The 50,856-nt window shown below is 53.2% G+C and overlaps 1 protein-coding gene across 4 annotated transcripts; it reads right to left on the bottom strand.

The window, feature by feature from the left end:
* Window positions 1-5,560: 5,560 nt before the first annotated feature.
* Window positions 5,561-49,264, bottom strand: CRHR2 (corticotropin releasing hormone receptor 2). 4 transcript variants are annotated; one of them, XM_061166360.1, is made up of 13 exons: window positions 49,172-49,264; window positions 39,374-39,464; window positions 32,642-32,767; window positions 19,313-19,398; window positions 17,669-17,778; window positions 17,209-17,326; window positions 14,982-15,135; window positions 14,396-14,456; window positions 12,894-12,966; window positions 7,635-7,720; window positions 7,301-7,436; window positions 6,842-6,883; window positions 5,561-5,701 (listed from the first exon to the last, which is right to left on the bottom strand). In XM_061166360.1, exons 1-13 carry the CDS (start codon window positions 49,262-49,264, stop codon window positions 5,561-5,563), a joined length of 1,317 nt encoding a protein of 438 aa, XP_061022343.1. The 4 variants fall into 4 exon arrangements, with proteins under 4 accessions (XP_061022343.1, XP_061022344.1, XP_061022345.1 ...); XM_061166361.1 differs by having other exon boundaries at window positions 17,669-17,775; XM_061166362.1 differs by lacking the exons at window positions 39,374-39,464; window positions 49,172-49,264 and adding an exon at window positions 32,928-33,030.
* Window positions 49,265-50,856: the final 1,592 nt, after the last annotated feature.

Below are 50,856 nucleotides of genomic sequence, written 5' to 3'. Positions count from 1 at the left end.
AGCTCCAGGAGTTGGTGACAGACAGGGAAGCCTGACCTGCTGTAGTCTGTGGGGTCTCAAAGAGTTGGACATGACTGAATGATTGGACTGACTGACTGACTGACTCAGCTTAAAACACACATCTTTCCCACACTGCAAAAACCCTGAAGCCTCCGAGTAGTTCTTACCAAGGGTGGTGGTGGTTTAGTCGTTAAGTTGTGTCCGACTCTTGTGACCCCATGAGCTGTAGCCTGCCAGGCTCCTCTGCCCATGAGATTTTCCAGACAAGAATATTGGAGTGGGTTGCCACTTCCCTCTCCAGGGGATCTTCCCGACCCAGGAATCGAACCTGGGTCTCCTGCGTTGCAGGCAGATTCTTTACCAACTGAGCTATGAGGGAAGCCCCCCTTACCAAGGGACTAAAATTGTGTAAATTCAGTGGTTTTCAGATTCATCCTTTTGGAATCCTTAGTTCAAATGAAATCTCTCTTGAAACCCTGACATTTCCCTGGGTAATGACTATTCAGGGCTGGGGCAGACAAGGCCCTGCCCTCACACCCTTATTGACCCAACCTGACACCAAGGAGGGGCCTGTGATTGAGGAGTTGCCCACTGCCTGAAGAGGCCAGCACAGTGGGAGATACAGCCAAGAACAGCCTTGTATGCTGGTGGCTCCCAGGGCCCTTCTATGTGAGGATGGTTGTTAAAAGTGTGAATTTCCACTCTCCATATTTTGGGAGGTCTGGAGTGGGCTCAGAAACCTGTGTGACTTTAAATGCCCTTGTGCTTCTAACCCACACTATCAATGCAGGAAATTCTTTTTTAGCTAAATTGTGCATGCTGCTGTGTGTGCATGCTCAGTCATGTCCGACTTTGCGATCCTATGGACTGTAGCCCACTAGGCTTCTCTGTCCATGGGATTCTCCAGGCAAGAACCCTGGAATGGGTTGCCATTTCCCGTTCCAGGGGAATATGTCCCCACCCAGGGATTGAACCTATGTCTCCTGAGTCTCTTATATTGGCAGGTGAATTATTTACCACTGAACCACCTGGGAAACCCACTAGCTAAATTAGAGCATTGTAATTTTATCCTGAGGTCAGGGGCTTTTAAACTTGGATCCATGGTTCCTGTGAGCATTTGTATAGACATGCACTATTGAATACACTATATGTTTGTGTGATATACATTTTAATTTTTCTAGGGAAAAGAATCCATCCCATTTCCAAGGAAGGACTTTCTCCTCATTCCTTCAGATGCAGACTTTAACATTCAAGTCTGCATGTTGATGGTGCGAGAAGAGCCCAGAATCTGTCAGGTGGAGGAATGAGATGGGTCTGGAGATCCAGGGCTGGGGAAGTTCATTTGCTCAGGAACTAGCGACACAGACCCCATAGTGCACCCTTTGGAAAACCCTGAAAGGACGAGGTACTTGGGCTGAGCTGAAGGACTAAGAAAGCGAGGAGGCAGCTGCAGGGTTGCTTGCGGGCCTGCCACTAATCTTCCCCAGAGAACAGGAGGCCGGAACTGGAGGAGGCAGGGAGAAGTGACAGGTCTTTGAATGTCTCTGCCTGCATGGGCAAAGGAGCCTCCATGGGGATCCATGATCCAGACTGTTAATCGCTGTCAGGCCTCCAGGAACCAGAGGGGGCCTTACTCAGTGCCCTGCAGAGCTAATTAAGAATCACAATTAATTACTTTGTTTTATTCACCACAGAGGCTCAACGCTGATTATCTTCCGGAGTTAGATCAGCGCCTCCCTCCTCGCCCCACTCATGGGTCTGTCAAACAAGCAGATATCCAGACTGGACTTGGACTCAGCCTCAAAGGGTTCCTTCTCCTCAGGCTCTCTTTTCAAAGTGCAGTGGCTAACACTTGGAAGTTTCTGTACCTCTGGCTCTCATTCATTTATCCAAGCAGCATTGTGACTCCTACCATGTACTCAGACAAACGTGATGCAGAGCACCAGTGCTGCTTCCTGACTTTACCCTTTGTACTGTTTGGGAGCTGTTTCTTCTCAACTAGATTTTGAGTTTCTTGCAATGGGAAGCTTGTCTAATTTATTGTGTTGCTTCCACACTGGGTACACAGTGGTGCTCACTAAATGGGGAATGACTGGCTGATGGACAGGTGTGCGTCCAGTGTCTGGGTCCTCCTCTGCACACCCTAGGTGTTTCTCTGTCCACCCGGGCCTCCCTTTGTGGCCTCAGGGGTGTTTGCCTCTACGCCTGTGAGCTTCTGTGTGTTCCAGCTCTGTGTAAGTCCACCTGCTGGTACTCCGTTTCTGCACCTTATCTCCACCTGAAGTCCCTTTTCTGTTGTTCTGCTAGTTACTGTCCTCCACTGGAAACCAGGGGTCTGGAGGCTTCTAAACAGACCCTCCCAGGAGGGAAATGTCAGACCTGCCTTTCGCTTGCCACCATCACCTGCCACGATTGCTGGCATATGTGTCATTACTGGCTCATACCCCAGGAGGCACTCTGTGACCTCACTGTGATGATGAGCCAGGAGGTGGCAGCCAGGCTGGGGATAGGGCTCTGCCTGTGGTCTCTGACAGGCAGAAGAGCCAGAAGCCTGGGGTGAGGACTGCCATTGTGGTCTCAAGTCTTTCCTAGCTTTATAAATCAGGGGAGGTGAAAGGGTTAAACAGGAGTGCCTAAGGGCACAGGGGTCTGGGAACTTGCCTGCTCAAAATGTGAGCCTGCTAATGAGGCTGCTTTCCAGGAAGGCCAGCAGACAAGGGGCTGTCTACACTAAAGTAGATGCTAAAAAGGATGGGCTTGGCTGCGAGGAACAGGGGCTGAACGAAGTTAATGAGCGGGGGACCCAGAGACAGGGCCTAATGGCTCTGGTGGCATTTCAAGTCAGAGCTCACTGGAGCAGTGACCAGGAGCCCCGGTAATGAGGGGCTGCAGGGTCAGTGCAGGACCCTCTCCAAACTGCCGAGGGAGCTGAGTCAAACGGTCCCTCTGGCTGACCTTGCTGCACAAGTGTTAGTGACTTCAGGGGCGCTCCAGGGCAGGCCCTCCAGGGAGCAGGCTGGCGGGATAATGAGTGGCTGGGACATGGCACTGGGCCTCTGCAGCTGCCCGAGTTCTCCGCGCTGCTCTTACGAACACTCAGCTCCTCCGGCAGCAGGGCTCTCCAAGTGGCCTCTTGGGCCTGAGTCATTTGCTGCTCCTTGCTCTGCAAGGGCCCACGATGGAAGCAGCCACTGTGTCACCTCTGAGGGCGTAGGGAGACTTTCCAAGACCTGCAAGACTTTCCAAGACCTCCCTCCGCACCTGGGAGTCAGGGCCCCCCACCTCTCTCTACTGCACACGTGTGAAGCAGAGCGTCCCCCTCCTACCTCTCATTCGAGCACCTCCCGGGGCTTAACCCCACCCCTCCCGGCCCCAGCGACAGAGGAAGTCCAGGTGCTCTGGGTGAACCACCCAAAAGGCATACTCTCCACACAGCAAAGCCCTTGACAAGTTTGAGGTTGTTCATTTCATTTTTCGCAGCCTCATTTAGAGGACTTAATCATGTGGCCAGCTGACAGATCATCTTTGATGATAAATCACTGTGCAATTTTTGGCACACATGTCAAAAAGAGTTCGGAGAATTGGGTGACATCTATTATACTTATTTGTGTGAAAGGCTTCTCAGCATCTAGAGCTATAAAAATGGAAGAAAATAAAGAGGCTGGATCCTGATGCATCCACAGATTCACAAATAATTTCTTATTTGTTTCACTAAGATGTGTTTTCAATATTTTCCTTTCTAGGTTCAGCAATTACTTATAAAAAATTTTAGACATCTATATTGTTTTAATCATTTTATGTTAAAAATCAGTTGTAATAACTCAATCCAGAAGACTTAAAAAAAAAAAAAACCCTTAGAATGTTTTGTCATAGGAAGTTATTTCAATTCTAATTTCTAAATATTTATTTGTGGCAGAGAAGTATGATAAGGTGAGAAATAAACTTTCAACCATAAAAAATGCTCATTACTAAGAAGTTCTGTAGGGGGAATGGGATGAAAGTACAAGTTTCAAGAGAAAAGGAACATCCTAAAATTTCCAGTTGTTAAGGAAGAACAGGTTGCATTTTTTTTTTTAATAGATGAGGGTATTAAATCACCACTCTTTGGATTTCAGATGATGTATTGTAAAGCATTGTGGTAGTTTTATTTTAAAATGTAAATATTTACCAAATGCCAGAAATCACATCCTTCACAAGTTTTAAAATTCATGTGAAAAATATTAGATGCCAACTTAAAAATGTGCAAGATGAGATACATAATTTTAAAAATATGGGGGGGGGGGCGGTATGCCAAGAGCAAAAGCTCTTTCAAACCCCAGCCTGATGGCTCTTCCTGGCCTTCGACTCCCACCCTCTCCTGGAGGGAAGGGCAGATGGAGGCCAAGATGGAGCCAGCCGTGGTTATTACCCATGGAGACGGCAGGGGCCAGCTCTATACCTCCCTCAAGACTTCAGAACAGGAAACAAGAACAGACCACAGCCTGCTGGGATGAACCTCTCCTTAGTGCTGAATTAAACTGCCTTCACATTAGCAGGAAGGGCAGACACTGGCCTGGGTGAACATAAGGGACAGACCTGCAGGCATTGGTGGAGAGGGGCCCCAGGCCAGGGTGAGAGTCTCTGCAAATGAGGGTGGACCGGGCCCACCACCCTTGGCCCACAGCACCCCTTCCCCTGAGGGGAGGCTGCGTTTCTGCAATAGCATGGTTTATTTCTCAGATAGCACAGGTGTTTCTGAAGGGGAGGCTGAAGCCCAGCCTCAGGTCGGGGCTGAGGGATTAGTTCCAGTCACCAGAGTCGGACTTTGGTTTCTGCTCTTTCTACCCTACTCCTTCACCCAACCCACCCCCCAGACTTCTCCTCCCGTTTCGTCCTGTACTAAGAGTATGTGCCATCCTGTCAGCATCTTCCTCCTCACCTGCCCCTCCCCCGGGCTCTGAATCTGTGGACCAGGATGAGAAGAGGCCCCTCAGGAAAGGAGGCAGCATGTCCTTCTAAGAGCCCGAGGGGCAGGAGGATGGGGTCAGGGGTGGGGGGTAGGTGAGGCTTCTCTAGGTTGAGAGTCCCTGGGATGAAGCCTGCGGAATTCATCTCTTCAGCTGCTGTGCCTCCCTCCAACTGCAGGGGGCGCCACTGAACACAGAGGCAGACGGCTTGGAGGGGCCGGCCATCACCCTGCTGCTGGTGGGAAGACCCTTAGCTGTGAGTGGGGGCAGAGGAGCCCCTGGTCTGTCATGAAAGCCCTTCCTGGCTCTGGGCCTCAGTTCTTCGTCTTGTAACAGGGTGACAGTAAGGATCCAGCCAGAGGCTGGTGTGGGCAATGCCTGAAGATCTGTGACCTGCTCATCTCTGGGGGTTCCTGTGACTTCTCAGCTCATCTCCCTATCGCACTGAGACTTGGGGCCCTGCCGGCCCTGGTTCCTGAGACCCCCCTTGTGCTTCCCTTCTCTCTGCCCCCACCAGGGCCTGCATGGCTGGAAGAACCCAGAGAAAGGTGCTGGAGGAAAATGGGGATGCTGTTCTGGTGGTCAAGTGATGGCAAGATGGGGGCACTCAGAGGTCATACAGCGGCCGTCTGCTTGATGCTGTGGAAGCTGATCCGCGTGGGCGACGTGGGGATGGACATGGCCCGGGCCACGGGGACTCGGAGGGAGTGATGGTCCTGCCAGCGGTGCCACCTCTTCCTCACAGCTGAGCGTACCTGCAGGGGACGGGCAGGACGATCCTGAGGTCCCAGCCAGTCCTCTCCCCTGCCCCCTGCCTCTTGCTGGGCCATCACGGGAGGCTGAGGTGACCCACCTGACTGCCACCCTCACACCCAGGGACGGGCTGGTTCCAAAAGCAGGGTCCTTTGCATGTCCTCTGCAGCCCTGATCTTCTCTACGCCCCTGCAAGATACACCCTGCTTACCCCAGCATGCAGCGGAGATGGAGCACTACTCATTTTAAGACCTGACTGTCACCGGTGCCACTATTCTCATCTGCATTGCAATGAAAGAATTTTCTGCAAAATGGATCATGTCCCCCACATGCTGGCCTGCCACATGGCTAAACAGAATAAATGCTCCACAAGCATTCACTGTTGGCTTGCTTTAGTGGTTCCTTCTCTCTCTGCCCTCTAGCAGCCCATGCTGGTCTCCACTGTGGACTCTCCTACCTGGGGTCTGCTTTAACTGGCAGAGACCCCAGCATGCAGACCCCACTATCACCCTGTGCACGGGCAGGTAAAGGGGCCTCAGGATGTCACTGGCATTCCTCTGGGGTGTGTGGAAACTCTTGAGCCCTGGGAGGGTATCTGCTTTCTGCCCCAGCACCCACTATGGGTCCTCACTCACCAGAGGCCTGAGTGAGCCTCTCTCCTGCAAGTCTGCTCTGCTAGGATTCCGGGCTTTGTAAAGTTCACCAGGTTTCACTGGAGCCTGGCTCCCTGAAACCATCTGGAGGCCTGTTGTCCCTGAAGCAGTAGGGAGATGGGAAAGGATGCGCTGGTGTCTTTCTGCTCCCTGGTCCATAAAAGCCTGGATGCACAGCTCACACCTCACTCCTGGAAAGTGCTCTCCTGTCATCACCCATGTGCTGGCTTCCCTCTCCCATGAGCCTCTGTGGCCTGGGCTCCTGCCCACCCAGCTTTTCGGGTGCATTGTGGAGAGCTAGTGTATTGTTTCCGCCTGCAGAGTTGACCTTCTAAACTGGTTGGAGTCCCTGAGACAGGTTCCTGTCTCCCCAAAGTTGAGTGGTTTCTCTGGCCCTCCCTTTTCCAGAGTCAGGGACTCCCCTCAAATTGCCCTGGAGGGAGGTCTGAGGACCTCAAAGCCCAGGCCTCCCTGGGACAGGCGTCATACCTCTCCGTTGAAGAAGCAGTAGAAGACGGACACAAAGAAACCCTGGGAAGGAAGAGGGAGAGGTCAGTGACCTGCTGGGGGAGCCGCTCTGCCTGGGGGGGTGGGGGTTGGAGCAGGGATGGGATGGCTGGGGGAACACTCTGACTCGGCACCCCAGCGGTTCAGAGCTGGGTGGGCACCCCCATCAAGGAGCAGGTTTACCAGGGTTCACTGTGAGCCACAGGGTGCCATAAGTCCTTGGAGCAGGGGCTGGGGCCTGCAGTAGGCCAGGCAAGGGTGACCCTGGTCCAGGCGGGGGTGGGCCCACCTGACCCTGGGTGTGCACACACTTGTACTTCAGTGTGTGTGAAGTGAACCCCGCGGGTGCCAGCCCCACTGAAGTGCTCTGTGAGGGCAGGGGTGCCTGAGCAATCCAGGGCAGCGAAGCTCACTGCAGCCCCATCCCGCCATGCGACCCACCTGGAACGACTGCAGGAAGGAGTTGAAATAGATGAACACAATCTGCGACAGCTCGTCCTCCCCAGGGTTGACGAAGAAGAGCATGTAGGTGATGCCCAGAAGGGGCAGGAGAACCAGGGTGGCCTTCACCGCCTTCCTGGGGGGGGGGGCAGAAAAGGTAACGAGACCCATCTGAGCCCACACTGCAGGTGGGTCCTCACTGGCTGGTGTTTCTTCTGGGAGCCTGAGCGAGGCCCCCAGGTGAAACACAGAGGGTCCTGCCCAGAGGCTGAGGGATGGCCCAGATGGCCTCCTCATTCCTTCCCTGCTGAGGGTCGAGGCACCCATCACTTACCTGTACTGGATCGTCTCTGATGTGGTGGATGCTCGTAACTTTGTCATTAGAATCCTGACAATGTTGAACAGAAATACAAAGTTGATCTGGAGGGAGAAGGGCAGGGAGGGAAAAAGAAAGAGCCATGAGGTGGGGACGAGCTGAGAGACAGCCTTCTCCCCTGCAACCCCCTGAAAATCCATGTCCCATACACACTCCCATTCCACCTGTTACCCCAGCACCTGCGTGGGGTCCCAAGGCCTCTGCTCCTTCCTCCTAAGGGCAGGTAGATACCTCAGTACCCTCACCTGAGGGTTCCAAAGCCTGCTTCTCCACCCGCAGGCCCAAGGGAGGGAACACAGACTTGGAGGGAGTGTTCACTCCTTCCTAAGGCACAACTCCTCAGAGTTCCCAAATCCCTGCCCTCCCCAGGGATACCGAAGGAACTGACGGCCCTGGTTGGCCCTCCTCCCACACTGCCCTGTTGCAGGGCTCCCACGTGTCAACTGAGGGGCTCCTGGAGGCCCCCTGGACAGAGGATGGCCCTGCCCTGGTGGCATGGACCCAGCCAGATGGAGCAATAAATGACTTAGTTGCTGGGAGGAGTGATTAATCTCTCACCATTCATTTTTAGAGGAAAACTCTAAAATATTCACAGACACCTCTGAGGCCATGGGGATGAACAGGCTCCTGGGCTGACTCCGAGGCTCCTAGAAGGGCCTCATTTATCTTCATTTTGAGCCTTCTCTCAGCATCGGAGTCTGCCACACCCAGCCTCTCCCCAGGACCTGCCCGTGTGGCCTCTGGAGGCAGCTTCAGGCTGTGTGTGGTTTCTGTAGGCGTGCAAGTGTTGGCTTGTCCGTGTGCCTGTGTGCTGCCCTCTCAATGTTCCATGTGAGTCTGTGCTCTGTGCTGGGACGTTTGCCTGGGAGCATGCTCATGTGTGAGTGTGTATCTGGGGACGCGGACATGCCTGTGTCTCTCTTCATCCATCTCCAAGTACAAGGAGACAAGAAAGTGAGCACTGTAGGCCTGACACCCTAGGAATCTCTCCCAGGAAAGAGGAAGATACATATTAGCCCAGGGGTGTCTGCTGGGTCATGCGTCTACACACGTCTGAGATGTGTGCACACACACACACACCCCTCCTGTCCCGGACCTGAGACTCTGTCATTTCTGAAGTCTCCTAAGTTCTGGACCCCAGACAGGGAGTCTGGGGACACAGACATCCCTGTGGCCTCTGGATCACCCCTAAGCTTGAGGATGCTCCAGGGGCCTGGGGTGGAGGGTCCCTCCTCAGTCACAGCCTGCTGCTCTTGAACCACAGTGGGACAGCCTGGTGAACCCAGGGTGAGGGGTGGTGGAAGCGTTCAGCCAGGGTTGCCATGGCCTAATGTACCTTGCTTCCTCTTAAGGCTCATCTAATCTCTAGCTCCTGGGTTTCTGGTATATTCTCCTGGATCATGAGGTCACTTGGACACATAGGTAGATCCTAATTTTCTCATACAAGTGATACAAAACACTTGACCTTTTCTGATTCTTCCTAACTTCTCTGAGAATAGAGGTTATTGGGATCAAAATATATTCCCATTTCTTCCATATTTCCCTGCATTTTAAACCTTATTCAATAATCATCCATAAACCCTCTAACCAATTCAATTATCCACTTGCTTTTATCCATCATTCCTTTAATCCATCCATCCAAATATTACTCGACCATCCTTTTATTAACTTCTCTAGCCACCTACCCACTTACTTAATGTGTGACATTCATCTACCCATCCATCCAACCATCCATCCATCCATCTAAATATCTGTTCAACATTCTATTCATCAATTTATCTACCCTCTCACTCACTTAACAGATAACATACACAGATTCACTAACCACCTACCCACCCACCCATCCACCCAATATAAGCAGTTGCTGAGCACCTTTGAGTTACGGGGCCTCTTCTGTGAGGCAAGAGCAGGACAGGGGCTGGTGTGGAGGGTCTGGGAGACAAGGCCTTATCCCCTCTCCTCACACCAGGCAGGAGTTGGTGACACTGTTCCCACCCCATCTCAGCCTGGTCTGTGCAACCCCAAAGTCACTCTTTCCTTTTGAGCTTGGCTCCCAGCCTCCCCATTTACAACATCTTCTCCACCTCATTTAACTGCAGGCACCTTCCTCCCTTCCCCAGAGAGGCACTGACACCACCCACCCACCCCCCACTTTCCAAACCTTCCCTGTCTGCGCATGTGCAGAGGCAGGCGGGGAGGGAGGAGGCCTGGCATCTCTTCCTTCTTGGCTTCAGACGTGATTCCTCCTGTCCTTTAAACCCAGGCCAGGAGGGGAAGCCCCAGCCCTTGAGGGTGTCCTCTGCATCCCTTCAGTTCTGGGTATTGGGGTGCTGCCATGACATCTCTGCTCCCTCTTCCCACCTCTCCCGGCCTCAGCTTCTTATCATGCACATTCACTGGCTCAAGCAACATAGCCAGCCTGCTAGTCTTGCCTGGATCTATAGCGTCTCAGAGGCCCCAGTCCTGAGTCCAACTATAGACAGGGCCCTATCTGGGCCATGGAGAAAGCCCAGATGACTCACATCCCTGACCACAAGGCCGCTGGACACACCACGGTTCTTCAACTAGAGTATGCACATCAAAGGTGCTTATTCCAAATACAGATCCTAGACCCACCTCAGAGATTCCCAGTGGCAGATGAGGGCCCTGGAATCTGCATTTGGAACAGGGAAGCTGAGATGCTGCTGAGGAAGACACCATCCATGGATCAAAGATCCAAGTCTTTCGCCAGACAGACCTCACGTGCCATCCACCGTTCACCTATAGCTGCAGGGGGCAGTTCCCAGGTTGGGGCTTTCTCTGGTGCCAGGGGAGCTAGCTTGGTCAGAAAACAGAGAGGGGCTTGGAAACATGGGGATTCCAGGTCCCCAGGGCATCAGCCACTGATGGGACATGAAATGTGTGGGTAAGTAACCTGGCTTCCCAACCGAGGGTCAGTTCTGAGACTCTTCCACTTGTTGCCCTGAGGAAGCCTGCTCATCAGTTCACCTTCGCTGGCTTCCTTCCTTGTCTTCTACTTTCACTATCATTCTGCTTCCGGGGACCACCTCCCACATGAACACACATGGCTCTAACTTCAGCTATTCCAACTAGAATCTGTGTGGCCTTAGGCAAACTGCTTAGAGAACCTTTCTGAGCTTCTGCTTCCTTGCTGGTCTAGCAAGGATTGCCACGGAGCCTGTCTGGGAAGGTCGGCTCACGTTCAAACACTCGTGCAGAGCACTGAGCTTGTGCTCTTTCCACGCTAACAACAGTGACAACAGCCTCCTGCAAACCCAACCAAGCCAACTCACTTCCCAGAACCCAGAAACGAGCATGGGTCTCTCAGACAGTTGTGAGCAGGGGTGGCAGGGTCACAGAGCTCGCATCCAATGGAAAGGACAACAAGAGGTGGTGGGTGATCTGCCCCTTAGGTCTCAGCTCAGCTAGCTATTAGTGGTAACCTTGTATAGTCATTTCATCTCTCAGGTTCTTCATCTGTGAAACGGGAGCATTATCCATATCTCTAGGCTTCAAGGGTGTGAGGACTGGAAATGAAGATAGAGCTTCTAGAAGGGTTGAACTTAGAACCTGGAAGCCCTGTCCATGTACACAGCAGTGTGTGGGCTGGGTCCACAGGGAAAGACAAGGCCCTTGGTGAGGGTGGAACCAAAGAAGGGAGCATAGACAGGAGGCGGGAATCGGGTCCTGGCATCAGGCCTTCCTGGCCTCCCTGGTGGCTCAGAAGGTAAAGAATCTGCCTGCTAATGCAGGAGACCGGGGTTCGTTCCCTGGGTCAGGAAGATTCCCCTGGAGAAGGTGTAACAACCCACCCCAGTATTCTTGCCTGGAGAATTCCACGGGCAGAGGAGCCTGGCAGGCTACAGTCCACGGGGTGGCAAAGAGTCTGACACGACTGAGTGACTAACACACACACACACACACACACACACACACTGGGCCTTCCAAGACTATCCCCCTTCTCTGTGCATTTCCTCACTGCTCTCCAACATCTTTGCAGAGGGGGCTCGCACCCCACCCAGGTCAGCCTTCCTTGGCTGGTTCTCAGGCTCATCAGAAGCCTTCTCCCTCCGGAATGGGCTCTCAGCTGCTGGTGGGGAAGGGATGGGTTTCATGGGGTTTCCATTCACACAGTGGAGGGGGTGGGGATCAGTGACTCATTGCAGCTGGGAATCCAAGGACAATGATCCCCCCAACTGACTGCTGACAATGACTGGCTTCCATCTCTGAAATGAATGAAGCCCTGATGGTAGAGTTTCAGGCAGTGGGTAAAAAACCTTCTTAGTCATATTTATCAAGGACACTCCAAAGAAGGGGTCAAATGAATCCTGGAGGAAGTTACAAAAGGGTGGAGAGTAAGGAGATAAAAAGAGATAAACAGTCATTGTCTCTAAGGTAGACCATTAGGCACCTGCTGTGTGCAAGAGGGGTATGACCATTCCCTCTCAAGCTTCCCACAGGAAGCGAGTGGCCCTTTAAAGAAGCTGGTACATACAGGAGCCTGAAATTACCAAGCCTGAAATAAGTCTTACGTAAATGCCAATTTCTTATGGTGCTTTTTTGTACATTTCTTTTTTTTTTAATGTATGATATATAATGGGTTCATTTTTTTGCAGAATGCAGCCTCTACTTAAACTCTACCTTAATTAAAGCTCGCTGTGGTTTAGAGACCTGGCTGCAATTATATCTTAGATGTGAATACTTTTGGCAAAGGGTGGGGAGCTGGGTAAGGAACAATTGCTCATTATGCTTTGCTTCATTTGGTCCCACTGCTCCAGGCTGGGGGCGGTGGGCTGAACCTTGGAGGAGGTCTCTGCGGGTGGAGGGAGAGGTAGGTCTGGGCTGAACCAAATCCTGCAGACCCTTCTCTTGCCACCAGTTGCCCTCTCTCCCCCCGCCTGGCTGTCTCAACACTGAACCTGGCAAGGGGATGTCAGATGTCAGAGAGACTAGAAATCTGCCAGTCAGACCCACTCTCTGCCCAGAGAAAGAACCCAAGGGCCAGAGAGGGGAATGGGGCTGCATCAGGGTGTAGAGTGTTGGAAAAGAGAGAACAGAGAGCCAAGCAGTGTGGTACTGTGTACAGAGTTGGGGGGGGGGGCGGGGCGTGCGGGGTAGGAGCTTCTCCAGGCCACATCCTTCCCCAGCATCTCTGTGGTGGGTCCTCTGCAGTCCTCTGGGTGCCCAGCCCCATCCCAGTTCCCACTGAGGACCTACCAGGAGCACGAGGATGATGGGGCCCTGGTAGATGTAGTCCACCAGGTCACCGGGCTCCTTGCCAAACCAGCACCTGCAAAGATGGGGTGGCTGTAAGTGGCCTGCTGAACCAGAGCCTGGGACCATTGCAGCCTTGAAGCCAGGGTCCCCTGGCTTGATCCTTTCTGAGACCCCATCTCCATGGCTGCTCCTCCCCCTAAAGCCTGGATGGACAGCCCCAGACCCACTGACCTCCTTGGGTCACTCCTGAGCTGCCTTTTGCCCTACGTGGAGGGTCTGGTCTCCTCAGGTAGACCGAGAGAGGGTCTGGGTCTCCTCCTCACTCCCCCACCCCCATCCCAGTCTGCTGGGCCCAGGCCTGGACCCACAAGAGGCTCATGAATGGAGAACTGGGCTCCCCCTCGCTGGCCCAAAGCCCAACCACCTGCACGACCTGTTCCCGCATTGTCGGGAACACGCATCTCCTGTGCCAGGCACTTAGCCACACAAAGCCGCAGGTGCGGAGGCGGGAGCCTTCTCCTGGTGCATCCCCGGCCTCATTCACTCAGGGGAGGAAGCCTGTTTCTACGCTGGTTGGCTATTCCCTGGGGATGCCAGGAGTGGAGAAGCTTCAGGGCCTGGGGTCAGGGTTAGCCCAGGACCCAGTTTGGCTCTGTCAGCAACTCTTATTGGACCTCAGAAAGGGCCCCACAGACTTCAGGAAGTTCTATGTCTTCCACAACCTTGGAGGCCATTCAGTGTACACTGCCTAGGTGTGTACCCTCACTGCTGCCCTCCTAGCACAGGGATTGTTTTCCTTTGCTTAAATGCCCCCATGATGGGAAGCTCACTACCTCTCAAGGCAGCACTCTCACTCTAGGGCAGCCTTTATTGCTAGGAGCCTGGAACCTACCCCATCACTGCCCCTACCCCTAAACCTCATCTGTTGTCTCTAGCCTGGGAGACGGCAAGAAGATCTGAGCATCGAGACTGATGCTCCTTGTCCTCTCTTCTCTCAGTGGATGGCTCCCGACGTCCCCGATGTTCCTTGGCTGCTCTGTTGCCGCCACCTGTGCTGAGGCTATTTCAAAGTCTCCAGTGCAGAGGGTCCCAGCATGGAACACTGTACCCGAGGCAGAGACTGGGGTGCAGAGTAAAACAAGCGTCCACTGGCCTGACCCGCGGCATCTGTGAGTGGCTCAGTGCCACAATCCTGGATGTGCTCTGGCCTAAAACCTGGGAGTCCTTGGCCTCCTGCATATGGCCCAGGCCAGGCTCACCACACCCAACTCCAGGAGGAGGCCTTACCAAAGGTCAAGAGGGTCATGCATTGGATGCCTAAAGGAACCATGATTCCTAACTCAATTCCACTAAGTTGACTTGACACCTATCACATGAGTACCTCTGGGTTCCGGGGAAAGTTTTTCAATTTTAAAACAATGGAAAAGTGAATATGTCCTGGCTTGGCTGCAGGTCCAACCCCGTGGTCTGGCCAGAGCCCACGGCTGGCCAGTCCTACTTACTGTTCATTCTCGTAGTAGAGTTTGCCAATGGCCCAGGCAATGACGATGGGGCAGGGGACGCCTGAAAGAAGGACAGACAAAGCTGCAGTGGACAGAGAGATGGTCAGGAGACCCTCTTGTAGAGCACAGAGTATGGGGACCACAAAGGGCTAGGACATTGTTTCCAATCATTCAACTGCAGGCCATCTAGGACCTTGGGGGGCCCTGTTCCTAGACCCCTGCCACACCCCTTCCCCACTCTCAGCTATCCCCTCCAAGCAGGTCAGAGAGATGAGGGGATAGTGTGATTTTCTGAGATTTTTTGATAGAGAAGTGGAGCTGGCCAGCTTCTCTTTTGAGGTGAGAGACAAAGGTCTTTGGATCAGCCATTCCAAGCAAGAAGAGGAGGACCATTTGTGGACTGTCCTCTTGGAGGGACCATCTGCTTCTCCCTCGTCCACTTGGAGGAGAGTGGCTGCCTCCTCAGACTATCCTGGGGATGGTAGACGGCAACATGGTCCCGTCCTTGGACCCAAGATGAAAGGAGGTGACCCAGTCAGCAGAATCCTCTCCCCACTAGACCCTGCAGGCCCCCCGGGACCCTCACACCATCCAATGAAGAGGAAGAGCCATTTGCGCAGGCGCTCGGTGGAATAGGTCATGACAATGGCCGTGTGCAGGTAGCAGCCCTCTACGAACATCCAGAAGAAGTTTGTCACCACGAAGTAGTTGAAGATGGTGGTGATGCAGCGGCACCAGACCTGCAAGGGGCAGGCAGCAGTCAGCAGCTGCCTGGAGCCAAGGCCCAGTGTGCAGCTCGGGTGCTGACAGAGCAGAGTCATTTGCGTTAGGTCACGGACACAAACACTCTCGAATCTCATTCTGGGAAGCTTCATCCTTCATCATTTCTCTTTCAGTTTTTCAGATTAAGGGGCCAGGCTCCCCTGACACCAGGGTGTCTGACTTCTCCCTGGTGATTTCTAATCTCCTTTCTCATAAAAGAAAGTGGGAGTCTGGCTCTGAGCTTTCTGCAGGGAGAGGCTAGAACTGAACCGCACTGCTGTGTATCACTGTCATTTTCTCCAGCATGTGTGTTGGGCTCAGTAGCCCAGTAATGTACGACTCTGCGACCCCATGGACTGTGGCCTGCCAGGCTGCTTTGTGCTTGGGATTTTGCCAGCAAGGATACTGGAGTGGGTTGTCATTTCCTCCTCCAGGGGATCTTCCCGATCCAGGGATCGATTGAACCCATGTCTCCTGCCTCGGCAGGTGGATTCTTTACCACTGAGCCACCTGGGAAGCCTATTTTTTCAAGGATCACCTTCAGTTCACAGCAAATCAGCCTGGTTTCCATTTAGGGATGGACTATGAAATTTCATGCAGAAAAAAATTAGTGAGTCAATTTAAAGGCTGCTATTGAAACAGTACAGGGTCTATGAAGGTGAGCCACAGCTCTGGAGGTGATCCTCCCAGATTCCTAGGTTTAGGAAATTCTGGGCTTAGCGTGATCGCTGTTGTCTCTGGAGCTGGGGCCTCACTAACACTGGGGCCTCTGGCAAGTGGCCATACCTCTCTGAACCTCACTGCATTGTAGAGAAAAAGATAATGCCATCCTACAGGCTGGCTCCAGGAGATGGAGGTGGCAAAGGCAGGCACCACGAAATGAATGCCATTGCCAAGTGCCTTCTCAGTTAAGGGGAATTTGTCCTTGTCCCTCTGAGCAGGGTTACTACCATTCCCTCAGAGGACAAGCCTGCCCAGAGCCAGCGTGGGCCACGGCCAGGTCCGGCTTCAGGCCAGACCTCTTCTCAATGGACCCTCCCTGGCTATCTTTCTTAGGGATTTGTCCCCAGGGCACCCTCAGAGCTGAGGACATGGGCAATGGTGGTCAGAGGAGCCCTGCCATGGGAATGGATTGTGGACGGCTCAGCCCCTCTCTGTCAGGCTCTAATAGCCTCGGCTGTCAGAGCATCAGCTGAGCTGATCTCAGCCTCTGTGGCTTCCCCCCATGATCCCAGCCCTGATCTTGGGCTCCATGTGGCTGTCTGTCTTCTCTAATCTGAGAAAGTCCTGCTGAGCAAGGACTCCTAAGATCTGCTCCTCCGCAGATCTTCTTCCTGCTTCCCCATCCCCAGGTTAACAATGCCTTGTCAATACAAGCCAACAGTGGGCTGCATGACACCCCAAACTGATTGAATTTTGTTGATGCTGAGGCAAGGCTAGATGAGGGGCCAAGTCAAAAGGCAAACCAGGCTGGGTGTGTGCTCAGGACTAGCCATCCAAAGACAACGTATTGAGCAGTCTCTAATAGTGGACAGAAGAGCTCTGTGCATGGCTCCATTCTAGGCTCTGGTTTCACAACCTGGGCGCAGTACAACAGCGGTTGACACAAATCCAGAGCGGGCAGCTAACGCGCTGTTCTGCTCAATGTCCTGATGGCCCAGCTGCAGAGGCATCATAACAACGTCATCTAACCTCTCTGAGCCTCGGTTTCCATGTCTGGAAAATTCCATGTAGGAAAATTCCTACAACTCTCTAATTGGAATCAAGTGAGCTAAAGCTCCATAGAGGTTAATTTCAGCCCTTTCCTCTAAGGGATCTTCGGGAGGTACTAAATGCAAGACAGGGAGTGGAACAGGATAAACCAAAGTCTGGGGTCTGGTCTGAGCTGCTCTCAAGACCCCACCTGGAGCCCCATTCCCCCACCTCCGGCTCTGGAGGGACAATGATGGGGTAGAGGTGAGCTCAGGCTCAGGTCTGCATGTGAAGACGGGGTGAGAGAGATGGGAGCCCCCAGAGCCCCCCAGGCCCAGCCCCAAACCTCCACGCACGACCTCGTTGCTCTCATGCACTTCGTGGTCGATGAGCTGTAGCAGGAACCACAGGACATTCCGCAGGATAAAGGTGGTGATGAGATTCCAGTGAATCACGTTCCGGAGACAGCGAATGCTCCTGTGTGAGACCCAGGATAGCTGTCAGCCGGGACAGGCTGCACCTGGGCTCAGAGCTCAGTTGGGGCAGGGGACAGGGGTCAGCTGGGCCTGTGCCCCTCCCTCTGACCCGAGGTGAGGGAGAGACTTAGCCTGGGATGAAGGCAAGACAGTCTTCCAGGGCCAGCACCCCTTTTGCATTCTGCATGCCTGCTAGTGGTCAGTGCTCTGGTACCTCCCCAAGCCCCTTTTGTCCATTGGCCCCAGGGTCGCCGGAGTGGAGGTGAGAATGTCTGAGATAGGTGAAGGAGATGCTATGGGGGGGGGGGGGTGCGGAGAAAAAGCAGGGGTGGGGTGGACTCACCGCAGGGCCAGGAAAAGCAGGAAGGCACCCACGAGGGCTGCCACGGACACGCAGTGGCCCAGGTAGTTGACTATGAGTGCAATGCGGTAGTGCAGGTCATACTTCCTCTGCTGGACAGACAGACAGACACACAGGCAGCTGGAGGCCTGGGGCACGTGGATTGTCTAGCGATGGCCACCCAGTGCGTCCTGACCTCGGGGGCACTAGACACCTGGCTCCCACAGCTCTCTCCTGTTGGCCCTGCGTGGCTCTTGGTATGAACGGCTGTGGTCAGGAGTCCCAACATGCAATTTGGGGCAGATCTGAGCACAACATATCCTGAGCTAGGCCAGAGTTGTGGGGATGTAGACTCTATTTTATTTTTGTAATTAATTTATTTTAATTGGAGGTTAATTACAATATAGTGGTGGTTTTTGCCATATATCAACATGAATCAGCCACAGGTGTACATGTGTTCCCCCATCCTGAACACCACTCCTTCCTCCCTCCCCACCCTGTCCCTTCTATTTCAGTTTTAATTCTGGAATGGAAGTAGCTACACCTGTGTTTTGTCTCAGCTCACACCCTAACGGGATGCCCCCCAGAGTGCACTGACTTATACCTCTGGGACTCTGTATAATGAAGCCAACCTGCCCTCCCATCTCTGAAGCAGTGAACTATGTATGGCAGGTCTGGGGGTCCCATGGGTTCAGTCTGTCCTGGGTACAGCTGTGAGAGGGTGTCTTGTCTGTAGAGATTTTAAGAACAGTATCAAGGCCAAACAAAAGTCAGTCTGCTTTATCACTACTAGCTGGCAATTCTAAACAAAGGCAATGATTAAGATAGTCCTTCCTGTCGGGGCAGGCTATCCCGACACCCCACCCTCACTTTGGTTTACCAGTGTTCACCTCAAGCACTGTGAGATGGGGAGTGAAGGCGGAGGCTGGAGGGGACCACTTTCTCTCCTTTATGACCGTCCCGCTTGCCCCTCTTGTGGCCTCACTGTAGACCTCCTTTGGCTCACATTTTGTAGAATCACTTTCTCAGGGCAGACAAATGTTTTTTCTCTGAATGTGGACTTCTTTTGGGGAAAAGTTACAGCCTCACTGGGGGCTGTAAAGGGTGAATGAGGAGGAAGATGGAGGTGGGATGTATCTTTTGGAGTCAGGAGTGAGAAATAGCTTCAAAGGGGAGGAGGTTGGCACCACAGACAGTACGGAATCCAGTTCCAGAGCAAGGGGAGGGGTGAAGCCTGAGGGGGGCGCAGCTTCCTGCAGGGAATACCCCTCTGAGCCCTGCACCTGTTTCCACATGGAGTCGTAGAATCAGAATGCAAGATGGAGAAACAGGCCCAGAGGAGAGGAGTCACACAGCCTGTTAGATGTGGGGACACTGGTCACATGGTCATTCCCTGCGTGTGTCATGCGCCACCTTGCTTGGGCCCCTCACCAGCCGAGCTCTCCCGAAGGTGGGGCTCTGTGTCCCCTTCTCTGCCCACCACAATGTCACTGAGCACAGGACAGGACATAAAGCCAGGGACAAGAGGTGCAAAAAGGGGTGGGTGGCCGACACAAGGACTGGTTCTGCCCCCTTGGGATCCCCTGTGCTCTGTCCCAGTCCTACACTTATACAAGGACCAAGGGTGGGGCAGGTGGGGACACTCACCTTATCATCCAGAATGGGTTCACACTGTGAGTAGTTGATCCGCGAGGCCCATGTCCCATTCTCCAAGCACTCTCGGTAGGCATTCCCTACAAAAGATGGCCAGCACCAAGCAGGGGTGGCGGTCACTTCTCAAGAACTCTCCCTGGCTCCCTGGTACCCACAGGTTAAGGTCCCTACGTCTCAGGCTCTCTAGACCTGCAAACACAACACGTCTGTACATTCACGTGAAAGTCATTAATGTAAAAGTGCATAGAAGGCTTACCACCCGGGGTGGCTAAAAGGCATGATTAAAACCCATTTCTGATACAATCTTTGACTAGCAATTTGTACATTTTCTTTAATTTTGTTCAAAACTGAACCCCAGGGACTTCCCTGGTGGTCCAATGACTAAGCCTCCATGCTCTCAATGCAGTGGGCCCAGGTTTGATTCTGGTCGGGGAACTAGAGTCCACATGCTGAAACTAAGAATTTGCATACCACAACTAAAAATTCTGCATGGCACTACTAGAGATCCCACATGCTTCAATGAAGATTGAAGATCCTATGTGCTGCAACTAAGACCCGGTGCAGTAAATAAACATTAAAAAAAAAGGTTGAACCTCATTGTGAGTCCTGGGATGTGGCTGAAGACTCACTACTTTCAGCACGATGATTAGTTTCCAAACTTATCACAACCATTTTATGCTGCTGAGATCCATACTTTTCCATCAGGATCAGCACTTTCATGTTCACCACAGTCACTGTTTACACAGCAGGTGTCTGCCCTGTACCAAGTCCTCTTTTAACTGCTTTATTTACACTTGCCCCTTCAATCCTCACAGCAACCCCATGGAGGACGTACTAAGATTAACCCATTTTACAGATGAGAAAAGTGAGGCACAAGGCAATCAAGCAGTTTGCCAAGGATACAGAGATAAGAAGATTCAAACCCAGAAGGTCCAATTCAGGGCTTATGTTCCTAGCCCCTAAGCTACTGGGTAGTGGTACAGGAATGACGGCAATTCGGGGCAACAAGACTGTGCTGCTGACCTTGAGCTGCAGCTGCCTGGGAGGCCACCACGTGATCTCTACATGTTTGAGAACTTGCCTCTGTGTTCAAGTTGGAGTGCGATGTGGGAAAAGACATTTCAGAACATCTGTGTCTGATATAGAGAAGTGAGGGCTTTATTGAAGGGGGATGTACAAAGTTCAAAGAATGCTCATATTTTCTTTAAAGCCTAGCTTGACTGTCAAGATCTAGCTCCTAAGCCACCCTCTCCAGGTAGCCACCCTCTCCAGATCACCTCCAGCCAGAAGAAACCTCTCATACCTGATAACTCCAAAGCCCTCTGCTGCTTCGGCTCGGCTGGGCATTTTGCTGTTTTCTGTACCTTACCTCCCCCGCTTACTCGGAAACTCTAAACCACCCATTGTTTAGGGGTAATTTGTTCCAGGGTTCTGCTCTCTGGCTAATGGGCAGTTGTTTGTGGATTTTTCTTTTGCGCTTACGTTTGAATCACAATACAAAGCTAATTAAAATAAATGGTTCACAGAGCACAGAGTCACAGAGCTGGAGGGGGGAACCTTAGATTGTTTTTGGAAGCAATGAATTCTGAAATAATTACGTTACTTTAGAAAAATCCACTTCCGCTGAGCTAACAGTGAGTTAAAAGCAATGAAATTATGAAGGCACACTTGCTGAAGAGCAGAAACAATGGCGGAGATTCTATTAGCCTAATTGTTTTTTTAATTTGAGCTCATAGGTTTTTCAAATTTGGGGTTGTTACTGGCCTACTCTGGACTCCTGGGCCTCTCACCTGTCAGCGAGGTCCCTGGCCAGGGTATGAGTCAGTTAGGCCAGTGTTGGTCTGACACTGACTCTGACCCAGTGCAAGGACACCAGCTCCTTGCCCCTAACCATGGCACCCAGCCCCAGTGGGGTCTCTCCTCCGACAGGCTTGTTATATACAGAAAAGTTGTATGTTAAGAGAATGTGATGCATAGAATCAGTGATGTCACTGAACTAAGGAAGAGTATAGGGTGAAGCCAAAAGGACCAATGTAAAGGCATTTTGGGAGGGTGGGTGCTTTTATTAAATGAACAGTCCCTCCCTGATAGGGGTTCAGAGTCCCTCTCAACAGGCCTGCGTAAGATGAGACAGACTCTGATCCTGGCTGTAGTCCAAAAGGCAGAAAATTTTATCTTCTATGGATGTGTTCTTAGATGTTATCCAGCCTTCCAGAAGTTCAGTGCTAAGCTCCTTCCTCCAGGAAGAACTTTTTGATTGCTTCCGTCTAAAGAGTCTCTTTCTCCTGAGTCTCCCAATACCTCCATGCTCCTCAGTCCTGACAGCCTGAGCCCCACAATTAAGCTCTTGCATATGACCTGGACCTGAGTTGTTCTGGTGCATGAGTCTGGTGTCTCAGGTCAGTGTGGGGTTCCCTGAGGATGTTGTTGTTCAGTTGCCCAGTCGTGTCCAATTCTTTGCAACCCCATGGACTACAGCATGCCAGGCTTCCCTGTCCCTCACCATCTCCTGAGGTTTGCCCTAGTTCATGTCCATTGCATCAGTGATACCATCCAGCCATCTTATCCTCTGATGCCCTCTTCTTCTTCCCTCAATCTTTCCCACCATCAGGGACTTTTCCAATGAGTCAGCTATTCACATCAGATGACCAGAATACTGGAGTTTCAGCTTCAGCATCAGTCTTTCCAATGAGTATTCAGGGTTGATTTCCCTTAAGATTGACTGGTTTGATTTCCTTGCTGTCCAAGGGACTCTCAGGAATCTTCTCCAGGACCACAGTTCGAGGCATCAGTTCTTACCCCTAAGCTGAGAATACTCATCTCCCAAGTATGGTATCTCGTGGTGGTACTGACCGTGGGTGGGCTTGAGGATGGGAGGGGTCAGGCCAGAGAGGCTGCAGATCTGAGACCTTTCTGGTCCTTTACATCAATGCCCTTGGGGTACCAAGCTCTATGGAATTCTGTCTCCTCCTTTATTTTTTTTTCCCCTGAAGTCCACCCCTCCCCTCTCCCCCCCACCTGCCTCCTCTCTCATCATCTTGCCTGGACGGGCACAGCAGCCTCCTCTCTTGCCTCCCTGCCTCATTGCTTGTTCCCCTCAACCCTCTGTCCTTTACTCCCATTTCATGTTGATTTCTAAATAAAAGCCATCTGCTGCTGCTGCTGCGTGCATGCTCAGTCATCTCAACTCTTTGAGACCCCATGGACTGCAGCCCACCAGGCTCCTCAGACCATGAGGATTCTCCAGGCAAGAATACTGGAGTGGGTTGCCATTTCCTTCTCCAGGGGATCTTCCCAACCTAGGGATCGAACCCATAACTCCTACATCTCCTGCATTGGCAAGTAGATTCTTTACCACTGAGCTACCTGGGAAGCCCAATAAAGGCCATCAACAGCTTTTTATCACTCTGGAGAATAAAGTCCAACCTTCCTGGTGTGCTAATCAAGGCTCTTAACACTCGGGCCCCAGCAGAACTTTCCTGACCCATCACTACCTCTCCACGTGGCTGGTGATATTTGCACCAGCAGGCCTGGCACACACCACCCCTAGAGACTCTCACCCACTACTCACTGACAAAATCCTACCTCTCTTTTAACCCCCATCTCTAATGCCACCTCCTCCTGGAGGCTTCCCCAGTACCTAGGGTACTACGTAATCTCTTCTTTTTCCCTCTAAACACCTCCTCTATGTCTTCCCATTTCTTGAAACATAGGTCTTCACACTCTATTGCCCTTGAACTAAAGCAGCACATCCATTTCATATCATAGTCCAGAGCACACACACACATATCCCTCACATGACCGAATCCAGTTTCACAAAGCAAATTTTATCTTACCATGGCTATAATATTTTCTTTCTATTCTTTTTTAATGAATTATATGTATTTTATACCCAAATGCTAGTCATGACCCCCTAAATTTACTTCACAATCTGCTATGGTACAACACCCTTTGAAAAAGAAAAATCTTTTAGAGCATTTGCCATCATTCACTATGGGCTTCATCTCTTTAGAATTGATCCTTCTTTTCTTTGCTACTGAACTTAAGCTCCCTGGGGACAGATAAGTAGAGAGAAACCATACTGGAATCAACAGATCCTGCCTTAGGAGTGAGCCACTGAGTACATTTGGACTGAATCAAATTAACTCAAATCTGGCAAAACCTGGGAAAGTAGGGTCTGAGAAGTGGGATGCAGTGGTGTGAGGGGGCTTGCCCTCTGGGGACCCAGTCGTGCTGGGAATAAGGCTCTGGTTATATGCACTGAGGACCAGGAGGCTGGAAGACAGATGTCCCCAGCACTTCGGGAGAGTTGGCTAATGAGGATGCTGAGCCCTCAGGCACAGCCTCAGACAGAAGAAAGGAAGACTGGAAGGGTCCCCCCTGGGGACCAAAGGAAGATGGGCATGGAGCATCTGAGGGCAGGTGGTCAGGCCAGAATTGTGGGGATGGAGGCGGCAAGGTGGGTGCCTGTTACCACAGCAACACAGGTGCCCCCACCAAAGATCGATGCCAATGGTGTGCAGTGCAGTTTTCCAGGGGTATCAGGGTCTGTATGATGCAGGCAAGGTCTTCTCTTCCAGGGCTCTGTGGTCTGGAAAGCCCGGACTCTAACCCTGGCAGCACGACAGGACTCTGCCCCCAGAGTGGCCCTGGCCTGTTGAAAGCCCCCATTACAATATGCTCTCTCCCTTTCAGATGCTGACACTTTGATGAGAGTTTCTGGTTTGGGCAGTCACCTGAGTGGTCTGGGAGCCTGGCTGGGAGAAAATGGAAGCCTACATTCTAGCTGTAGTTTTGTCTCTGGCTGATTAAGTGATGTTGGTTAAGTCCCATCCCTTTTGCCCTCAGCTTCCCCATTCATGAAAAGTAATGTAAACTGCTTCTCAGTGATGCTGTATTGGCATTTCAGGCGGGTCAAGTATTTGCTGCACGGGACTTTTCAATCTGCTAAACGCCAGGAGTACCCTCAAGCCATTGTAATAACCTCAGACATCCATACGTCACTTTTAAGCACTCCTGAGGTTGGCACTTCTATCTCTGATAGTCGAACTGGCAGTGTATGGGAGATGGGGACCATGAGGGACCATTTTTCTAGTGGTAGTTATGAGACAGAGTGCAAGAGTCAGGCGGGGCGTGGGGATGAGTGAGACTGCGGAGGAGGAGCAGCAATGTGGTCATTGGCCGTCTGGAAAGAAAATGACAAGAAGTGAGGGCGGAAAGGTGCTGACAGGGAGATGGGAAGGGCCAGAAGCAGTATTTACTGAAGGAATGAGGTCACTGCGCAGGACTGAAACTTTCAGTACCACGGATAGCAGAATGCTCCCACTCCCTGCTTCTCACCATGGATGCCGCTTCAGTGAACTGGAGAGCTCCTGAGAGCTCCTAAGACCTAACCCTAAGCTCACCCCCATCTCATATTCACATTCAGCCCTGTGCCAACAGCAATTTCCCTGAACTACCCAAACAATGTGCGTCTCCCTGAGTTAAGCCTGCACATTTCCTGTCTAGATCTGATTACTGCACATTGGTGGGGGTAGAGGTGGGGGCAGCTGGTGATGCTGACCCAAATTCAGAACCCACCTGCCGCACTGAGAGACTGAGAATCTGCCATCATCAACCCAGTCATCAGGTTCGGAAGGGGCCCCTCAGGGCCATCTGCTTGTGACAGAGGGGAAGGGAACGTCTTTCCCATTTTTTCAGTGTTGTGTAGACACTGCTCTCCAGACTCCACCATCACCCTGGACCTCCCCAACCCCCCAGCTCTCTATTTCTGCCCTTCTGTCCTTGAGTAAGTGTTGGAGGGGTAAATGTCCACACCTACAGCAGAGAGTGGAGAAACTGAGTCAGGAAGACACAACGCAGACCCCACTGGGTCCATGAAAAAGGGAAGAGGTATGAGTAGAATCCAGCTCACTGTGTGAGATCACTGGCCTCTCCAGGGAAGGGGCAAGTGGGAGGAGGCGCCTACCCTTGTTCGGGCCGCTATTGTGCAGGCTCCCTCCTTCCAGTCATGCCTAGCAACACTCCATCGGCTTGTCACCATGACGCCAGCTAGCAGAGGGAGGCTGGAAGAAGGACCCTCGAAGCAGAGGCTGCTGTAGAGAGGAGGGTGTCAGGGGAAGGGAGCCCCAGGAACTCATCCAGCTCCCCACCCACCTCATACAGAGAAACTGAGGCTCAAAGAGGAGAAAAACCTGCCCAAAGGTGAGCCAAGTAGAATTAGAACTGGCTCCCAACCATCGCTTCTGTGAACTGATGGGGGGTGGGGGCAGGGTATCTCTGGCTGGCAGTCTTCTGTTCTCCTGTTAACACAGGGGTCTCTGGGGGCCAGGGCGTCACTTCTCTCCGGAGACCTTTGGGGATCAGATCCTCTTAGTGTAGACAGACTGCCCCCTCTTGGTGCCCCAAGACACCATCCAGAGACCACACAGCTTGGTGCCTCTCAGGGTCAATAGAAGGTGACACCACCCCAGAAGGAGGACAAGCATCCTTGGTGTGAGTGGGACCCTCAAGGACACGATCCCAGAGACACGATTGCTCCTCCTCCTCCCTCCAGACCCTAAGCCACACTCTGCTCGCCCTGCCGACACAGCCTGGCTGTGCACAGCGAGTCCCAGGTGGTGTTGTCTCCCGGTTGCGACAGGGCCCATGACGTCAGTATGTTCCTGTGTCCTTCACACAGATAAGGAAACTGAGACTCAGATGGGGTGGATCTGCCACCCATCCACTCGGTGAATCCCAGCACAGCCAGCACTTGGGTGGGCTCCCCTGAAGCTGAGTCTGGGTTCCTCCTGCTATTCCTCATCCCCAGTCCCACCCCTGCAGGTGCTCTAAAGGGAAATTCTGGCCAGACTCTGGAGCACCTGGTTTGAGGTGGGTGGACTGCCTTTAGGGTCCTTTGGGGTGGTCCCTGAGAGTCACCGGGGGTGGAATTTGCTGTGGGGGTTCCCGATCCTGCTGGGGTTGCCAGGCTGGAGGGAGAGTGGACAGCGAAGGACGCTGCAGCTTCTGACTTAACAGCAGGAGGGAAGGGAGGAGAGGGACAAGGTCAAAGTTCTCAGCCAATCTGGATTCAGATTTAGAAGGTACATCCTGAACATCGAGCAGCACCCTTCGGGAGTATTCCAGTCCTGCCTCATGATGCTCTGGATGAGCATTTGGGGCCTGAGCAGTGTGGGCAGAACTGAAGCCCATGCCCCGGCATTCAAGGCCTCCATGATCTGGCCCTGCTCCCTCTCTCCCTCTGTACCTACTCTCCCTTCCACCTGACACATCACTGGCTTAATTATCCAAGAGTGTGCTCCAGAGCACATGCTCCATGAAGCCTTCCCAACTTGCTTTCTCTTCTTTTTTGGAACCAACTTCCTTCCATGTATTCCTACAGCCTTGGCTGTGCTATTTTACTGAAGAGCAAATACCAAACAGTTCTCTTTAAACATCTCTCTCTCTAGCACAGGAGACCCTGGAAGGCTGACTCAGGTCTTATGACTCTTTGAAGAGCTTGTTTCTAGTGGAGAAAGGGAAACATATAAACCCAAAGAAGGGATATTAAGTGGAGGATTCCTGGTGAGGGGGTGAAGGAAAGTCATGGGAGGCCGCACCTTCGGTCTTGCCTGAGATGAAGGGTGCTTAGGCAGAGGGACAGCTGGGAGTCCACTGTTAATGTTTCTCAGTGGTCCAGGCCCCATGCATGCAGACGTGGAGTGTGGGCCAAGAGCTCTTAGAGCCAGCAGAGACTGTTCAGGGCCCTGGCTTTCTGTGGAACCCTGGGTAAGTGTGTTTCCCTCTCTGGACCAAGCATCTCCCAGTCTTAAGCAGCAAGGGAGGGGAGTGCCAGACTCAGCACATAAGTTCTCAGGTGTTTGGATGGCCAGAGAGGCATCCTTTTCTGCTCTGTCTTTCTTTCCTCCTCCTTCCCTCAGCCAAACCCTCAGTGATAAGCATCCAAATTTCCCTCTCTCCCAGTAGGAGACAGTTCTCAAAAGGGTGACTGCTGACCCTTGGGCTTCAGGGCTCAGGGTGTGGTTGGGTCTCACTGGGGACTAGGAATGCAGACATGAGTTCCTGGAGTCACAGTTTCTATCTCTCAACCCAGAGGGCCATGTTCCTGGGACTCTGGAGCTGAGGCTCCACCCTGGCACCAGGCCTGTCCTCAAAAGCCTCCTCTCGAGGCTTCAAGGCCTCGAGAACCAGTCCTGCCCCCATCCTCCAGGAAGCCTTCCAGGAATGCTCCAGTGCCCACCAAGCTCATCTTTCCAATCCCTGATGGCTGATTTGGGTGACCTTGGTCTTTAAGCACCCTGGGGCTCTCTGAGGAGAGAGCTTAGCCTTTTTCATCACCTCTGGTTCCCAAGTACAAGCAGGAAGACCCAGGGGGAAGACCCCTGTGGCTGGAGACCATCTAGGTTATGTGTTTCCATTTTAATACAACCAGGTCTTCAGCATGTCTCTAGAGTGGGGTTCTGGGAAGTGGGGACCCCAATCCTCCCCATGGGGTTGAGTGAGGTGGGGTGTGTCTTCCCTGTTCTGGAAGATGCTTCAGTATTGATGGGCCTGCCATTCTCAACAGGACCTGGTGGGAGCCTGAGGTGGAGGAGCTGAGGCTGAGCTGGGCTGGGCTTAGAGATTCCACAGGAGGAAAATGACCCGGGCCACGTGGTTGCAGGACCCTCCTTTGCAAACACGAGGACCACAGCGACAGGCAAGAGGAGGTGTCAGAGCAGGGCAGATAGAGTGAGCAATGGCAGGAGGGAGAGACAGAGAATCTGGTGGGATGGAGGGGAGGACAGAGAGGGAAGATGGAGCTAAGGTGGGAGAGAACCACACAGATAGAAAACAAAAGACAGACTGAGAAATACACAGAGACATACACACAGAAAGAGACACTGAGAAAATACACCCAGAGACAGAGACAGCACCAAACATAGAAACAGAAACAGAGATAGAGTCATGGAGACAACGAGAAACACTGAGACACCCGTGTACAGAGATGGGCACCAGAGTGGAACACAGGTGAGAGGTGGGAGGAAAATGGAACACAGTGCCCACCTCCGGCCAAACCACCGCTGAGCTAAACCACCGGCCTTCTCCCTGGGACAGGGGCACTGGGGCCTGAGAAGGGGGCGGGATTGCTCCAGGTTCTACTGTATATGGACATTATGTTAGTTTTAGGTGGCCCAGAATTTGAACCTGCTTCCCATATGGGCACAGGGAAACCTGGGGGAGGCAGAGAATACCTCCTGCCATAGAGCTGAAATGAAAGGCCCTCCCCTTCTAGGCTCCCCTGTAGCCAGAGCTGGACTGATAAACCAAAAGCTCTCCCCTTCCCCCACTTCCTCAGATGCTCTGGCACCAAGGAAATCCATGAGCTGGGGGCCCACAACATGGAGATGGGGAGAAGCCTTCCTGAGGACCACTGCAGGAAAGCTTGAGATCCTAAGGCAGTGATGACGGCAGGGCTGCGGCCCATACGGTGACCAGGGCTCATGGCATTGTCAAAGCCCACTCAGAGAGAGTGGGGGTTCCCTCGCTAGGGCAGCTCTGCTCTAAATTCTTGGCTGGGGACCCCATATCTGATTCTCCATCCTATCCAATAATTACGTAAACTTCCCAATATCCTTTCAACAAATCCCTTCTCTGTTTAGTCCATCAGAGTTGCTTCCTCAGAGGCAGCAGAGCATTAGTTAGAATTCTTGTCCTGTTATAAGCTGTGTGACTTTGGCAAAGTCACTCCTCTGTGCCTCAGTTTCCTCATGTGTAATATGAGGATAATACTATGTCTCTGTCACTGGGTGAGTGTAAAGATCAATGTGTTAACATAGGTCAAACGACAGTACAGACACGCAGAACCTGGGCCACTGAAGCAGGAGGAGGTGGAGGTGGGGAGAACACTGGAGGGGACTCAGACTCATGGACACTTAACTTGGTTCTGCCACAGACTAGCATAAGTGGCCTTGAACAAGTCTCTTCTCTTCTCTTGGCCACTGCTGCATCCAGAAATAGTCTCTGGGTAAGAATAACAAGGCTCTGATCAAGCCTCCCACACTCACTCCCGTGGCTGTTAGCTAACCACATAGGAACTCTCGAATACCTTGTCTCCAGCCCAAGGCGCTTGCCTGGGCTTCCTCATCCAGCCAACTGCCTTCTTTGCATCTTCATTCAGATGTCCCTCCAGCTCCCCGGAGTCCACATATACTCAGCTGTGCTTGTTGATTTCCTGGTGTGGTCTCTGACTCCTCCCCCTTCCTGTCCCACGCTAGTCTTGTCAGTTACAGATGTGTCCTCCTTTGCTCCCTAGCCTCCGCTTGACCTGGGTCAGTTACAGTGTCTCCTAACCCCTTCTTTTGCAGCCAGAGACTCTAAGCCCTGAAGCTGAATTCCTCCCCTTACAAGCTGCCCCAGGCTCCCTGCCACACCAAAGGTGAAGTCTTCTGCAATGCCCTACATCACTTGACCAACACCCACTCATCTGCTCTCATTTGCTTCTTTCTCCTGCTACCCGTACTCCATATAACACCAGCCAGTCCTGAGGCACAGAGCATGGTCCCATCTCTTCCCCTAGACCGATGACACTTTCCCCTGCTAAAATCCCACCTGCCCCTAAAAGTCCAGCTCAGAGGTCAAGTACTCCCTGACTCTCCAGGGTGAAGGCCTGAGTCTTCTTCCTGTCCCTTTAAGCTCTTCTTGCAAATCATCCTTCACAGAGGCAGTGCAGCTGGGTGGTTAAGAGTGAGGGCTGAGGGAACTGGTTATAACCTTGGAAAGTTACTTCACATCTCTGAGCCTCAGTTTTCTCATCTGCAATATGGGCACAAGAGCAGTACATATCTCAGGGGGCCTTAGGGAGGTGGGAACGTGGGGGGGGGTCACATATGCAAAGCTCTCTCAGTGGTAGCTGGCACCTGGACCACGGTCCACATTTGGGAGTTTGGTGGCCGATTCTCTGTGCTCAGCTGAGTGGGTGGAAGTTCACAGGGACTAATGCCTAAGCTGCTGTCCCACCTGGACAATGCCTGCCCTCTAAACAATGAGGCTTCAGCGGGGATCTGGTTGCAGCATAACAAAATCCGGCAGGAAGAGAGCCAGGACCCTTGCACCTCTTCCCCCAGGCTTCTCAGAGGACCTCTTTTCCTCCCTGTGTCCTTTCTCCAGGAAAGATCCCACTGAAAAGGCAAACCGAGCAGAAGGAAGCAGTGGCCAGGAGGCAGGGAGGAGAGAAATCAATCATTGCCATTGACATTAGCTGCCTCGGCTCTTCACACCTCAGCTGTCACACTGATTAATAGCAACGCTCCTTCTGCCCCCATGCTTCTCCCATTCACCAGGAGTCAGAGCGTGGGCTGTACTTTGGTCCAAATGAAGACAGTGGTTCATTAGTACCAGGGGCTGATCGGCACTACATGTGCCAACCTTGGTGGTGCCCTGACCTTTCCTTGGCGTCTCATCTGACATGGTGTGAGTGGTGTGGGAGGTGCTGCGACACCTCCTTTGGGAAGCCTTCCCCATCTCCCCTCCCTCCTTCCTCATCCACAGCCCCCTTGCACTCTCCCATCACGGCATTTCTCATTCTGTATCCTTTTGTCTGTTGCAATTGTGAGTGAAGGCCTCAACGCCAGTGCAGTGGCTGGCACATAGTAGCTGTTTAATAAACTATCCGAAGAGAAGAGACCCAGGCCCTGTCCTTGGGGGCTCCAGGTGGGTTGAGGAGAAAGGAGACAGCCCAGGCTGGGGTAGGAACCAGAGCAGGGCTGCCTCAGGTCCACAGGCTGAGGGGTAGAGGAGCCGCATCACCTCACTTAGCGTTTATCTCTGGCTCAGACTGAATCAGAGACTCTGACCTCCACTGCTCCACCCCACAGAGCTCACAGGATCCTAAAAACAGTTTTTTAATCCCAGGACTGGCAAGGAGCATGGAAGCCATTCCTTCTGCTTGCATATCTCCTGGATCAGGGACCTCACCTCCTCCCTGGAAGGTCTATCTTAATCATGGGCAGGAAGCGTGGTCAGATGACGCAGAAATCTTCCTCAGCAGCCCCACTAGGTCTCCCACCCCCCTCCATCAGGAGCACCACTGCCATTGGACTCCTCCAAGCAAGCGCTCTCTGGGCCCACAAGAGCCCTCCGCTGGTGCAGACAGGGCAATGCTGCCTAGCATCAGATGCAGAGGCTGCGGTCTAGCCCACTAACCATCTCTCGGGGTGAAGGTGTGAGTTCGGACAGACATACGTGTTTGTGTGTGTGTGTGGGGGTGCGTGCACGAGAGCACACATGAGTGAGCTGATGGGGGAGCCGTGCCACTATTCAGACACACAGAGGTTGCTATGATGTTTCTAGGATGAGGGGCTTCAGACAAACAGGTGCCCTCCACTGCTGCCTAGCGCCTCAGAAGGCTCTTTGCTCGTGTGGGTGGGGCTGGGGATGTGAGTGGCCCTTCAAGGTGGGCTAGTGATGCTGCATCCCACAGCCTCACAAGACACTGCCATTGGCTCCCATTGGACCTTCCACAGGGCAGACTCAGGCACCCCCTTCCTCTCCCGGAGCCCATTCAGAACCACCCCACTTGGATGCTGTGTGTGACTCCTGGAACATCTGCTGCTGTCCTCCACAGAGTGGCAAGCTAGCCAGTGATTTGCCAGGAGGAAGGGGGGCACTGGCTGTTCTCCCCAGGAGGTGAGGGGCGGGCCTGGTTCAGACACGACGCCGAGTGGCAGGAGGAATGCTGACCACTGCCCCTGACTCACAGCCCAGAGAGCCAGTCCCAGGACATCCAGGTAGGGAAGAGACTACACCCCACACTCTGGTCCAGAAACAGCTACACTTCGCATGCCCAGCCCCAACACAAGCCTCACCCCATCTTTCCTGCCTCCTGCTCTCCCTTCTCCCACAGTAGAGTCTGACCACCGCACTCACCCTGGGGGTTGGGAACATATCCTAAGCGCCCCATCCCTCCCCACCGCCCCGGGGAGATGCGGGGCGGAAATTGGCTAAACAAAGAGAAGCCCTAACGGAGAAACTTCAGGCACCCGGAGTATATAATGTGGGAGATATATTTGGTTTCAAAAGGAAGGATTTCCTTCTCTTTCTGGGTTCTCAGCGCATGGAGCACGGGAATCGTGGGCAAATCGCTGTCTTACCGATGTCTGAAGCTACGGTGAGGTACGGGCAGAGGGAGCGCCCCTAATATTATGTCTTTAACGCCGGCGCTCTGACCATGCCTTGGCTCTCACGTCTTCGACGCTGGCTTCGGAGCCCTCGCTACCCCCTAAACCGCCCTCCGGGGAGCCAGGTGTTAAGCCCGCGACGGAGGGTCCCAGGGACACTCACGGGTCGTGTTGTACTTGACTCCGTTGAAGTACTCGGGGCAAGGCCTCTCCACCAGGGCTCCGGCCGCGCTCCGGGGCCAGCACGTCCCGATCTGGTCCAAGGTCGTGTTGCAGTAGGAGTAGGGACCTGGTGACGGGAGAGAGCGGAGCGGGGATCAGAGAGGCTGCTGGGGTCCGCGGGGCGCCGCAGGACGCATGGCGCGAGGCGCTCGAGCGCTGGGACCGGGCACACTCAACGCGCCAGACAAGGAGTCCGCGCCGCCCGGGTCTGCTCGCCTCTCGCCTACCCTCGGGGTGCAAGGGCAGCCCCCAGCCGTCCAAAACCAGCTCATCGGCCAGTTCCAGGCTGCAGTTGGCCTCCAGCAGGCTGTGGAGCAGTGCCGCGTCCATTGCGCCCCGGAGCCGCGCGCGGAGAGGGAGTGTGACTGCGCGCCCAGCGTGGCTGCCAGGGGCTGGGTTCGAGAGTGAGCGGCCGAGAGAGCGCAGAGTCTTAGCTCCTCTCGCCCAGCCCCGACCTGCCAACAGCCTCCCGGCGCTTCGCTCGAACGTCGGGAGCTGCCAGGTCTGGACCTTAGCAGAGAGGAGCCGCAGAACGCACCCAGCTGCGGGTCCACCCGCTCGGTCGCGGCCAATGGCTGCACCAGGGGGCGGGGCCGGGCGGCTCCTCTCTGCCAGGCCCAGGCTCCCGCCCCCGGCCCACCAGTCCAACCCAGAGTCCGCCTTCTCCGGTTCACACCAGGTCCCGAGGAGGGCGGCGGGAATGGACAGTGTGGGCCTTCGGTGGCGGAATGACCTGCCCGAGGGTCGAGCTCTGGGGGCTGGAAAGCGCGCCCGCCCGCCCAAGGAGCTCGCCTCCTGTTTCTTCTCCTTGAGCGAGGACACTGGAGGGGATAACAGAGGGAGTGGAGAGCCCACGAGCAGATCTGCACTCTAGAAAAGCCCCCGTGGCCTCTGGGAAAGGAGTGGATTGGAGGGGCGTCGAGGGAATCAAGGGAGTCACGAGAGAAGCTGGTGAGATCAAGAGACTTGAATAGGTGCAGACCTGTACCAGCCCATGGGGGCTAGGGTGGAGAGGGATTTCCAGGAGAACCAGCCCTGGTGAGGCAGGACTGGAGAGAGGAGTGGGTGGGTGGCTTCCAACAGGATCCAGGAGGCAGGGGTAATGCCAGGTCTCCCGCTTGGGTGACTGGGGGCAGGAGTAGTGTTGCCATTCACAGAGATGGAGAAGTCCAGGGGAGAAACTGGCTGAAATTATCTGAAGAACCTCAAACACCCAGGTCTTACTGCCCTGGGGTTCAGAGGGAATAAAACGAGAAGTGAGAACCTCTTTTCCTCTTGGCTTGGGCAGGGCAACCTGAAACTGGTTTCCACAGCCGTGTGTGTGTGTGTGTGTGTGTGTGTGTGTGTTTAAGTGTGGAGGGGAGCAGGGGGTGTGTGTGTGTGTGTGTGTGTGTGTGTTTAAGTGTGGAGGGGAGCAGGGTGTGTGTGTGTGTGTGTGTGTGTGTGTTTAAGTGTGGAGGGGAGCAGGGTGTGTGTGTGTGTGTGTGTGTGTGTTTAAGTGTGGAGGGGAGCAGGGTGTGTGTGTGTGTAAGTGTGGAGGGGAGCAGGGTGTGTGTGTGTGTGTGTGTGTAAGTGTGGAGGAGAGCAGGGTGTGTGTGTGTGTGCGTGTGTGTTTAAGTGTGGAGGGGAGATCAGACCCCACAGCAAGTGTGGAGGAGCTGAAAACCTTTATCTGGGATTTGCCCAGGCCCCTCAGGACTGCCTGCTCCTTAGCTCCCCGTGGTGGTTCCATTCTGAATGCGAGGGCAGGTCCACTGCTCAGGCCTGCTGAGGGGGGTGGGGGTGGATCTGGGCTCAAGATACAGGGCCTGGGATGTGTTTCACCTCAACTCAGGTTGGATTCTGGCCTGCCTTTGTCTCTGCTCTCCCTGCATGTCACCCCAATTCTCACCCTCTCTTCTGGGGCAGTTCCTCCATCAGTGAAATGTTCTCAAAGGCCCCTCCCAGCCTTGAGACTCTGGTCCTGAGTTATGAGATGCAAAGACTGAGGGAGATGTACATGTGTGTGAATATGTATGTGTGTGCTTTTATCTTTAGAAGGCAGGGAGAGCTGGGACCCAGTCCCAGCTGGGCTGGAAGCCCCAGGGTGGCTAGTCCTATTCCTTCTTGCCATCTTCCACTGGGAACAAAGCTGCAAGAGAAGGCTAAGAGCATCCTAAGCCAGCATTATTCCCTGAGCAGGGCGAGGGGAGAGGCAGACTGGGCTGGGTTTGTGTGCTCCCATCTCACCAGCCTCCATATTAATGCTGTTCTCATTGCCCAGGCAGAGCCAGAGAGCAAGCACGGGACTCTGTCTGGGGCCAGCTGATTGGCAGGTACGAGGTGCAGACCAGCCAGCCAGGTCTACCCTCTGCCTTTTAAATGGACAGAGCCCTTGGCTCAGCTCTGGGCAGCTGCAGAGGCAGAGGTCCCTTACTGTCCCTAATAACCAGTGCCAGGAGCAGGCGAGGATCAGTTGGGTCCCAACCCCAACCCTAGGCAGAGTCCTGTCACCAGTGCCAGGCTGAGACTCGGCCCGGGTCCCAGACCAAGCCCTGCTGCCCAGTGTCCCCCACAGGCTAGACTGTGGCTGGCAGCATCAGCCCATTTCTTCATTGGGAAGTAGTCTCATTCATGCACAAAGGAGGGTGCTCCACACACTGATCCCAGCACAGAGGGAAAGGAGAGCCCAAGCTAAAGTTATTAACCTGTTCATCACCAGAGCTACCGTGTAGGAAAAGCAGCTGTCTCAGGGGGAGGTGAGTGCCCAGTGACCAGAGGCCAAGGACTTAACGTCTCACATGCAGGATGGAAAGTTGGTCTGGGTGACCTAGACTGCTCTTAACTGGAGAGCGCATGGGATAAACATTCCTCTGGGAAGTGAGCATTTTAGGGGCAGAGTTAAAGGCCATTCTGCATCTTGATGGGACAGTTGGGACCTGAGCACAGGCCCACAGACCCAAGGTCCCCTGGCCTCCAGAATGCAGTGGCATTTCACTGTGGAGTTTATTATCACTAGCATGATTGTCTGTTATTCTAGATGTGACAGAGAGGAAAATGAAAAGAGGAGCAACTTTGGAACAAATGGATTTTACAGCTCATTTTAGTGTTTGCAAATAAGTAAATGAGTAAGAAATTGTAAAGAGCAAAAACTTTCCTCACCTAGATGAAATCCAACTACCATTAAAGTTTGGGCCTTTTTGCTAGCTAAGGAAGCAGAGGTGGGTGGGAGGTCCCTGGGATGAGGTGAGCTCCCAGGCCAGGCACTGGGGCAGAGGTATTCGGGACAGTCTGTATGCCCCTGGGGCTGGTGGGACAGGTTGCAAATAAGTTATAGGGAAGTGTGACAGGTGCTGGGGGAGACACCTGTGTGTCATGGGCAGCGTCGGGGCAGGTACCTCTGGCCCACCTCTGATGGCAGCTGCAGTGGCAGTCCAGGTGCTCCAGGGTTCAGCTGACACCGGGCAGGCATGCAGAGCATAATGGAAACACACACGGCATCTCACACAGTCATGGGTCTGCAGAGTACACACTTTCTCTCACTCATCCCACCACCCATCAGATATCCGCTAGAAACCAGGATTTAAGGGGACAGCCTGTCTTTGCATGTCTGAGGGGCTGTGCTCAGTCGGGCTGAAGAGTATACAGAACTGGGACAGGCTGTGGGGGTTCACTGTGGTTACAGTGGGGCTGCTGAGGGCATGAGACTTGGGAGAGGCCAGAAGATGCCCCACTCTTTCCCTGTAGCACTGGGGTTAGTGCCCCAGGCCAGGCCAGACACTCCTTCCCCATCCTACCTCACTCCACCTTGGCACACGGGAGATGGCCTGGTGTCTTCAAGTGGAGCCATGGGACCAGGCTGTGGAGCAGGAAGGGTCCCTGGCAACTGTCCAGCCCCACACTCTCATTTACAGATGGCCAAATGGAGGCCCAGAGGAGGAAAAGGAATTTCCCCCTCCAACCCCTCCCAGGCCATCCTCCTCTCCACAGCAGCCGGACTGGGCTCCCTGCCTCCTCCACTGGGCAGAGGAAGTGATTTTTCTAAGATTGTGTGACTTCTTCTTGCAAGAGCAGCTCTCCATTGCCCTTGGGACGAAGCCCAGCTCTTTAGCACCGCAAACAGCACTCTTCATGATTGTCTATTCCCCATCCTCTCCTTTTGCTTAACTTGAGATGCCCTTGGGGTCCACTCGCCATTCCCTTGGAGCATTCTCTACCTCCACACCTTCATAGGTGCTGTTCCCTCTGCCGGGAATGCCCTTACCGCTCTATTCCAGTTAACCCAGCTGACTCCCACCCGCCCTTCTAATGTTCAGCTTAGCCCCCACCTCCTTTGTCTTATCTGGGGTGGGTGGCTCTTCATGCCTCAGTCTGATGGGGGCTAGCCTGTATCACATCAAGGGTATTGGCTTTTCTGTTGTGGAAGGCAGGGCTGGTCATGTTCACTAACCAGTCCCCAGCACCCATCAGAGTGCTTCATGCTTGTGCTCCGCAAATCACCACTGAAGGAATGGGTGCTTTGGCAGCAGCCCTGTCTCCTGAGATCCAAGGGTCTCTTCACATATGATCAGTCCAGGTGTGTGTGCGCGAGTGTGTGTATGTGTGTGTGTATGTTTGTGTGTGTGTGTTGGATTAGGGAGTTATTTCCAAGGCATCCTTGATTCCATTTGGACCCTTACATTGCCTATGGACTGAAAAAATAATATGCCTTACAACTTACAGTATATGCTCTATTAAATTCCTCTGTGATGAAAAAACAGAAATAATCCATTTAAAGCCTGCTTGAAGTCTCTTGTGATTATGTGTGTTTTTTCTTTATTTGGACCTTAGGGTCATGCAACTTAATTGATCATAGTCTTTGATTCATGACCCTTTGTCATCATTAGCCTATACATGGCCCAATTTTATTTTATTTTAGTCTTTTCTTTTATGGAAGTTTGTATGTAGTAGCACATATAATGATCTATTGCCCAGTCCAAAACCAGATCATTACAAATCACTTACAAATTTATCTATATACTCCTTCCTCAGAGGGAACATTCTTTTGAATGTTGCATTTATCATTCCTTTGCTCTTAGTTTTTTCAGTTTTATCACACGTACATACGTCTAAACAATAGGTTGTTTGGTTTTACTTGTTTCTGAGCTTTAGGTTAGTCAATATGCATTTTCTCAATTGGTGGACGCCTAAAAGGAGATACCTATCATGTGGGGACCAGAGAAACTATTCCTGAAGTTCAAGGGCATCCTAACAACCAGTACCGCCCACTGCAGGGGCATGGTTAATGAGGGATGATGCATCCCCACGGCGGCTGCTAGGCAGCACCACCAGCAATGTGGTGGATGAATAATTAATGACACAGGGAAATGTTCACTCTGAGTTACAAGAAGAAAAAGCAGGTTACAGAACTGTAGACACAGGATCATCCTGGTTTTGTGGAAAAAGAAAAAAGAAAAAACACGAGACTCTATGGTGTGATAAACTTCTGGCAGATAGAAACATTAAAAAATTCCTGGGTTGTGGGATAATGAGCATTAATAGTCTTCTTCGGTTTTTAAAAATATCTTTTTCCAAATTAAATATATACATATATTACATATTCCATTTATAAATTGGATGAATGATATTACAAGTCAAGCAGGGGAGGCCTTGTGATTGTGTTGTTTAAACTAACCAGTCTGTGGTCTTTTACAGCAGCCCAAGCAAATTAATGGGCTTCCCTGGTGATTCAGACACTAAAGAATCTGCCTGCGGTGCAGCAGACCGGGATTTGATCCCTGGATGGGGAAGATCCCCTGCAGAAGGAAACGGCAACCCACTCCAGTATTCCTGTCTGGAGAATTCCATGGACAGAGGAGCCTGGCAGACTATAGTCTGTGGGGTCGCAAAATATCGAACACGACTGAGTGCCTAACGAGCAAATTAATACGACGGGTCAGGTGACTTGTTCAGGGTCACGCGGCTGTTAGGTGAAGGAGCTGGGATCCAGATCTGGGATCGGGTCTGACTGACCCCAGCACCTGAGCTCTTGACCACCCCATTGTAAGAAGGGCAGACGACAGGGTTTTCTTCTTTGATGCGCGACTCGAGCTGCGTTTGGTGCCGGGTCCCAGTTCTGGCCAGCACTCTTGTCTATCCTTGTGCTCTGGCAGTAGCTCCAGACCCCGGGGACACCGCAGCCCTCCTCCTTCCTTGCTGCATCTGTGGATGCAGCCCTGAGAAGGCTGGGACATTGGGCGGAGCTTTGGGGACATCTTTCCAGAGCCCGTGAAGACCCAGGGCTCTTCTGCAGTGGCTGCCCCTGACTGAATCAGCTGCCAGGAAACTCTAAGGGGTCAGAACTCAGGGACCCAGCTGCTACTTCACAGGTTCTTACCGGGTGACACCTGTAGCCACGGCAACAGGGAATGTATTTTACACCTTCTGCTGGAGGTGCCCCCTTCTTGGGCACCTGAATGCCAGCCCAGCCACTTCCTTAGGCACAGGAGGACTCCCGGCCAAGCCCTTCTTCATCAGTGACCTGTGCCCCCAGTGGGGAAGGGGGCTGCCCAAGGACAGACCCAAGGCCCAGGCCTGGAAGCCAGTCTCCATCTACCACCCGCTGAGCCTGGCTTGGCCTGCTTCTCCCCCAGGCCCAGAGGCTCGCCCTCATCTCTCCGGGTCTGCTGCAGGTGGTGGCCAGGGGCTGGCATACCTGAGAGGTTGGCGAGGGTCTTGACGGAGTGGCAGTACTGCTCCAGCAGTGCCCACACGGGCTGGTCTCTGGGAGCCTGGCTGGACCCCACCTAGAGGACAAGAGGGATGAAGGTCAGGCTCTGGCTAGACAGTGACAGCATATGTCTACCCCTCGCTGCTCCCTGCCCTGCCCTGTCCTGTCCCTTATTCCTCTATATCGTACAGAGTTAAAAAGAGGAGGGAAAGTTCAAGGCCCCACAGAGCAGACCAGCAGCCTGGCCAGGCCTGGAACCCTGGAAAGGCTTTAGAGGTGGTCTAGTGCAGCTTGGTGCCCCAGGGAAGAACATGCTCTGCCCATCCCTCAGCCCTTAAAGGTTTCCTCCCCAGGATGGGATATGTCCTGTGCTCTTTGGTTAGCAAAGCTGGAGTGGGGGTGTCCACCAGCCCTTCAATCCCCCAGCAAACACTGTACAACCCCGACTGTGTGTCAGGCCCTGGATGGGGGACACAGTGGGAGTCTTCAAAGTAGTTCCAGGTCAGGAAGGGACCCCCTAGACTTGGAGGCTCAGAAGAGATGGGAGAAGAGTGGATAGTTTGACTGTCGCACAGGTAAACAGGCAATTACAAAGGTTAATATGTGGAAGAGACTCCTAACTTGAACTTGGGAAGACAGGGGAGGCTTCCTGGAAGAAGTGGCATGTTGGGGGCAGCGAGAAGGACAAGTAGGGGGAAAGGAAGGGACCACGGTGCCAATGTAGAGACTTGCCTGGGAACAGATATGGTTGTTGTAACAATGGCAATCCCATCCAAAAGACAGAAACCACCCAGGATCACATCTCCTGAAAGAGTCATGAGGGAATGCTAGATTTGGAGGGATAAAGTAGATGTGGTTATCTCTGTCCTCGAGGGGGACCATCTTCTGGTGGGAAAGATGGATAGATAACCAACTTGTTACAGTGTCTATAATTTGCTTAGAAGGAACGGGGTAGCCTTACAGAGGAAGTCACACTGATGTGGGCTTTGAAGGTTGAGTAGGAGTTTGCCCAGTTGATAAGGGTAGTGCTGGGATAGAGGTGGTGTCATAAGGGTAAGGGTAGTGTCATAGATAGACAACAACACATGTGCAAAAACCAGAGAGGTTGGGAAATGCATGGTGTGAGACTGAACAAAAGCAATGCCCTCTACAGTTCTAACCATCATTTCCCATTCTTTCCAAGACCACCACTGTTCTTGTCCTATGACCAGTGTGTGTGTGTGTGTGCACTTGTGTGTGTGTATATGAGATGACTTTTGCACCACCCCAACACTGATATTTCAATTCTAGGAAGACTGCCCCTGTAGTGGGCAGCCCCTCCCCTCTCTCCTGCCTATCAGATGCTCCCTCCCTGGCAGCTGGGTCAATGTTTGCCCTACAATATTCCCAGGACCAGAGCCTGACAGCCCTCCAACATCACGTTCCTCACATCAGGCTTAGTCCATTTCCTGTGCTGGGACTGGAGGCCACACGCTCACCCTCACCACGCCAGCCTGGAACCCCTAATTAATTACCCCGCTTGGTCAGATGGGAGAGTGAGGGTGGCACGGCCAGCACCTACAAGCACTCATTGCCCCTGGGTTCTGTCAACTGTCTCCACAGGGCTAAGGGCAGAAGGAACTGCTGGGGAGCAGAAGTCCTGTGTGTGAGGTTAGTGTGCATAAGGGGTATGTGTGCGGGGCATGTATATGTCTGTGTAGGGTGTGTGCTTGTGTATGTGAATAATGTGCATATAGCGTGTGTGTGCTGTAAGGAGCTTCCCGAGCCATCGGCCAGGAGCTCTGGCCATTTGGCTTGCAGGACAGACACTGGGAGCCATGGTCCTGTTGTTCACATATCCCAGGGATGCCAGGAGCTACCCAATGTCAGCTTCTTGGGCATCAGGAAGGCTCAGCTGCCCAGAGAGCCACCTGCCAGGAGTGAGGTGGGCTGGGGAGGGACACTCTGGGTCCCAAGATCCTCCAAGAATTATTCTGGTGTCCCACCCTCAGCTGGTCTGGGGAAAGTGCGGGTCTTGGCCTGACCCATTACCCCTTTCCAACCCCCCTCTCTTTGTTTGAGAAGCAGCTGGTAACAGTTTATTTGGGGGATGGAGTGAGTTCCGAGGAAGCCGCCAGCCTCTGGAGGTCATTGGAGAAGCAATGCTCAATGCAGAGGCACTCAGCGTTAATGGTGGACTCTGACTGACCAAATTTTGCATCTTAGATGCAAGCTCCTTCTCTCAAAGCCCCCAAAGGCCACACTATGGCCTAGTCACTCAGGCATCTCGTGTTCAGCGTTAGGTGGGAGTCTGAACACGTGGTGCTAAGCTCACGGACAGGGACGCAGGACATCCTCCAGTGGGACTCAGGCTTTGTGGGGTGTCCTTGTCTCAGGCGCTGTGACCTGAGGCCACAGCTGAGTCTTCTTGCTGAGTAAAGCAGGGGGCACAGCCGCTGCGCTCAGCATCGGTGTGTGCTGTTCAAGCGTGGGCAAAATGGCGAGCAGATCAGAAAGGGTTTGGAATAACTCCCAGATCTGGACTCCTTCTCCTTCTTTGCTGGTCCAATAAGCTGGCAACGACATTCATTCTCTTCAAGGGGCCAGTTGGGTGGATCTGACACAGCTCAAACCTGCGGCATACCCTGGAGGTGCCTATTTTGGACACAGCTGCTGCTGCCGGTGGTGGTGAGAGGTAGGTGGGCAGGGGCGAGGATGAAGAGACCGGTACCCTCAGAAAGCACACGGTGGGTCAGGGAGAGCAGAGACACAGCCACGAATAAATACCCCCATGGGCTGGGTGATGACCTCTCAGAGGCGGCAGACTGCAAACACACCCACATTCAGGGCTCTGGGGTTGCTGCTCCTCAGTGCTGTGGCCTTGACCAAGTTATTTAACTTCCTTGAGTCCTGGCCTCCTCCTTTGAAATGAGGATAATACAGGCCCCTGGGATTTTGTGTGCATTAAACAAATCACTGAATGTCAAGAGCTGGCACATAGAAGACACATGTTCCATGGTAGCCCTTGTCATGGACTCTAGGAGGGGTCTAGTTAGAGAGTTCAGAGATAGAGGGTTCAAACCTCATTAGAGGGAGTCCCATGGCCTGGATCAAGCCCTTCTCCTCAAGAAAAACCTCCTGGAAACCCTGTGTTCCACCTTCCAAACCCTCCAGCCAGTGCAGCTCCCCCTCAGCTCTCTGCAGCCCCCCTTCCACAGACAGTGGCCCCTGAAAGTATATCTGTAGCTCCCTCACTGGGCTCACTGCTCAGCAGTGCTCAATGGATGCTGGGTGAAGAAACTGGGTATGGAAATCGAGTCCAAGGGAGGAGGAAGGGTAAGAGGAGCAGAAAGAAATGCTAGGGGCAAGAGTTGGGCAAGCAAAGGCTGAGAGGCAGGGAAGCAGAGGGCCTGCTCAGAAAGCAGCGAGCTTCTGGTCTAGGGATGTTATTAAGAGGGCGGGACTTCCCTGGTGGTCTGGCGGTTAAGAATCTGCCTGCCAATGCAGGAGACACAGGTTCGATCCCTGGCCCAGGAAGATTCCACATACTATGGGGCATTTAAGCCCACAAGCCACAACTACTGAAGCCTGCCTGCCCTAGAACCCATGCTCTGCAACAAGAGCAGCCACCACGATGAGAAGCCGGCACAGAGTAACAAGAGCCTAGCCTGTGCTCACTGCAGCTAGAGAAAACCCACCCCAGCAATGAAGACCAACGCAGCCAAAAATAAATAAAATTTTAAAGAGAGCAGAGGGTTGGAAAGAGGCTTCTTTGATGTGTAGTCAGCATTTCCTATGTGCTAGATGAAGCTCTGAATGCTTCAGCAAAGCCCATTTAATCCTCACAATTGCCACTGAGGTCTCTGTAATGATCCCATTTTACAGGTCAGGCAACTGAGGCCCAGAGTGGTGAAGTCACTGCTCAAGGCCACACAATGAGTGAATAAGGGGCAGAGGCAGGATTGGACAGACGGCCTAGTAGGTTAAGATACACACGGAAGAGCTGGGTAAGAAGGTGAAGGCCTGTGGTCCACGGATGCTGGGAGGACCCTGGCTCCAAACAGGGTGAGTAAGAAGCTGCTCTCACCACTGGAGTGGGGGCTTCAGGCAGACAGCTGGTCATGGCAGGAGAGGAGGCAGACCCAGTCAGTAGGGCAGGGTGTGCTCAAGAGAGACAAGAAGTCTGGCTTTCTGGAACTGACTCTGAGCCACCTGAAGACCTCTTTATCTCTTATGTGGGGGACACCTTGGGCTTCTACTGATCAGCTCTTGGCTGTTATAGCAGCAGAGAGTTGTCCTGACGCCTCAGTCCTGCCCCACGAAGCTACAGGCTGCCGGACCTCAGGGCCCGTGTCTGTTTGACTCACATCCAGGTCACAGTTCCCAGTCCAGAGCCTGGCACACAGCAGGTGCTCAATAAATGTCTGTGTGGATGAGACCATGGCCCCCTCCACCAGGTAGAGTGGCACCCTGACCCCCAGTTCTGGGAGCTCAGGCTCCGGGGCTTCCCTGCTTGCCAGGCAGCCTTCTTTCTGAATTCTCCCTTTCAGAATGGCTGGGGTCCTAGTTCCAGCCTTGGTGAGTCTGGAGTTGGAAGTTCTCACCTTAGACGAGGGCAAAGGAGTCGCCCTGGCGGGGGGAAGAGGCAGTGGGTTGAAGCCAAGATGCCAGCTGTTCTTTCTTCACCCTTGGGCCCTGTCCAGGCAGAACCTGTGCCCCAGGGGCCAGGCGGGCTTGAGAGGTGCCACCTCCCTGGAGCCAGGGGGTCTGGCCCAGCCTAGTGCTCCCTCCTGGCTTGGTGACAAGGCTTCCTCTAAAATTAGCCACTGGTCTAAGCCTGGGAGATTTGGGACCACAGGTCCTGTAGCCAGGCTGCCAGTAACTGGAGGGGAACCGGGTGAGCTCCCACCCTGCCTCCCCGCTCTCTGCCCAAGGTCAGAGAGGACTCCTCTGGGAGGGGGAGGAGTCCTCCCCAGGGTTCTCTTTCATTCATTGGTTTCATTGAGCCTGAGCTAGGAATAGAGGCAGGAGAAACTCAGGCCCTGTCCCGGGGAAGGAGGAGGAGATGAGGTCACTGGGGGACAGGGGAGGCAGGAAGGAGGAGAGAGGGAAGAAAGGGGAGAGAAGAGGAACAATAGAGGGAGACAGAGGGGCAGAAGCGAGGGCAGAAAGGTAGGGGAGAGGAGGCTGAGTCTGGGCCCTGAGCAGACACAGTGGAGGCCATACTGGAGCTGAGGCTGGCCGAGGCAGAGGCTGAGGGACTGGCAGTCAGACGAAGGAAGTAGGTGATTATTTTCTGGAGTATCTGGGCAGACTTTCTGGAAGGTGCTCTGTTCTAAAAAATCAGCTGCCCAGACCTCTGAGTGGAGACCCCAGGAGTCCACAGCAGCCTTCCAGCCAGATCTCCCTTCCCTGCATGTTCCAGCAGGTCCCTCTGCCCAAGATGTCCCACTCTCCCATCCAGCCCACCAGCTTGCCTGGAGAAACTTCCAGGCCCCTCCTTGCCAAGTGTTCTCCCTCGTCTCTGAAAGCCCGTGGTGCCCTCTCACCTCTGTCCCTCTTCTGTCCTGTGTCACGCCCTGAGTTCTGCGCACGGATGTCTGAGGGGCCAGCAGGGAGGGATGCAGAGGGTGGGGGAGGAGGGAAGGCAGGAACTGCAGGGAGCGGTCTCAGAACAGGTCACGAGGCCTCAAATGATCTCTTAATGATCTACTCATCTAATGTCAGGCTGCCCTAGAGTCACCTTTTTCTGATTGTTTTGGTATCTGAATATCTTACATTTTCATTAGCAGAACTGGATCTGCCGTCAGTCTATCTCCTTTGAATCCTGGCCCTACTACCAGTAGACGGTTGACCACGTGAATGGTGTCAGCTTTCTCACCTGTCAAATGGGGGTACAAGATGGTCTTATGCCCCAGGGTGATTGTGAAGCTTAAAACCAGTAATGTGTCTCAGGGCTCAGAACAGTATCAAGCAAGTGGTAAGCCCGGTGCAGATGCTAAAGAGAATAAACAAAATAAGCTTATGGAATAATATACCCCTCCCTCTGGAAGATTTGAAATGACATCTTAAAAGAACAGAATTTTGGATACAATGACCTGAGACAAACTGACTGAGGAGTCCTAAAAACGCTTAAAATTAGATGAAGTAGAAAATGACAGTTAAGAGAATACAGAATAGTCCCATAATTCATAAAGTGCTGCAAATCTGAGACTGACTAGGAATATGAAATTAAATGGGCAGTGCCCTCAGACAAATTGGTTTTTTAAAAACATACTAAAACATCAACAAAATGGCAAAAATGGAGAGACTAAATTAGTTGATTAGGTTAGAAACCACTCAGAGAGTACTTGAATTTGGGGGAAGAGTTATTAAATAAATTAACTTCTGGTAAATGGCCCCTGAGTTCCCCCACCCCCACCCTGTAGACCCTGGGTATGGGGGGCAGGCGGGGGTGTCCTGGCCCCTGGCCTTGGTCCTGGGGAGGGCTGTGCAGGTTAGGGAGGGTCCAGGCTTCTGGACTCTGGGTTTTCCCTCTTTCCCTCTTCTTGGTACAGATGACCCCACAGGAAGCAAGAAAAGTTGTTTTGAGGTTCTGAGGGAGCGTCTTGTTGCCCAGATGTCTGAGGATCTAAACCCAGATAAGACTCTTGGGGTTTTCACAGAGGGCGATGTTGTTGCTGTTTAGTCGCTAAATCGTGTCTGACTTTTTGCGACCCCATGGATGGTAGCCTGCCAGGATCTTCTATTGATGGGATTCTCCAGGGAGGAATACTGGAGTGGGTTGTCATTTCCTTCTTCAGGGATTCTTCCTGACCCAGGGATCGAACCTGTGTCTCCCTCATTGGCAGGCAGATTCTTTACCAGTGTGCCACAGGGGGCGAGGCAGTTTTAATCAAGGATTTTGGAGTCCAGCACCATCTTCCTTAGCCTTACTTGACCTCCATTTCCGTCTGTAAATAAATGTCCCCACCTTCCCAGTGTTTTAGTAAAGGGCTTGGCATGGCATCTGGTGCCCAAGAAGGCTGCATGATTTCAGCACTGCTTTCAAAGTAGCTTCTCAAGGGCTCAGAGGGCAGCCAGTAGCACCAGAGTCAAGGCTTGGCTCCTCCAGGCCCTTGCAGTGGGGGCTGGCCCAGGGTGTCCTCACTACTCAACTGCCTGCTGGAACTTTCACAGTTGTAATAGTGAGATCAGGCTCCTCCCCAGGTCAGTGAGCCCTGAGTTCCCCAGGGATAGAAATCAGGTCCCACCACGACCACCATGCTCCCTGGAGCCTCACACCATCTCTTCTCAGGCTTGGGACCCTGGAGCCTTCCCTCTAGCTTGCTCTTTTCTCAGTGCCTATCTAGGACCACTCCATCTCCACCCCCGCCTTCTTGCCTACCTCCCGCCAGATCTACCCCCAGTTATGGCAGAGGCTCTTATATCTGCACACATTTGTTCTTAGCTCCCATGTGTGTGCTTAGCCGCTCTGTCATAGCAGACTCTTTGAGACCCTTTGGACTGTTGCCCAGCAGGCTCCTCCGTCCATGGGATTCTCCAGGCAGGAGTGCTGGAGTGGGTTGCCATTTCCTCCTCCAGGGGATCTCCCTGACCCAGGGAATGAACCTGCATCTCTGGTGTCTCCTGCATTGCAGGCGATTCTTTACTCACTGAGCCATCAGTTCCCATGGCCAGTTAGTAAATACACAATTAATTCTTCACCATCGTTTTCTTCCTGCTCGTGTCTGCTCTAGGCTAGCAACTTCTTAGGGTAAAGGCTGATGTTTTCACCCTTGTGTCTTTACCACACATGATCCTCCTTAAATACTGGTTGAATAAAGTACTACTGAATTAATGAGAGGGCTGGAAGCCAGGTCCCTCCTGGGTTCCCTTACTTCCCTACCACCTGCTCCAGGTCACTTACTCTATTTTCATAGACAACAGAAATCTCAGAATAGTTGGAAAAGGATCCAGAAATAAATAGCATTACCACAAAGACCCAGAGCAAGGAAGACTGCTCTTTGGGGCTAGAGAGACCACAGGCTCTTTAGCAGTTATGCAATGATAACTTTGGATGGATAACTAGTCTCTAGTCTTGGGCCATTCAAGGGGCTAGGGGCAGGGCCTGGGTGGACTCTAAGGGGAGAGCAGACTCTTGCTTCCGAGGTTCCTGGTCCTAACATCCCTGGGACCCAGGGTAACCTCCCACAGCCTCCTCTGCCTGCATTGGAGTCTCGGACAGCAATCAGCAACCCTCTCCATCTAACCAGCTTAGGCAGTTGGCATCACGGATCCCAGAGGGGCAGGGCCAAAGGGCAACCCTGGTCCTAACACCAGCTCCCTTGGAAGGCACCCACCCAGGGAACAAGTGCTAGGGGGCAAAAGAGTTCAGAGCCCAAGACATCAGGAGTGGGGATGAGCGGTTGTGGGTGGTAGTGAATCTACCCCACAGCCTCCACCCCTCCCTGCAATGTCGTTAAAAGGACCTGGCAGGTCCAGGGACTGTCTGCCCAGTGGGATACTGACCACACCTTGCACGGCGCCCCGTCCTCTCTTCCACCTAACCAGACCCCCTGGAAGCGCAGGGCCCCTCATGTCTTCATCTCAAGTACCTGGGACAAAACCCCAGCAGTATTTACTGAGTGCTAACTCTGTGCCAGGCACAGTCACAACCATTCCTCATGACAACCTTATTCATTAAGCACCAAAACCATCCTCATTTTACCCAGGAGGAAGCTGAGGGGAAACGTGAATAGCCTGCCCAAGGTGACACACCAATCAGCAAAGCAGGGATTTGATCAGGTCTGTCGGGAAAACCACTTTGCCACAGACAGTGGATGCTCAAGGAGTCCTCTGTGATATATGGGGGTGGGACCAGGCCTCCTGACCTCCATCCTGGCTCTGACCCTTGGCCTGCATGGCCTCGAACCCTTTTAATGTCGTGGCTCTTCATGAAAAGTGTGGCCCGCCCTCTCTGAACCTCAGTTTCCCCATCTGTAAAATGGGGAAAGAGTTAGAGATCACTTCCTCCCACATCCATTTCTGGGTATCACTCCCAACCTCACCCCCACTTCGGCAGCTCTTTCTGCGCAGCTCCTCCCCATCTCAACACCCCCAGTTCCCACCTGCAGACCCTGACTCCGGCCAGTGCGCACACCCACAGCTTTGGGCATGGGGGGATACTCACGGCTTTGAGAAGTGCTTGGCAAGGTTGGTTCCCCCAGGTGCCCCCTCGGCTCCATTGCTCATTTGGTACTGAGGGCTGCCTGGTTTCAGGCCCTGAGCTGAGGGTGGGGACCGGCCTGCCTGCAGGAGACAGGGGACAGCTCTCTGGGGATCCCTTGTGGGGAAGGACCAGAACTGGGATAGGGTGAGGAAGGGACTTGAGGCTCCTGCAAGGGAGGGGGAGTGTGATCCATGGAGGAGGGGACAAAGTGGACAGAGACTAGGAATTCCTGGACCTGAGGAAAGGGCATGTCCTAGACACTAGGGCGTCTCCCTGCACGTTCTGCTCATCCACAAGGGCTGCTAAGTCCCATCCTAGCTGGTGTTAAGAGTTTCATCTCCCTCCCCTTCCCCCTCATTTAGGCAGGACATCTCCATCCCATCACCGGATGCAGGGATCCCCAACTCCGTCCCAGCCACCAAGCCCTAAGACCTCTTCCATCCATCTCCTAACAGGGCTGAGTGAAACTAAGCCCAGTAACTAAGCAGTGAGCCCCCCACCCCCGACCTCCACCGCCTCGCAATCAGGGGAGCACGGGGCTCCAGCTCCCAGCACCCCCACCCTGAGAACAGCCCCCCACCACCACACCCCACACTTACTTTAAGCAGTGGCGGAAGGAGGCAGAGCAGACAGAGGACACGGTGCGGGATGTGGAGGAGGCGTGGGGGCCCCGCGGGACCCCCCATGCCCTCTGCGGCCGCGGACAGGAGCGCACCTCCCAGCACGGCGGTCCCGCCCCGCCCGCCGCCGCCCGGGCCTCCCACCCTCCTCCGCTACCGGCCAGAGCCGAGTGGGCCCCTCCCTCCCCAACGAGCCGGGGCGGCCAAGGTATGGCCCGGGGCACTGGGGGGTATCTCCCGCCTCCCCCGCCCATAGGACACCGCCCCACGGCCCGCCCCCTCCAGGTTATTTATAGCGGTGCTGGGCAGTGGCTTCTGCCTAGGCAGCCAGAGCCCAGACTCTGCCCCCAGAGAAGGGGTTAATGCCTTTCACCAGCCGGCCACCTTTGCCAGGGCTGGAGCTCCCTGCTCTGGGGAGAGAGGAACTGAGAAAGGGAGGAGGGGGTCTTGGCGGTGGTTGTGGCCAGAGCACTGAATAGGCTGGGTAGATCACATCCCCACCAGGTTTTCCAGCCCTGCCGGCATCTTCTAATTGTCCCTGGGAGCTTTTACCAGGCACCATGCCTACTGGAGACTTCCCTGTTGGCTCAGACTGTAGAGGGTCTGCCTGCAATAGAGGAGACCCAAGCTCAACCCTTGGGTTGGGAAGATTCCCCTGGAGAAGGGAAAGGCAACCCACCCCAGTATTCTTGCCTGGAGAATTCCATGGACACTGGACACTCCTGGGCTACAGTCCATGGGGTCACAAAGAGTCTGACATGATGAGAGACTAACACTATGCCTATTGGGACAATTGAAATTCCTATGTGGAGGCCAAATTGAATAATAGCTCTGTATCAATGTTCAACTTGCTGATTTTGATGACTGCACTGTGGAGTCTTGTTCTTATTGAGTAATATTTAGGGCTACAGGGGCACCATATCTCAAACTTATTTTCAGATGCTTCAGAAATACACATACACATGCACACATATACACTCTGATAAAGAGAACAATATACCAAATGAGGCAAAATGTGTATGCACAATGAGGCAAAATGTGTATGCACACACATACACTCTGATAAAGAGAACAATATACCAAATGAGGCAAAATGTAAATAATTGGGAAATGTGGGCAACTACATGTGTATTCTTTGGATCATTCTTCCAAGTATTCTGTAAATTCGAAGTAAAAAGCTAAAAACTATATTAAAAGAACAGAACAAGGACAATAAATGCAGCGATGCCAGGCCCCGCCCAGAGTTTCTGCTTTTATAGGTTGGGATGGGGCCCAGGCATTGACACATTTCAGTAGATTTCACAGGGATCCTGATACCATGCAGGGCTGAGTGATGCTGCCCTCAAATGGGGACAGGTCCAGACTGGGGCTGGAGGTGAGGCCGGTTCTCTGGGAGCCCTTGCAGCAGCCTCTGGAACTGTCCACACAGGTGGGCCTGGTGTGCAGAGTTGGAAAGCTTAAGCAGCAGTTCCAATGTTGTTAGGATCTGAGGGGAAAGCATTTGAGGAATGTGATTAGTGAGGCACTGAGCTTTCCTGGGAGGGTGCAGCCCAAGTTCATGAAACTTAGACCCTTTGTGTTCACTCTGGCCTCTGCCTGGGACACTTTTCTGTCCCTCAGGTCCTCCCCTCCTCTACCCTCTTCCTCTAGGTAGCCCT

The sequence above is a fragment of the Dama dama genome, chromosome 18 (genome assembly GCF_033118175.1).
Source record: "Dama dama isolate Ldn47 chromosome 18, ASM3311817v1, whole genome shotgun sequence".
Lineage (NCBI taxonomy): Eukaryota > Metazoa > Chordata > Mammalia > Artiodactyla > Cervidae > Dama > Dama dama.
This window is presented reverse-complemented; position numbering and strand designations above follow the sequence as displayed.

Bases quoted from the DNA above. Each gene is read 5' to 3' on its own strand.
- CRHR2 (XM_061166360.1), bottom strand. From the start codon at position 49,264: ATGGGGGGTCCCGCGGGGCCCCCACGCCTCCTCCACATCCCGCACCGT. The intron at 14,457-14,981 runs GTGAGGGTCCCG...TCCTTCTTTCAG, and splicing joins CTTCCTCTTCATTGGATGGT to GCGTCCCCTGCCCCATCGTC. The intron at 12,967-14,395 runs GTAAGTAGGACT...CCATCTTTGCAG, and splicing joins CTCTACTACGAGAATGAACA to GTGCTGGTTTGGCAAGGAGC.